At 36.3% G+C, this 72,089-nt stretch overlaps 1 protein-coding gene across 1 annotated transcript; it reads left to right on the forward strand.

Annotated features, from left to right (window-relative positions):
- Window positions 1–22,060: 22,060 nt before the first annotated feature.
- Window positions 22,061–49,312, forward strand: PRKX (protein kinase, X-linked; the record flags this gene model as incomplete). The annotated part of the gene is made up of 8 exons (XM_010012955.1): window positions 22,061–22,229; window positions 26,567–26,830; window positions 33,372–33,491; window positions 38,450–38,545; window positions 42,727–42,784; window positions 45,160–45,237; window positions 48,219–48,367; window positions 48,873–49,312. Coding segments are annotated over 7 exons (911 nt in total), but the record flags the coding sequence as incomplete, so codon positions are not given.
- Between the last annotated feature and the right edge of the window lie 22,777 nt (window positions 49,313–72,089).

Raw genomic sequence — 72,089 nt, forward strand, 5'->3', positions numbered from 1 at the left:
AGCAGGACAGTAGGTACAGAACTGCAGTCTAATGCTATAAGAAGGAGTCTGCCCCTGTATAGGGCATTACAGATTATTTTACCTGTGTATAGTCTAAGTAAAAAAAATCTGCACCAGAGTAGCTAAGTGCTTCTTTACTAGCAAGGAGCACTGTTGGCATTTTTTTTTTTTTTTTTTTGGAAGAGGCTCAGGTTAGTTCTGTTTCTTACCAAGTGTTATTTTTGGTTTCACTACTGAAGTCCTAACCTATTTACAATATTATATTGTAAGGGACATGTGAGCATTTTTTTCCTGTTTTGTCTGTTTTGTTACCTTTTCTTGATACTAAAATGATAAATAATCATGATTTTACTTGGCAGTGTCCTTAAATACCACAAGTTTTGAAGGAAAACATAGTCTGAATGTTGTGACTATAATGGTGACCTGAATTCACCATTACATTTGTACATCCTTGAGACTTTAATCATAAAGCCAAATGAGTTGGATTTTTTTTCACTCTTTCTTGCTTCATTTTTCCTTCCCACAAGTTCATACTTGTCCCAAAATAAATCCTTAGTATTGTTATAGCTGATGTTCTAGAGAGAAAATGACCAGGTGTGACTCAGCTTTCTTCTCTTGCTTTTCCTGTTACCCATTGCTGAGGTGAATTTCAGTAGCATAATGTTTATGAGTAGGCAGTAACAGGTCCTTTCCCATAAGGTTCTTGTTCTCATTAGACTGGAAGAAAATGGATTGGAACAAATACTCCCTTTTATCTTTCAGGAAGGTCAGAAAAGTGAGAGTATATGGAAGAAGTCTGAACCTGTGAAAATTGAAAGTTCACATTTCCGCTTTTCTATCTTCAGTGTTTAAAATCAGTGTTGAGGTAAACGGCTAGTGTTTGCCTGACACCTGCTTCTTTTGCCTGTTTCTTTTGCCTTAATCTTATTTAGATATTTAACTCACTGCAGAAGAAATTGACTAATCTTTCTCTGATGTCTTGATCTTGGACAATGTGTTACAGAATGAGCTATGACTCTCAAATATACTCCTTGAAGATAAATAATTTAAGTCATATAAATAGCCGGAGATGTCCAAAAGTACCTGTTGCAATGCAAATAATCAAATAATCTGGAACTCAATTAGTGCTAATATTTCAGAAATAAGCATGAAAAACTCCTCTCCCACAAACTCAAAAGCACCTAACCCCACACCTTCCCCCTGCCAACTTTATACTTAAATAAAACTAATGTTCCAGGTGAAGATACTGTAGAAAAATTCTTCCATCAAGTGTCATGTGTCAGCCCGAACTGAAAAAGATAGAAAACCAGGAGAGAAATAAAGATCTGGCTTTTTGTTAGTTTGTTTTTCTTTCCTCTACTTCAAAGAGAGGAAATACGAACTTAAAAGTGATGGTGGTTGACAGCATGTAGGTTCTTAGGGCTTGACTCACCTTTTCTGTGTTTAGGTTCCTGAGTTTGCATGTCTGGACTGTTTATAGTGGACAGGGAGAGCAGCATTTTGAAGATCAATGTCGTGATAGTTTGGCTTTTACATTATGAACACTTAGGGAAACGAATCCCAGGCTGAAGTGCGTTTAGTTCTGGTTTGGCCCACTTTAAGGGTGTTATGCAATATACAAATATTATAAGAAAGAAGAGGGTGGTGCAGTTTATGTACCACTTTTGTTTGTTGTGAGAAACGTAGACATGTATACAGCAAGGAAGAGTGAAATTTGTGAAGTAAGAGATGGAAACTTTGTGTTTACCTTGCAAGTGCTTGTCTGGGCATAAGCTGTTCTTAATCAAATTAATTTAGGTTAACCAATAGAATTCCCTTACTGTTGATACTTATGAGTGTCAAACATCTTCAGCATTAGCTTGTACTACTCAGGAGTAGTTTAACAAACTGTCTTTTCTTGGGAAAGCATCCTTCCATTTCTACACAGTTTTAGAGGTTTTTTAGCAGGTTCAAAGATGTTGGTAAGTAAAATCTTGCTGAGTACTATGTGTTAGTTTGCACCTGGGATATTCAAGTGGTAGGGATAAGCAATTCTCAAAATTAGACTGTATTTCTGTTTTCACATTGGAAGACTATCAAATGAATTAACAAATGTGTCCCTTTTTATTAAAATAAAAAAGGGGAGGGGGGAGAGTTATATGATACAACATTCTTTTAACCACTGTTTGCACTTCACATTAGAACAGTGGTTCAGTTTTTATTTTAAATATGTTTTGCTTTAATGTTATTTTTAAGTAGTGAAGGTAGATCAGAGATTTTCCCTTGGTACAGACTCTTCTTTACTATAGACTGTAAATTTAAAGTGCTAAAGAAATTCACCAGGGAAGCAGGTGAATAAATTGTGACATTAGTTAACAAAACACATTTTATTTCAAAAGTGAGTGGGATGTTACAGAATGAGAGAATATTCAAAAACCATCAGTTTCATTATTGTATTTCTGTGGATAATTGTAGCCTCGCTTTGTTAATTTTGGTAAAAGAAGTGTTCAAATTTTTGTCCTTTATGTTATTTTTACCATTTTATTTCATGTAAATAATATATTTTTCAAGGATGTTGAAGTAATTTTTGTTGTAATAGTAAGACTGTAAGTTGGCAAATAAAAGACGTGTTTCCTGAGGATCTTCAGGGGGCGGTGTTTGAGAAGATATTACCTCTGAAGCAGTGAGTCATGTTTGTTTTCTTCTAAAGGTTTAGAGGAGCAGGGTGTAAAGTTAAGTCTTTCTGTGAACAGAAAGAGGACATGTCTACATTGTGGAATACACAATTACATTTCTCCTTTGTAGACATACCTAAACTAGATTCAAACTGTTGTTAGTTCATTTCGGTAAAACTGCTAGTTTTATTGCTAAACTGCTGTGCTTTTGGGTTAGTAAACTAAGTTTGCCTGAGCTGCTGTGTAATGCTGTCGTGGTTTGGGGCCGATGGTCATGAACTAGAAGGTAAGGAAGCGAAGCAGCTGGGATCACTTGCTAAGGAAGCAGGAATTGACAAAGCGATTGCAAAAGAGAAGCAAGCCCTCAGCCTTTGGAGGCGGCTCTTGGCACTGCTGTGTAATGCTCATGCTGAAGGATTTGTATTAGTATCTATACCTATTTTAAGACAGTTTGAAGATGTTCGTGTTGCAGAGCTGCTCTTCAAATGTGTGGATGCTCAAATTTTCTTTCGGTGAATTCTGGCAGTTGCTCTAGCCAGACTTGAATTATGAGGATCTGTGGCATTTGTTCATGAAAACTTTCCACTTGGCTGCCTTTTTTCTTCTGCCCTCTTTCTTCATTCCCATCCCAGCTTGGAGCGCTTGATCTGCTGGTCTATTAATTCATTAACAGCAACTTTTGTGTGAATGTGTTTCCATTTTTCTCCAAGGAATCAATTGGTCTGCTTTGATATGCTTCACCTCAGACAAATTGCTAGTGTATGTGTTTTATTTATTTATTTATAACTGAAACACATTAAAATTAATGAAGGAAGCATCATTTCTATGTCACTAAACTGAATGGTGTAACATATTTCTGTATAATACCAATAGTGATGGAATGTTAGTCTTGTTGGGTTTGCTGGTCAGCTGAATCATTCCCAAAGTCTTACTTTGACCCTCAACTTTCTTAGTTTGTTGAGGGAGCAGGGAAGTCCAGCTCAATTTGATCTACATTATAGTTGAGTAAATCCAAATTGCACCCCAATTTGAGTATGCTGTGAAGTATCTGGATTTCTAATCTTTATTAGTTAGCATTTATTTAATGCCAAAGTATATTGGTTATGTCCTTTATTTGGTGTGCAGTGTATTCCATATCCCTTATGCCAACAGGTTATGGTGTTTAAAACAGACTATTTTTTATGTAAAATATTCTTTCATCTTATTTCTTTCCTGGATATTCAGTTTGAGTATCACCTACTGCTTTCTCTATTGGATTACAAATTTTACATATATATGCATATATATTTAAATTTACATAAACTCATAAAGTTCTACAGTTCTACAGCTTGATAAAGGAAGAGTGAGAATATGGAAAAGTCTTATGATCATTTTCTGTCAGCATATATAGACTTCTTAATTGGCTACCTATTGAACTTAACAGTTTTTTGTTTCTACAATCTATTTGCACAGTATCTAGAATGTGTAGCAATTATTTATTTTCCCTAGGGTATTTTTGACTTCCTTAAAGGGCTGATTCTGAGCTAATTTTTCATGAAAGATCATGTATTTGTTAATTTGATTCTACCATGCAATTTGCAAGAACTCAGGTGTAATGATTTGTGTTTGCTGAGAAAGACAACTCCAGGCAGAAGAGGTATATAATATAAACTATTATTAGCAGTTGTAACCTATGATGTGGACATGCATTTGTTTTTCTTGTGTACATTTGGCATTGTATCATGCATACTTTTAAAAAGCACTAAAGCTATCAATGCAATATGTTATGTTGCCTGGAAAATGTGACTGTTTAATTTCTGACATTGTCTAATACAAGAGGAAAGCATGTAGGGCTAACAAGGTACGGGATTATTTTCAAACATGTTTCTTGCAAAGGAGGTAATGGCTTGTTATCAAAATAATAAGTGACCATTTAAGATGCCCAGTATGCAATATTTTTCATAGGTTTTGGTATGGTTCTTCATTAAGATGTAACTTCTTACACAGCATTCTGACATTTTCTTAATGTTATTCTGTTTGTATTGGGGAATATGGAGACACTGGGCAATCTGAAATATTTACGGTAATGACACTGCCATTGTTGCTGAAGGTGCAGGGAGCTTTCTGGATTAAAGCAAAATGTGTAGTTAGTACTGCTTTGTATGCCTTTCAGGTATTGCTCCAGTCAGTAAATTAAATGCTCCAAAGTTGTTTTGGTAGATACTAAGAGAGCTATCCCTCCATACACTCTTCAAGAACAGGCTGAACTGGGTGTAAGATTTCTACTTTGCTGATCTACTAGTTAGGGTGCACTGTAGTAGGTATAAAGATGGCAAATATAAAAATCAAGAGGCTGGGAGCTGACTCTGTTTATGTGAAACTTCTGGGTGCTATAATAATAGACTCCTCTAGTCACCTACCCCAAAACTGATGACAGGCTTCTAGCCTCAGACCTCTTACCCGCAGCTTGCTATTGGCTTCTTACAGCTCCTTGGGTGCAGTAGATGATAGCTTGTACAGTTTTAATTTGCATGGCCTGCCAAAAATAACTTCAGAGTATGCATTGTAAAAGTTGAGTTTGTTTCCAGGAAAATTAGTGGGTTACTCCTTGTCTGTCCCTGGAGAATGAACAATGAGGACAGCTGCTTGTCTGACTTTTTCTAAACTTGCCCCTTCTTTCCTCAAAACGTTTCAGTTTGCGTGTTGGTACACTCAATTTGAATTCTGAAGCCACTAAACTCTTCCTGAGTTCTTTGACTTTCAAAAGCTTGTGAAGGCTCTGCAGTATGTCCTTATTTAACCCACCCAGTTGTCACGCTTCTGGTGCATATGGAAGGTATACTGAATCAACAACATTGTTCTTCCTCCTTTTTATGTGATTGACATAGTTTAATCCACTTAAAATACATTCACACCAGCAACCATATATGTAGAAATTGATCATTCATTAATATTTCTGGAAAGAATGTAATTTAGGATATAATAAATCTAGAAACATTTCCAAGTTTTCCAGTATAGCAACTTCATTTAAATTACTCTGTTTGAAAGCTTTCTGCATCTCTTCTAGTAATTTCACATTGAGTAACAGTGATTCCTTGGATCTGTTTGTGGAAATTTTTCCTTAATTAAAGTTGGTTTAGATACTTCCCCCCCCCCCCCCCCGAAAGCGTGTCTTACAACACAGAACCATTAGAAGGAAAACGAAGTAACTGAGAAGAGATTTGGAAAGAATCTGAAAAAGAAAGAACTAACATAAGTGATAATGCAAAATATTTTAAAAGACGTGGAAATACGTTTCTGTGGAAAAAAAAGTGCTTAAGTTAATTTTTTGGGATTTCGGTTGTATACATTACATCCTTCGTCAGTTGAAAAGTAGAAACAATGGGAACATCCATCAGTGATGCTATAAAGTCTATGACTATCCCTTTTAAGTGTTTAATAAAATAAACTGTATCCTTTATTCTAAATGAAGTGAAGAGAATTTCTAGAATGATCTCAGCTCTGTATCTGCAACGCTTAGTGTAAGTTAAAAGATTTATTTTGGTGGCGGTGGAGATGATTTTTTTCAGCTATTGTTGTTAGGTAGGCCTAAATTTTTCAATGTTCCTGCTGCACTGTTGCATGTGGGTTGAGGCAGAGTACAGCCTTGTTGACTCGATTTGGGATAATTCTGGGAAAACAATGCTACGGAAATCTGTGATCCTACTAATTTTGTAAAATAGCAGTATCTGAGACCTGGAATCTAAAGAATATTTTGGAATTACGCTTCTCCCCACCCAGGGGGGGGGAAAAAAAGAAAAAAGTGTACATTATTTAATTTTGTGAGCAGAAGTTAAGCTTATGATGTTATAAGTGTGTAATTCCATAAATATTCACCCTGACTGACATTAGAGGCAGATTGAGAAACAGAATCTCAAAATCCTGTTTAGCAAGGATTTTTAATATTCTTTAACAGGAAATACGTATTAATTGTACCTTACTGCAGGTAATGTTACTTATCAGTGAATTCTTTATCTGTTGAAAAGAGCTTGCAATACATAGTGAATAGAGAAGCAACACTGTGAAATAGGAAATGGAAAAGTCAGCTGGCTTTGTGGCTAATTAGCTAGTCCCTCAGCAACCTATTTTATTTCTGACGGATCTGCAGGTAAACCTATATAACTTAAAACTAAAGCAGGAGTTGGTTGTATGGTTATTGATTTCATGGCTTAGCGTATGCTAGTTTCATATTGCTTTTAAGTGTTTCCTCTTAGGAGTGTATCTTGAACATAAAAGCCTGCAATGTATGAATTTTGTATTTGAATCTTGATCTTAAATGTCTAATTGCAGATGAAATGCTTTGGCACTATGTATTTGGAGGCATGGGTTCATACCTCTGTGTTAATTTTAAATACTCTTTTTTATTTTTACTGACTTTTTTCATGGTTACTTTTTTTTTTTTTTTTTTTTTTTTTTTTTTGTTTTTTTTTTTTTTTTTTTTTTTTTTTTTTTTTTAAAGAGGGTTCATAGTGAAATTGGGACTACAGGAGTGGATGAATAGTCAGAGAAGGTTAGCAGGCAGTAACTGAGATGAACGCATAGCTGAGGCTTTACCTTTATTTCAGAGTGTTGCAATCCCTACCTAAAAATGATGTTGGAAAAAGAGAGTAGGATAAGGGGACTTAATGCTGTGTTTGAGACACCCTTGCATTTTGTTTAGGTAGGTTTGTGTTTCCGTGATACTGATTCTTTTCAGAGCAAAGCAAATAGAACAGAGTGAAAGCCTGGCTAGGAGGATGATTGGGTATTGTAAATGATGGTATGTGAAAAAACAAATGTTACTAGTGCTTGGTTTGGTACATGTATCTGAACTTGTAGTTGTTGCTACTTAATACTGAGTGTGTGATGCCTGCAGCATTATATAGAAATAAGCTAGCTATGGATTCACTGATATCTTGAAGTTGGGAACTCTTGATTTAATATTGCCATTTTATCTCCTGTAATAAAATATACTGATAAACCTCTCCAATTTTCATGTGTTTGGTTATTTATAGTATTTGTAAAGGAAAAAAATTGGCAATTGGATGTAACAGCTAGGGAGAGATTCAGAACTCCAGATACTCCCAGACCAGTTGTGATTTCTAGCATAATTAGCTAGAAAATAATAATTTTTGGTAAGAGTTAAGAGCTGCATTGCTTGAGAACAAACATAACTTTGTTGCTTGGCCTCCCTTGGTTCTCTGAAATATGATTCTTGATGTATAATTAAACAATGATTGTACTAATAGGAAAGGAAAAAACAAAAAGAAGAAACCTCAAACAACCACCCACCAAACCTAGAAATGCTAGGACACATGGTGGGGGAGAGAGCAGAGAGAAGGAAAAAAAATGTACAGTTTGGTCACTTTGCTTTGGAGGTCCTTTCATTGCATAGTTGCATAGTTGGTTTAGTTTTATAAGCAAGGCAAATCCTTTTTTTTTTTTTTTTTTTTTTCCCCCCTTATGGGGGTGCAAGCTACCATGCCATTAAGTACATACATCTCTGAAGAGTTTTGCATGTTGAACACAGACCTCATTTTAAAGACTAAGGAACTTGGTAAACTTGACTAAAAAGGGCAGTACAGTTAAAACAGGTGCTTAGGGACTCTTTAAACATTGATGGTACTTAACTTGTATACTGGCAAATCCTATTGAGGGTAACATTTATTTTTTACGTCAAGAAGATATTTGTATTAGTCATTGGCACAGCTTCCTTCTCGTACATCCTGAAGAGGTGTGTTTTGGGCAGTGCAATACTAGTTTCCTCTCCCATGATTGATGTAGGAGGACCTTTTATATATGAAATAGTAATTTCATCAGTCTCTGCCTGGTATTCTGAGACTGTTACTTGTTCCAGAAAGTGTGTAAGCATCTGAAACAAATTGTGGTTCATGTCATAAAACAGTAAATATCTAATATGCCTAATTTTCTAGTTTGGCATATTTAATCTCTTTTCAGGGCAGAAGTATGCCTTTTATCATTGTTGCTGTAAACTTAACATGTTTCATTGTCTGTAAAAATTGTTAATGGATGATAAACTAATAACCGTCAGATACCAGTAACTTTCAGTTACAACTGATTTGGGTTATATATGAACCATTGAACTGGCCACATAGGTTGATTTTGCTTTAATTTCTGATCCTTATATCTGGTCTTGCCTTTAATTTTAGCACATTTGTGCTTGTGCACTGTTTCTTTAAGAGTAAGTCCTGAATTATGGATTATATTGAAAAGATGATTCTTTAAAATGAATAATTTAAAATACATATTTTTAAATATATCAGACTAGGTTCAGATAATTCTGAGTTTTTATGCAGTGAGAGAATGTGAGAGAGTAGAATTGAGAAGCAACTCTGGCAGTAAACAAAATCTGTGGTTGGGTAAATGTATATAAATATATTTTATATATGTATATAAATATATATGTGTATGGAGTACCCATATATCCATGTATATGGGTATATGTTGCTAAGAAATTTAATGTATGATGAAAACATACATAGGAGAGTAGAGTAACGTAACTGAAAATCTGAAAGAAAATATACTTACGAAAAACAAACTCTTATTTTCAAGATTTGAGTATTAATGACTAACTGCTTTCAGTGGCTGGGAAGTGAGAACACTGGGGCTGACTAGCTCATAGCTGTAACTCTGATATGATGGGTTGGAAATTGCGTTTCCATTAGTAAGGTCTGTCTACTAGTCTTCACTATTATTGCTGCTATATAGTATACTGGATACTCTTTATGACCATACAGATCATTATGAATTAAGACCTGAGAAATAAGTCCTCATGGTCTGTGGAACAGAGCAATTGATAAAATGTTTAATGCTGAGAATCGTTTTCTGTGCAATATTCTAAATACACTACATGTAAGAGTTAAACTCTTTTGTCTAGACTAGGGGTTTATGAGAATGGGTGTAACCAGGTAACACTAATCATGGATAGGTCAGTTTTAGATCACAAGGTTCTGATCTCCTGATGTTTTTTATTGTCACAGATAATGCAGAGGGGGTTTGTTTTTTTTTTTTTGTTTTGTTTCCTTTTTAAAGCTTTGCTTTCCATTTGAGTCATTCTTTACATTAGCCAGCCCAAGACAGAGAGCTGTCCAGATGTATTGAGTCAGTGTATTGTCCAAATGGTTGTCCTCAGATGCAGTTTTTAACATCTCAATTGACTTGTCTACACGTCTGAAGTGATGTGCCAGTGTACTACTTTGAGCTTAGTCACCATCAGGTTAAGTGGGTGAATCCCATGAATCTTTAAGCTGAGATTCTGTAATTTGAGGTCAGTCTTGAACACTGGTACTTAGTAAGGATGAGATTTTATCAGTCTGAACTCAGTACATGTGAAGAGTTATGTAGTCTTTTTTTCATCAATGTATTTAGAAGCTGTAAAAAATTTGACAGGGATTTCAGATTTCATGGCAAGTTCTCAGGTCATATGCAAAGATTTGTGTAGGGTATGTGCTCATGTATGTGCCTACTCTTTTCCTTCTTCTGGATTTGTATGTATTTTAGTTTATGGTGTTAAAATCCTACAGTGTAAGGATGAGTTGTCTTTTTAATATTAGATTTTAATGGAGCTAGTCCTTGAATTGACAGATAATATTTAAGAAAGGCCTACTTTTAAACAATTTAGAAATCAAATTTGAACACAGTTACCATCAGAGAAGACACTTGAGGTCTATGTTTTGAAAGACTGTAGAAAATTTAAAGCAGCATATAAAATGCTGTAAGTATAAAATGGGTCTGAAATCACTTACCTGCATTTTGATATAAATATTCCAAGAAGTAACTAGCTTAACTCTTCTCCCAGGTTTATATTAGCTTGGAAATTTAGGAGTGAATATTGCAGCTCAATAAGACTGTATCAAGGTACGCTAAATTGTGCTCACCTGTCCAAACAAAGCATCCTTTTGGGAATCTTAAAAGCCTTAGCCTATGTGCAATTGAAGCATGTGCACTGGACGGTATTTTATTTCCCTATGTCACTAGTGTTTAATTTTGAACTTTATCCTTTGCTCTTCATGTGACTGTATGAAGAATTCTCAGTTTCATATTGTGACTCATAGGTAATTTCAAACTGAGAAATTCTTTATCATAGATATGTATATTTATTCATTAAAGATTTTGTTCACGAGTAGCTAATAGTCATTGCAAATGAGATTTATTTCTTATAATCTTGTACATCAACCTTGCTTTTGGATGGGGAAAATTTATTGTTTAGAGAGTTCACCTATATCCTTGTCTGTTTGTGACATATTACATCTTCCCACCTGTGTTTTCAAATGTAGGAAATTAGCAAAATACATTTAATGCAAATAGTGATTAAAATATTGTACCATAAGTGATTTTATGCTTAAATAAAAAAGGATAAATTGTACAGAAAACATTTCCAGCACAAAAATGCTGGAATCTGGTATCAGTCAAAATATTTATCCTTGCTGTTACATAATCATATTGTTCTGATATGTGTCAGACTCTGAAACTTACTTTAGTATTGACTGTAGTGACCCAGTCACCTCTTGATTTTTGTTTTCTTGTACAGTTTGTTTTTTGAGAGTCACTTTGGAAATGAAGGTTGTTTCATGAAAGCAATTATTTGTAGGCTGTTTGGGTGTACTCTTTCATAAATTCTCAAATTTTCTCATCCTGGTTAATCTTTGTCCATTTAAATAATTGTCAGTTATGTACAATGTTATATTTGAAGTCTTACTTGTTGTCTTGGATGGGTTTCTTAGCCGTGATATTCAGAGATATATGTTGGTAAGAGAATAGATCCCAGTTTGGAGATGGGAGGGAAAGAAAGCGTGTGCAGGAAACTAACAAGGGCAATTTGTTTCTAATTGTGGAAACTTCATAGAGTGTCTTTTCTTTCCTTTTAAGAAGCTGTATAGTAAAAATAGAAAAAAAATAATCTGCCCATTCTGTGATTCAGTAGTTTAGCAGGCTGAATTGAGGTTAGGAAACAGCAGGATTTTAATTGAGTTTAGACTTAATATTTTGTATTATAGAGGAAAAGAAACCCAGTGTAGTAGTTCATACAATCCTGAACAGCATGAAAAGTTTAAAGACCACAGTCCTTTTCTGATAGAGCATTTAAGTGTTTACACTGAACATTAGTGTTAAATTAACATTGGCATGTCTTCAGTAATATTATGTATTAAAACAGAGAATATTTTCAGTCTTCTATTGGTAATGTAATGTCAGGACACTATAGATATTTTCTTCTGTAATGTTTAATTGATACTTGAGAATGGAATTTGGAGACACAGATTTTAAAACCTGATGTTTGCGTTGGTGGATTTGTTCCAGTTCCATATCAGATATAACTTTATTTGGATATTCTAGACTTGCTTCCTCTTTCTTGCATAATAGCTCTTTGTGTGGAGAATATTATTATGTCCATTCTAGTGCCAAACAACAGTGATTTCATCACCTTATCCTGACAGTGCTACACTATTTTTTGTATGGTATAGTACGAGAGAATTTTGAAAAGTAATGAATATGTGAAGTAAATTCTAGATACATAATGCATCTTTACTGTGTAGTCTGTCAGGAATATCAGTTGATACTGCCATATGAACATAAACAAAGCCTTCCCTTTGAGGAATAATTTGTTCCACTCATGAATTATCAGTGTATTAACCCTTAACCAAAAATAAATATATTTGCATTGCTTGTTCCAGATTGAAATAGTGTTTTAAGAGAAGATTCTTACTGGCTTGTAGCTTGATTTTATTTTGTAAAACTTAATTTACAGAAGACAGAATACAGGGTCTCAGTGGCCCAGCACACTAATCATAGCTTACAGATGCAAAGGAATTATTTGAGTCTTTTGGGAAGGTATTCATTTTGCTGTAGTTAGAACACTAAGTCCTTTGTGAATATTAGAATAAAGTCTCTAGTATTCAGTAAAACCTGTTCAAAATGAAGATCAAACTAAATAAAATTTTCAGAATAGGGTTTAGTTGTTTCAGGAAACTTTTTCTGTTTTTGTCTGCATAACAGCTCAAGTGCAAGGTAAGCAAGGATTTCACCTGGCTGGTCCAAAGGTAAGCTCTTTAATAAGTGAGGAAGTTCCAACTCAAGATGTCTGGGGAGGCTGTTGTTGTTTGCCAAAATAATGGAGAAATTCTGTCTCTTGCCTTGTGTTTGGGGTACAACTGAGCTGGTCAGTTACTGTTTGTACACTATTAGCCTGAAACTTCAAATTACTTAGAAAAATAAGTATTGTAAAAAGACTTTTTGTAAATTCCCACCATAAATGACAGCAGGCCGAGAACAGTGGCAGCCTTTTAGGACACATATCCATTGTATCTTTTAATGTCCAACCATAAAGAGATGATATGGGGCTGCGTGGCCCTCTATGGCAATTTTTGATTTTTGAAAGAATAAAGTTTGAACGTATAATGTGAAGACCAAACTTTCTGATGCTTTAAGGCCTTAAACTACTACTCAGTGGACAGGCTTTGTCTTCAATGCCAGTGTCCAGTGGGGTTTGTGTTTGTGGTGGTTGTTTCGGTTAGTTGTTTGGTTTGGGGTTGGTTGGTTTGTTTGTTAGGTTTTTGTGCCCCCCATCCTGAGGTAGCTCTAGGTCAGTGAAATTTTAAAAATTGAAGTCAAAAGTCAAACTGAAAAAAGGTTAAACTTTAAAAAAGAAATTGAGAAGTAAGTATTGGCTGCAATTTTGCTGGTATACTTGTACGTAAATATGCAAATACATTTCTGGACTAGGGCCTTCTGTGCGTAGTTCTGTGGTAACACACAAAATGTCAGGGAATAAGTCATCTTGAACAGTTTTCTGTTAGTTGCCTATTTAGTGATTTCCTGAAACATACAAGAGAACTAAAATGTGCTTGGGTACATTTAAATTAAGTCAAAGTCTTTGATCTGTTTTCATCCAGGTGCTCTTCAGCATAATTTGCTCCTCGACCTTATACTTGTGGCATTGTAGAAACACCAATTTAAGTAGTAAGTGGATGATCTGTGTCAAAAGTAATTATAAATACAGGTTTTGTGCACTGCATGTGAAATGTTCCCCTCAATTTATTTATCCTTTAGCACTACTTTAGATGAGGATAGAAGTGAAATGTAATTGAAAGGAATGTATTATAAGAGGTACCAGTCCGTCAAAGGCTTCTGTTCAGCATTTGTGAAGGAGGAAGTCGGTCAAGTACAAACAATGTGGCTTTTATTACATTCGTTCAGCAATAATAAACCTTTGTACTTTAACAAGATTTTCTTGTTTGCTTTTTAAAAGGACACAGTCAAGGGATATTAAGCCTTATACTTTCTTTGTAGTAATTTGGGACTGACTTACATCAAGAGTTTCAAGACAAAAATATGCTGATTTATGTAAAAATCCTAGAAGTGTATAGAGACACATTTCTGGGTTGAAAAGTGGATAATCAGGTGTTAGATACCTATCCCTATTTAGCCTCACATAGTTCAGGGGGGGCTGCTTTTAAAGTTTCAGCCTGTGCTGCTTGATGTATCTGATCTGTATCAGAACTCCATGCAACTTGAACTTCTGTGGAACAAAGTGACTCTTTGAAACTTTGATGGATTACTGCATTTGTGTTTGTTTTATTAGTCATAAATTTTATTTTTGTTTGTTTTTCTTAGATGAGAATATTTTCTTCAATATTTGCATTCCAAAAAACTCTCAGTTAATGTGCTTCTTTTAATTTCTCACTACTAGAAAGAAGCTATTCTATGAATAGGGTTTTAATGAGTTTTTATAATTCTGAAAAGTCCAAAAATGGTTTCTCTCTCTAGTATACTTTCTAATTTCTGGATTCTTTTCCAACGATTAAAAAGTGGCAGCCTTTTATAATGTTTTAATTATCTATCAGATTAAATAGGTAATACTCTCTAGTGTTTTAATTTAGCCTCTGTTGCTAGCCAGATAGATACCTGATTCTTAGCCTAACTGCACTCGTTTTCCAAAAATGTGATAGACCAATGTCTTTTTCATTCAGGTCAATACAGATTGATATGTTTTACTTTTTAGCAGGGGTTTGGTATAATTTAACAGGCCTCATAAATGTAGTTCAGCCAAAGTGGTACAGAGCTTAGTTTCTAGGTGAAAAAGAGTACATCTTTAAAGGTTTCTACTGAGCTGTTTCTATAAAAAAAGTTTTGCAGTTGCGGCCTTTCAACACTTCATGTGCGGAATTTAAATAGGTGAAAGTAGGAAGAATAATGGCTTTGTAATGTCCTGTTTTCAGTACAGAGGAAAAACTTTTCATCCATTTGTCTGTTCATAATCTTTATATCAATGTGCCACAAATCACAAGTCATGAAAGGCATGGGAAGACTTAGAAAAATACCAGAGAAGAACCAAATGGGTAAATACTAGTTTTATAAGAATTGTTCTGAAGATTATGGATGTTAAAGTTTTGTGAAGGGACATGGACATGCATTTAAATTCCATGTTCTAACAGCTGTTTAGAAACATAAAGAATTAAAGGTTATCTTAGTACCAGCAGGCTGGTGGCTTTCTGGTCTCATTTATTTATTGGTCCCTGGTATTTCAAAATAAAGAAAGAGAGAGAAGAAACTTTCAAGGATTCTGCTTATTTTGTTTAAAGGCACCCTGGTATTTATAGTAGTTTTATAGAACACCAAATAAGTTTTGAGCCAGAAAAAAAAATAATCTGGAATTAGAAAAGAACTCCCATCATGGGTGTTCTGTTGAATAGCAGTTTTTAGAAATTGGTAACCTGTCTCTGAGCTACGTGAAAAACAGGAAGCTTGACTGATGGGTATTAATTAGCCTGGTGATTTCTGTCTTTTTAATTCTTCAGGATTGTAATTTAGAAAGATTTAAATGGGTGGGTCAACCAGGAGAGTTGTTGACACAATTGCTTGGTATTCTTCTGACATACCAAATCTTGTGTGAAGCTGAAGAGACACTATTCTAGATTCCAGATTGTTACATGTAGTTTTAGTGTTGTGTTGTTATAGGTTCACTGTATATAGCAGGTAAGAAAGAACCTGAAAAATGCCAGATGTTTGGAATCTGGAAGCAGCAAAGAGTTTGGATATTTTTTCCAGCAGCATCTTTGAGTCAAAAGCGAGACTGTGCTTCTGACATGCATTTCTGCTTTCTTTTCAGCTTCACCTGAGCTGGGATAAAGAATTAATGATACTGAGCTTTTGGATTAAAAATGGGTTGATGAGGGATAAGTCTAGAATCCAAAATAGAAGTAAGTGATAACCACTGGTATGCTACTTCCAGTAAAATTTCTGGGGCAGGTAGTCTGAAAAGTAATGATCTTGCCTGGAATGTAGCTGGCATATTTCTTGTTGTGTGATATCTCACATTACTGCTAAGTAGAAAGACATTTACCCTGTCCAAGGAGTTCATATTGTAAACTGAATCATAGCACAATGAACGAATGAATAAAGTCACAGAAGCAAGCTACTCTGGCACAGCTGCATATGATGAATGCTCTTCATGGTGAACTCTACACAAAGCATCTCTACTTTCTGTGCTTTTAAGCTCTTTTAATCAGACTGTTTCCTCAGACATACGAATATTGAAGGATATAAAAAAGCTTTGCAGAAGCTGTTGTCTGACATTTACTTCTTATATTCAATAGCAAGAGATACAGTTCTGCAAAGAACAATAGGCAGCCTGTAAAACCTCCTTTAAATTTCTTTATTTCTCTGGTGTGTTTTTCATGTTTACATCAGAGCCCTCTAGAGTGGCATGTAAGTATGGAAGCAGTAGTCTAAGAATTACAGGGAGGAATCCACAGATGGTTTGTGACTCACTGAAGACAATGAATTTAAGAAGGTTGAATGGTAGTCAACCTCCTGCCAAGTAGTTTCCCCATATATTTCTCTTAAGTGTCAATCTTCTGATTACTGTCCATTTGAGTAGGCTGGTTTCTTTTGCTGTACCATTTCTTCCCCTTCTTTGTCAAGAATTATTGACAATCCCTACTCTCCTGTTGAAGACGTGTTGCTAGGCTGCTCAAGTTCCATTCCAAGGTGAGACAGAGATTAAATGGCAGGCAAATTTGGCATTTGATAGTGATACAACTAACATAGTTTGTGTCCTGATAATCAACAGAATTAAGTCTCTTGTACATGTGGCTACCAATAAAGACTAGTATGTGACACAATAGGAAACGCTTTTTCTAACTGTAAATAAAAGCAAATACATACAATGCTTTTTCTGGGCATCTGTGAAGGTCAGGACCAACCCCTTTTGGACTTGGAAAGCAGCCCTCAGGGTCATGGATCTCACTTGACCTAGTTTATTCTTCATCAAAACAGATGGTAGCCATCTGAGCAAGGCAAACTTGGTTTAAGAAAGAGCTGAGTACTCAAAGGATGGGAAGCTGGAACAGCTGTCCCTAATTAATAGGAGAAATACGGAGCCAAACTGAATATTAAATTAGTCACCTACATCAATAGCAAAACAGTCACTACATGACTACTCGTTCAATTGTTTTAGCCAATCAGAAGTTGCAGGATTGGCTTTCCTAGCGTCAAAAGTATCTAAATGTGCATCAGAAATATTCCCACATTCTTTAATCTTTTCTACCAGGCTTCGAAGAGCGTAATATCCTGGAAACTGGCTATGGTATTTTGACATGGCTTTAGGGAATACACCTTGTTTTGTTAAGACTGAGAATGCCCTTGTGTTTGATACGTAGGCCAGGCTGGTCCTCTGCAGTTTTTGGCCCCCACCCTTTATGTGTGTTTAACATGCAAAGGTTACCTAATTGAGAAGATTGCTAGCATTCCTCCAAGTTCTGCAACCAAACCAAATTTGCAAAGGGATCCTAAAATTTTATTGTTTCTTTTGTAAACAGATTAAACTGGATTAGTGGTTAGCATTTTATATATTTTACTCTGTTCGCCCGTTTAGTCCTGAAAATCTTGAATTGTGTTGCATGTTGCAAATTGCACAGCCGCACTTCACTTGTGTTTGTTACTGATGGCCAGAAACCTTCATTTGCTGTTTGCCTTAGCAGGGAGAAGTGCAAGTGAACTACAAATCCTCCTTCAAAATTTCTAATAATTTTTCATGAGGTATAATTTTCTGATATAAGTACTTTTTTTTTTTTCCCCCTCAAAAGCGTACTACAATAGAGATGGGTAAGGTTATGTATGTGTGTAGTCATTGCTTTTCCTTCAGCAGGCTAGCACTCATACAGAACAGTACACAGTTCCCCTCAGTTCTCTTGGTTTGAACTAAATATTAAATAAATGTCAGTAGAGTATTGTGCAAATCTGTAAACACTATTTCCTTTCATTATTATGTGCAAGATGGGCAGTACAGAATATTTCTATTTTAAGGTAGTCCTAAGGAATGTTTACTTACCTTTCACAGAAGGTCAAATTTAGCTGGTTCATGCAGCTGAGCCCTGAGGTGATCAGGGCGGGGGGGGGAGGGGGGGGACGGACAATTCTTTCTTGGGGATTAGTAGAAACTGTTCCATGAGCTTAGTGTCCCCTTCCTGGAGAGCAGGGGGCAGCAATACCTTGATAGAAGACTCACTACCCTGCCTTTTTCTGCTTCCAAAAACCTTCCCTCAAATTGATGGAGCTGGGATTCCATCTTACGTGCTGCCAGTTTGCTGCTTTAATTTTTTAGTTTTCTTCCCATGAATGTAAGGGACAGAATTCCCACCTAGTCACAGCAGTAAGACCTGTTTTTATAAAACAGCTGTATTTTCTTGACTCTACTGAACAACCATAACACTACCTTCATGTAGCCTCCCACACTGGCCGTTGTGTCCCGTTCCTCTTCTGTTCTCCGCATTTGCAAGGAATAGAAACTTTACAGTCTTTGTAGAAATGGCTGAAAGCATGAGCAGGAGATCCACATCAAAAGTTCCAAGTGAGATACTTGAATTGTAGTCATCTTTGTATGCAAAATTTATCTGTTTGTGTGAAGACCAGCTAAGCATAAAGGGAAAAAAGAAAAACCCTCAGGAATTAGTCCTGTATGTGGCTGTGCAAAGGCATAAATTAAACCCTATTTCCATACTTCATACAACTGTTTTTAAGTTTCAGCAAGTTCCCCTGCTCCCTGCTGTTAATGGCCCCCGCATGGTTCAAGTCTTTCCTTCTTTCAAAAAAATCGTAGTGCTTGCTATGTTTGCTCTTTCCAGTGAGAGGAGTTTAACTGAACAGCTTAAATTGTGTAAGTAAATTTCAGACATCTTCCCAGAACATCACTGCTATTTTTCTTTAGGACTTTAAGAGAGCATATTGTTTGTCAACAGTGCTGGAAGGGTGGTGGTTGTATGTCTGGATACTGTCACTACCAACTGGTGCAGGCATAATGGATTTTCTGAGAACAGTTGAATGTGAAAAAAACTTCATATTATGAGAAGAGACATCTGAAAACAAATGTTAGATGGTTTTGGTCTGTATTGTCATCTTGATTTCCTTAGTTACTTGAAACTGGGCTAAAGATGTTTGAAAAAGACTTACCTGCAATCAGTTCAACAATAAAACTGGTTAGGGAGGTTGTATGTTCTCGCCTGTCTGTGTGGTCTTCTGGTTTTCCCAGAGGCTCTCTAGATTAGGCGCTTGCCACAATTCTGGAATAGCCTGCCAGGCTTTGCTGTTCCTGGCAGAGACATTTTTAAAGAGGCCATGTTTCCAAATTTAGAACTATTGCTCAGTAATCCCCTACAGGTCCTTCTTTGAAAATGGATGGAACTTGTGATTGCTATTACTGTTATTTCTGAGCTGCACCGTTTGTAAAGTTAGACCAATAACATAAGGAAAAATTAAAGCATTCTAAAATAAAAAATTCTAGGACATGTAGAATAAGTCATAAAACATGAGATCACTAGAGACCGAGGAACAATTAGGTTATGTGTTGACTTCTGATTTACCTGCCTGTGGAAGCACTTTGTTCATACAAGTATCAAAATGCATATAAACCCAGCATTTACTTTATGGGTTGGTGCTGTTAATTTCCCCGAGTCCACATTTGGAAGTCTCAGAAATGTAAGATGATTTTTAGTTTCAGTGTGCGATACAACTGTATTTATTCTTGACAGTGTTTTTACTCAGAAGTTAAATTTCAGCTCCTAATTCTGAATTAAACTAAGTCTAAGTAATTTTTTTTTTTTGTCTGTGCATTCAGTGCAGATGTAAATAGTCAGTATTTTAAATAGCTTTAGCAGGTGGCTCTGCTTGGAAGCTTTTGGGCCTTTTTAATTAGAGAAGCTCATCCCCGTGCAAATAAGGTTGTCATGTGCAAATATCATATAGTTATGTAATGTGGCTTCATTGCTGAAGGATTAGTTGCATGATAAATTTCCCAGGGTAACCTGATGGCTTACTTTACTATAACAGCAGGCTTTATCTGAGACCTGTGTACTGTTTTCATGCTTAAAGAACTGTAACTCAGGACAGGTGGGAATGTAAAACTGTTTTGATAGAATCTTTTGTGCTTGGACAGCTGTAATCCTTGGAGGGGTTGTGTGGTGAGAAGTTTTATCTCGAAAGCTGGTTTTGAAAGCTGTGTTGGTAATGAAACCACAAGTTCCATCAAACTGGATCACTGAAGTTTTTAGTTTCGAGTTTGTAATATGAGAATTTTGTTTGTTAGTAAAGGGCATGCTCTTAAACAATGTTGCAAGTGACTGGAAAGAATAACTTAAATCTAAATGTTTTAGGTAAGAATGCACATACAGAAAGCAAACTTCTTTAAATGTAATTTCTCAAGTTTCTTGAACCTGCTGGAAGCAAAAAATCACCTGATTTTCCTTCCCTCCCCACTTAATTTTCTGGTCCACATCCCACCGTCACCTCCCCCTTTCCTTCCCCTCCACCCCACCTCAAAAATCTGTTTCCTTTCACATACTTACTCATCTCTCTGCAACCACTACATGTCTTAGAAAATTGTCCTATAGTATAGATTGATCATAACTGGCCAGCACAATCTGAAATTAGTTTACATACTGATTAATAATACTGAACCAGGTCTATGGGCTGCCTTGCAAGGGTACGTGCAAAGAAGGGGATGATTGTGAGCTTAAGGTATAAGATTTCAGGTTTTTTGGAAGGCACTTCTCAACAAGGTGGTGACTTTTTACAAGTTAGGCAATTGGTTTGAATGCCAAACATCCTTTACATGTATTTCTCTTGGAGAATAAAAATACCTGGTGTACTGTTCTAATGGAGCCTACATGGCATTGCTTAATGAGTGAAAAAACAGTGAGCAACCACCCAACAAGCTGATGTGTTTGTCTTCAGATGTATAACGCTGTGCAGCAGTACAAATAGCAGTGGCTGTATGTACTACTTTTAACTTTCACTTCAGACTAAAAGAAATAGTTCAGTTATGTGTAATTGTCTTGAGAGCAATGCACTTACAAGGAACTTTAGTGACTACTGTGTTGAACAGAGAAATGCATAATACATTACTTAAAAGGCAATACACTTTTGTATTCCTTCTATATTTTGAAGAGTGAATTGCAAAAAGGAATACATTAACTACAAAAAAAAGGGTGCCTCATCTACTGTTTCCATGTAATACAATAATGCAATGCTATAAGCAGACTTTTTTATCTGTCTTTAGAAGGGACAGCAAGGTATTTTTTTCCCATCACTCCTTTTTCCTACTGAATAACTTCACCTCTCCATGCACATTTAAGGGAATAATCTCCTCACCTGAGTCATTGCAAATAGCTGTTTTCAGTCATGGGACCTTGACAGATGAATATTTTTATTTTTATTTTTTTTTCATTGCCATCCTTTTTGTATATTCTGTACTTACCGTGTTCTGAGTTACTACATTCTGAACGCTGATTGACTTTTAGCTACCTCGGTTTAATAATATATGGAAAGCTAAGTAGTGGTTTTTTTGTGTGGAGAAGTGATTAAATCCATGGCAAGTGAACATTAAATACTTTTTTTTACTTTTATGCCACACACTGCTTATATAACCAGCTGAATGCTTTGGAGTTTATCATGTCCCTCCCCATCTGACCTAAATTAAAACTGATCTCTGAAATTTTAGAGACTGTTTCCTAGCCTTTTGTCTGCACCTGAGAACAGTTTTGCTTGTTTCATTTATATTGGTTACATTTGAATCTTATGTATTACATACTTACTTAGTTTATACATCTCCTTTACGCTTTCTCGGGACCGGTTCTCTTCTTTACAAGAAATGCTTCTAGTATCTATCCAAAGAGTAGCAGTATCACAATACTGTTATTTATAGTAAATCATTATCATTAAAAACTGAGAAATCCTGAGAAGAAAATTGTGTGAAAACAGTTAAAATGTAATATTGATGTATTGATGAGGAGAAAACCCAAACCAGGAATTGAGTTCCTGTAGGTTTTAATATAATAAATTACCTTTGCTTTTATCATTTTTTACAATAAGTTGACATTTCTTCTTCAACTTTTCAGGCACAGGTACCTTTGGGCGTGTTCATCTAGTGAAGGAAAAAATGGCCAAACGTTACTTTGCACTGAAAGTAATGAGCATTCCTGATGTCATTCGACTGAAGCAAGAGCAACATGTGCACAATGAAAAGTCAGTCTTGAAAGAAGTCAATCACCCTTTTTTGATCAGATTGTAAGTTGTTTTATTTTTTTTTAAATTCATCTGACTTAGTAGAAAGTGCATATAAAGTGTTCTAGAGCTTCATTGCAAGTTCTTATGTACTTAAACACCACCAACCATTTAATTTCTATTATGTAATCTAGACTTAAGTAGACTTCAGACTAAAATATCTATTACAGAAGAATCAAGAATTTAAAATTCGGAGGCATAATTTAAACATTTAAGCAATGATTTATTATAAGCTTTATTCTGTCTTGTTTTCATACTGCAGAAGAGATTTTCTTAAGGGGAAAATACTAATGAAGAAATGTTAGGATTAGCTCATCAAAATGACTTCTAGAATGATTCTTGATGTTAGAATGGTGAGAAAAGAAGTATTTCTACATATATATGTCCTAGATAAAGTTATAGTTAGATGTAAGTATCTGCTTTTTTGAAAACTTGTACAAACTTTAATTTTGCGAACTTTGTTTTTAGAGTTTAAGTGACTGCATCACGTTTTGGGCTTTATGATTCCCATATTTGAGGTTAAGTGGTAGAATCTGTTGAGAAACATGATTTAAATGCTTTTCATGAAGAACACTTCTTTTAGTGGAATTATGGTGATTGAGATGATCCCAATGATTTTTTTATTAAGGACAGAAGGCAACAGACTTTTACTGTTCGCAGCACCACAACAACAATATGAGTCCGTATCTATTAATGGGATTGATAAACCTCTGGGTAATTGCACAGTTAATTTCCATTTATATTTTCTCATGCATGGATACAGAGCCATTGACTAAAATTTGTTCTGCGTTTGCCTGCTTTAATCAGCTTTACATGAAATTAAACAAAATTAGCCTTAGTTAATCTCTAGCTGCAGGGAGTGCAACTTCTTCCCAGGGCTAAGAAACTATGAGAAGAAAAAGGAAGAGGCAAAAAAGCATGGTAGTCATCTGAAAGATGGAAAGAGACCTGCAGAAGGAGGCTTCTTTATTGGTGTGCTATTGCTTTTTCCGGCATCATGTTAGTTTCCAGCCAGTGTCCTGTGTGGCACAGTATCAGTAAGATGAGTTGTAGGGTATGTGGAATTTCATATGCATGCAGGAAGGTAAGATGGAGGGGCCAAGTACATCTGGTTAGACTGGTTAAGAGATGGATGGAACAGGGGGAACAGGGTTTTATATGTATATCTACGTATATCATGTATGATACATATGTCATACATAAATTCTTTAAAAGAAGAAAAAAAAAACCCTAACAAAACAAAAAAAAGCCAAACCAACAAACAAGCAAAACCCTCAACCCAGTACATCTGTGCATCTGGAACAGTGCAGCAAGTGTGGAAACAGAGAAACAAGTGAGAATAGAGACATGGATGTTGAGGGTTCATGTCCATACGGAAGTGACCAAAACTCCAAACTGATATGTTTTCTTGGATTTCATTCATGCCTTATTTCCACAATGTCAGGTTTTAAAAATAACCAAAGAACACAATCTGAATAGGAGCTCGCTTGTGAGCAAAGGCAAGCATTCTTCATGTCTTCTAGCTCTTGGCATTTTCTGTTGATGTGTTCAATGCAATTCTGCCTCACCTATGCTCATGTAATTGTCTATGTAATGCTTTTGTCCCTTGGCAGAGGAGACTTAAAGCAACCTAGCTGTAACAATTTAGTTAAAATACAAGTCATGTTAATATTTACATGCTTTAGGTTAAACAGGCATTCATGGCCAATTATCACTGACTGTATGACAAATAAAACTTTCTGTGGCTTTTTGTGTGGCTAACAGTTTTTTTGAGTCACCTCCTCCCCGCCCTAATAGATGGGATTTTTCCATGAATTGTTTCACTATAATTGATTAACATAAAGGGGAAAAAATTCCTATATAGTTCTGCTTCGATGCCTTTTAACTGTGTTATCTCCGAAGTCTCGTTTTTCCATTTTCAATTAGCATCACCATCTTAAACATGGATGGTATCTTTCTCTGGTTGCAAAACAATGAGTATGTGTCAGTGCATCATAATACTGTATTTTTTTAGCACTTTATGATAGAGAATTTTAAAGTAATACTGCACATAATTTATTTCTGGTGTTCATCTTCCCTATAACTTCCTACATGTAAAGACTCATATAAAAGATTTTTTTTTTCCTTTTCTTGTTACTTTTGAGAAATGCTTTTTGTGCATATAAGGAGGTCCTGGGTTTTGTAAGATACCGAAGTTATTTATTTATTTTTTTTAAACTGGTTTTTGGAAATGCTTGCTTTGTGCTTCTGCAGTAACTGATCACTGGAGACTCCCAAACACAATTTTGCTGACACATTTGAGTGATGTATCATACCTCTATGGGTGCAGCAGATCATATTGTGCTGTAATTTTAATCTCTTTGATTTTTTTTTTTCCCCAAGAGAACAAGAATTAATAAAATCAACTATGTCTTACAGTCCTGTAAACTAAAATAGATTATTTGTCTGTAAGAGTTTACGGTGGCATCTAAAGTTCATGTAGAGAAGCTGAACCGTAATGTTACATAGCACTGTTATTCTAATCACAGCTTCTGTGATATTTTTGGGTTTTGTATTCAGATACCACTTAAAGCAATCCATATTGCAAATACTGAATTTTTATTATGCTGTTATTTGGTTTTGCTATTTTTTATGTATGCCAAATAATGCATTAATTTTTCTGCAGATAGACAAATGTGTAAACGTCAGTTCTTCAGGAAATTAATTGCAGTAAAACTATTGCCTTTAAAGGTCTTGGTTGTCCACTTTTTCCCTCTCTATTCTTTGCCAGATTTTCGCCTTTCTCTCCCCTGTACATGGTGGTTTTGTTTTTTGGGTTTTTTGGTTTGGTTTGGGCTTCTTTTAGTTGGTTGGTGGCATGTTGTGTTTGGTTTGGTTTGTTTTAATATGTGGTTTGCTTTGTTTTGCCCATTCTGGTTCCTCTTTCTTTGTTTCTTGTAAGTGCAACTTTGTATTAGTACTTAGAATATATTTCAAGAGTGGGGTTTTTGCGTAGTCAATAAAGATACTATGAACATCATCAATAGCCAGTTGATGATGTTGATGACTATGATAGGGAAGTGGTGTCATAAAAGCAGTGTTCTGCATTCTTCAACAGTTTGAAGGAATGGAGGAGCTGTTGCTGATGTCTGGTTGTCTCATTTTCTTGGTTGCTTTAGTGCTGCTATCAAGAAGGAAAATCTTACTGAACAAAAGTCACTCATGGGTTTTGGAGTTCAGTTTGCTCTGCTTATTTTTCTTGAGACTCTGTACCTTGATTAGGAACCAGCTAATGAAGGAAAAAAAAAATCCAAACAAAAAGATACTTGATCTTTCCATTCTTATGATGCTGCAGAAATGGTTACTAGAAGCTAAAATAACTTCTAGTCTTATATCAATAAACTAGATAGGAATACACTGTTCTTTATCTGTTAACATAGTAATAGGGATACCTATTTGTTTTAAAATGGTAGAATATTCTTCCAAGGTGTTACTGGATACTTATTTTCTTCTTAAGTGTTGAGTTATATTTGGGTGTGGGTTGTATGAGTTGTTCATTGTGGGTAGAAAGTAAAACAGCTTAGTTTCAGGGAATGTAGGAAAGAAGATTCCTGTATTCTGTAATGAAGCATTTGAAAGCCACATGGAATAATTTTCCGTCTTCCTTAGCTGCTCTTTAATGCACTGTAGGAATGAGTACCACAATAATAGTTCTTAAATTAAAGGCAATAGTCTGAGTAACCGAAGATACTTATTATTAGGTTAATTCTGAAGTATAGAAAGGAATCTTGTTTTGTGATAATTTTTGCTTTTCTACTGCTTTTTTTAAAGATACTGCAGAAGACCAGGCATTGCAATTTGATAGTTTAGTTGGGGTTGTGTATTTCCAGGGAGAAGGGGATAGGAGAGGGGAAGGAGAACTCTCTGGTGTCCTGTTTTTGAACATACTGTCATAAACATCTTTACAAAAGCTCTGCTTACGCACCATCTCTTTGGCAATATGTAATTAAATAAAAGGTAAGGTGTGTAAGAATTGTCTGTTCCTAGCAGACTGGCAGTGTACCAAGTCAGTTACTAGGTGCTTAGCAGACTTGTTCTGTACAATGCAACGAAGTCTATCAGTTAGATTTTTTTTTTCTTGGCCTGTGCTGTGCATCCTGAACTATCTGCTTTATTTTTCAGGTTAAGTCAGCTACTTGAATGTCTGTTACGTAGATTCTTGGGATTTTAATATTTGTGGTATAGGAAGCATAAATTGATTACGTACATAGTTGAGGCAGAGATAATTTTACAGAAATATATTTCTAAAGCAAATTGGAGAGATAATTTGTTTATTCAATAAAATAATGTTTTTATTACAGATTTTGGACCAACCACGATGAACGTTTTCTATATATGTTAATGGAATATGTGCCAGGAGGAGAACTTTTTAGTTACCTGCGCAACATGGGGCGTTTCAACAACAGCACAGGACTGTTTTATTCTGCGGAAATTATTTGTGCAATAGAATACCTGCACTCCAAAGAAATAGTTTACAGAGACTTAAAACCTGAAAATATATTACTAGACAAAGAAGGACATATCAAGCTTACTGATTTTGGATTTGCTAAAAAATTGGTGGATAGGTAAGTAGGTTTTTGTTACGATAATTACGTTTTGCACATTAAACAGAAGAAAAAAGCTTGATTTCAGAGCATTTCACCTAATAGTCCATGCGGTTCACACATCTCAAATACCTTAATACGAAGGAAATTATCATCCTGAAATGGCTACAAGGAAACCAGTATTACACCCTAGGTATAACTAGGAGGAAGATCACAGATAAGATACTGTAGAAAAATATATCAGTAGTTTTGTATATTTAAGTTTTCAATTGTCGCCTTGTGAAAGAGGACTTCAGTGAAGTAATACTAGAAAATACTGAGATCTGTACATCAGTATATGAAATGGGATATTAATCTTCCATACACATTGAATTGGTGTTTTGTAATTTGTGTTTTCTTCTGCTTTCTGCTTTCAGAGAGTTTTTTTCCTAAAAGTGGGAATAACATTTGAAAACTGGATATTGTCTTTTTACTAGCCTGTTGCTAAAACGAAACTGCAAAATCTAGACAGAAGCAGTAAGGCCAACTTAGCAGAAGTGATTTATTTCGCTGTAACTTCTGTCATGCTGTCAGCCTTATGTCCATATCACTACTGTATGCAAACTTTTTTGGTAGCCCAAAGGACTTTTTTTTCTCCAATGATTTCTTTGTTCTCTCCATTTGAATTACTCTTCCAAGAATATAATACATGTTCTTAAAAGGAAGCAAGAACTGTCACTGGGATTAAAAAAAAAAAGGGAGGGGGGGAGTGGGAGGACAAACTGGCCTGTCATATTAGAAAAGTGGTGTGACAAGTTTTGGTATTATGCCCTTGGGCCATCCCCTGAAGGAGGCCATATCTGATTGTTCTAGCTGAGGCAGCCTAAGTAAGCGAGTTAGGCATTACATAGGTGCTCATCCTCTTCTCTATCTGTTTACCTGTTTTAATGCTGCTTTTGCAACAGCTCAGTGTCCGTATGAAATTCTGCAAGATCAGTTTGAAATGAAGGTGAATGTGAGGGATCAAATCATGTTATGGAGGTCATAAAAGTTGCTTCCTTATGGGTTACATTCTTACAGTGCTGGGTTGCCATGGCACAGGAGAATGGTAGGCAACTAATAGGTACACTGGTTCTATGCACCTTTAAGTTCTCAAAGTCTGTTTTAAAACCATAATGTTTTAATATCAACATGTTTGATTGAATTCAGTTTCCACTGGTCAAGCAGATAGGTCTAAAAATATGAGGTTCTTTTCTTTTTTTTCTTTTTTTACTATTTTTTTTTTTTAAATGAAAAGTACTTTTTGCAGGAAGAGGTAAGGCTACTTCCATGTAAGAAAGTAGGATGATCTGCTTATAAGGTATTTTCATACAAATTCTTACCGCTTCCTTTATACATGTAGATACTGCCACTTAGTGGTTATTCCTAATTTGGATTTCTGTGGGTTTAAGGCACAGCAGAAGTAACCCTTCATTAAATAAGGTGATAGTTCAGTTCAGAGTATATTTTTCAATCCAGGAGATGAATCTATTAAAGTAAATTTGTTCAAATACATTTTAGGACATCAAAAAAAAAAGTTATCCCTACTTTTTTTAATTGGGAGGGTTGTTTGTGTGTCTTACATTTCTTGGAGGTTGAGCAGTGAAGTTGAGCAGCTTGGTTTGAATTGAATCATGGAACACTCAAATAGTCTTGCATTTGTAGCTAATTTACCTGTAACTGTACAACAAGTAATGCAAATAGAGAACATAAAGTTGAAAGGAGCAAGGACTTTATCAGTTAGAGCACAAGCAGTTACCTATGCAAGTCTGGTTTGTGGGGGATTTTTTTCTGTTGGGGTTTGGGTTTTCTTGGTTTTTGGTCTGTGGTGGTGTGGGTTTTTTATTTTTTTATTTTTTTTTTTATAACTACATAGTATTCTCCACCCTAGCTATAGTCATTTTCGTAACACTTTTTATTCACCTGTAAAGATACACAGTTGTCAGCAATTTACCCACTTATGCACTCTGGTAGCTTATTTTTTTTCATAGACTATTTGATCAAAAGTATGAAGAGATGTTTTGTCATCTTTATGCGTGGCAAGTGTCTGTACATGTGAACCTTATATGCATGTATGTGAATATGTGTGTATCTGTATGTATATATATAGTGTAATATGAAAATCAAACACAAAGTTTGTATGTTTTTCAAACAGCTAGGAGGAAGCCTGCCACTTAGGACCAACAGAAGTATTCCTAGAGTAGGGAAGACAACATGATATTGAAAATAAAACATGGTCTGCAGAAGACCTTCAATACAACTACAGTCTTGGTACAGAATACTTCCCATGAATGATTCTGTAGTTGCTTAATAGAGATTTTTCTTTCTTCCCATTACAGTGTGTGAAAGGGTGTTCATCATATTTATCTACACTTAAGTGACTCTTCAGAGAGAGTGGCTGGCTCATAGCTTGTGTTCCAACTGTGTGAATCAGCCCACACGTTTATCTGTTTAGTACATTTTCCGAAGGGCTAGAATCTAATTTTTTCCCTAGCAAAAGAGGAAAAACAGGAGGTTTTCTTGTCTCCTTTTGTTTCTTGTTGATACGTCCTTCTGTTTATCCTTGTTCCTCCCTTTTCAGTCATAGTGTACTCTTTTTTTCCTCCAAAACAGTGTCTTTGCTTCAGCTGCTGTTTATTTCTTCTCTTTTCCATCTTGATGTTGCTTAACTGAAGATGTTACAACCTTTTAGTTTCTTGTAATTACATTCACATAAAACAGATCTGTCGCCACTTTAAAAGAAGGGCAGTCAAGAAAAAAAGATGGGGAGGAGGATGTTTGTAAGTGATTGTTACCTGAAGGATGTAGAAAGAATTTGCTTTGAACTTTATAGCCAATACATTTTTAAAGCCTTCTTGTTCTGGAAAGTGCATAAATTTATCCATGATGGTTATGTGGTGTATCCATTAAACATGTTTCTGATCTTTCTTACTTGTGGCTTTTTTAAATTTGGTTTTGTTTGTTTGGGGCTTTTTGTTTGTTTGTTTTAATTCCTGCATTCTTTCAGAGACGTATAAAACGAAAGTTCATAGAATTTTATGGGTTTTATGCATAGATTTCACTGAGAATGTTATGAAAGTTTTAGGTAAAGTTAGGCCTTCAATTATTTTTGTTTCTTTTTTGAGGAGTGTTTTTCACTGTTAATTTGAGTTTGTTCAGTTTAAATTCATATAAAGACCTCGGTTGTTAAACTGTGAAAGTCTTCCTAGAAACTTGAGAAGTGATTAACCTTAAAGATGTTGAGGATACTTTTGTGCTGTTACTGAAGATGGATGTGCCTCATGACTGTTCTGCAGAGTGGATTGAAGAAAACAAAACAAAAAACAAAACAAGACACAGCAAGTCTTGTATCCAAAGTGTATTGTTTGTCACTGTTTGCAGGCTGGAAACAAAGCAATCTCCACTGAGTATAATTATGGAGAAACTTCCAGACAAGAAAGCCAAAAAGTATGTTGTTGTTAATCTCCAACATGTATGCAAGAAGCCTGTCAGGGACTGCAGAGGTGGAAACTGAATGGTGTAGAATGCTAAAATACATTAACTATCCAGACTTAACTTCTTCAAATAATACTGTTAATAAGTCCTGCAAATATTATTTTATAGCTTATCTTTGTGACCAGAGTAGATTCTTTGCTTTATTTTCATGTTTTAAAATTAAATGTTCAACCTTATCAACTGTTGCTTACCTGCATTTCAGCTTTTATCTTGAAAACCCAAAGCAGTAGACTTCTTTTTGTAGTAGCTTGAATGCCATGGTTTATTTATATTTTTCTGCTTTATAATTTATCTTCAAAAAGATTATTTGGAATTTCTGATGAATACGCAACAGTCATGAAATAGTAATGATAAAAAAAAAAACAAATGAACCAACAAAGAAACAAAAACCAAAAATCCAAACAAAACCAAAAACCTAAATGAAAACAAACCAGAAAAAAAATCCTACCACAAAACCCAACAAACTTAATTCTGTAAAAAGATGAAATGATCTTACTTGATGCATTTTCCAAATTATTAATTTGTTTCATGACTAACAGAAGAGGAAGTCATGATCTTACAGCACAAATACACAGCTTGACAAAGAATTTGAGTTTCCTCCAAGTTTATGTGTAGTTAGTAAACATAAATTTATTGACTGAAATTAAGAGAAATAGATGACCTACTGGTAGTAGTAAATACTATTTCCTAGTGCAGCTGGGGTCTTCAAGTTATGTCGGCATTTTCTTAACTTGTGTTTTCCTTCTGCTTGAAAGAAAAGATCTTGTTATTAACCTGCATCGTAATCAAGAATCATTGTAGATATATTGTCACCAGCAAATTATGCAGGTCCTGGAAGTCATGGTCAAATATTAGACTGATTGAGTTTTTCTGTATGTAAATGGCCTTGATAAGGGATGAAAACCACCAAAGGCTGCATCTTTGCTGAATTTGGGGTTTCATAGTTTTGGCAATTTTGGGAGGAAAGGATGACCATTGTGGGGCATTGCCCTGTAAACCATCCATTAATATCCTAGCTTGTCCGTTAAAACATGTGTACGTGCTCTGTCCGCTTTATTTGTACACCCTTTCTTCCCAAATACAGTAAAGCTGCCAGCTGCTTTATTTGCAGAGCTGGCTAAATCAGTATCAATAAAAATTAAGACAGTGGACTGTAATACAGCTTTTTAAATTTGGGGATGGGGGGGTATTTTGTTTTAAGACATAACAAAGCAATGCTTCTTTTTCCTAATTACCTAGTCCTTATCTGGACAACTACTAGATGGCAGTAGTGTGTAAAGCAGTGCTATACTTAAGAGTTTTCTTAAGTATGCTTGAAATGGAAAAAGAGTTTCTATTTTCTAGCAATAAAAAATATGCCACCTTTTTATGATGAAAACTGAATATATATTCTTTACACTAATGAATGTAGTTTCAAGAACCATGCATAGTGTTATCCAACGCATTCTGACAGTTTACCTGGAGTAATTTAGCTTTTGCCATGTTACAACCAAGCTTAAAGAAATTCAGCTCTGTGCATCATAAATCTTCATTTAAAGTCTTGACTGACTGTGCAGCTCTTATTTCTTGATGTTAAGAATTTTTATGAATCAAGGCTAAGGTGTGAAAAACCAAACAGACAGAAAGCAATAAAAAAAAAAAAATGTTGACAATCTGAGATTCCGTAAGGTGCATCTTGAATATCCATTTAGGGTTAGGAAACAGACTTGTTAAGTTTAGCAGAACAGTGGGAGGAAAAATTAGAACTTGAAAGGAATATGTATTACTTCTAAAAGTGATTGCTATTCATCTTAATGCATTTTTCTAGGGCCATGTTACCAGTTTGATTGGAGAAGATTTTTCCTACACTCACAGATAAAACAATTAAAGGTTTTTTTGCTGCAAGTTACAAATCATGTGCAGTGACAGTTAATTTTGAGACTATATTCTTTGTCCAGTCTTACTAGAACTCTTCTTAAAATGCAGTGTGCTTTTTTCTTTCTTGTTCTGTGCTGTTGTTTCATCCTCTCTTGAACTGTACTTTTTCAAAGTTTCATCTTCTGACTGCCTACCTAGGGAAGTGTAATTTATTCAGAATGAAAGCACATTTTTTTTCTCTAGTGCATATTTAAACATAAGGTAGTGATGCCAGGCAAATTCTTCACGGGTATTTTTTGCAAAGAAGAGTTCACATTTCTGAAAGAATTGGTTTCAGAATATTCTTTGTTTCAAAATGTAATTTGGTCTTTGTAAACATTAACTGCTTAGTTTCAATTTATTTCATGAATTTATAGAACTTGAAATACACATTTCAGATAGCAATAGAACAGTTTCATATCCTGAGCTTATATTAAGAAGGCTATGTCTAAAAAAATGACTGTAAAATATATCAAAGATAGTATCACATATCTCACACTTGCTTAGCTACACCTTGTAAATATTTACAACAACTGAATATATAAAATATTTTCTTTCTAAAGTGGTAACAGGTAACATTCCAGTACCATTTGGAAAAGGTTGCTTAGATTGTGAAAGGAATCCTGCTTGCGTCTTCAGCCATTTACTGATTTAAACTGCTACTTTTTTTTGTCTCCTCCTCTTGCCTTTATTTTTTTCTAAACAGAAAAGTTTTCTTTTTTCTGGAAAATGCGAATAAGCTTGCCTTCTGGTGGGCCTGTCAGAAGTACTTCATGAACTCCCAGGGTCTGCAGTTCACAGGGTGACAACCACTGTTAGTAATTTCAAAGCAATGTAATAGCCTAATGGATAAAGTAGCATACCAACAGTCAGAAAACAAACAGTACATAGATACTTCCTGCAGCCAGGAATTTTCTTAATTTCCATGTATCTCTGTTACAGGAGAATTGAAGATCCTCATCAAAGCAATCCTTTTTAGATTTTGTAAAGGTCTTAGTTTTTTCTTCTGTATCTATATACGTTAAATACATAGGCATATGTTGGGTTATTCCTATGTATATGTTTGTGTTTTTTTGTATTACTGTTGTTTCAGTTTCACTTCAGTCTGTGTTTGTTTGTTTAATTTTTTTTTTTCATCTTCTTTTCTTCCAAGGACATGGACACTCTGTGGCACTCCAGAGTACCTTGCACCAGAAGTTATACAAAGCAAAGGCCATGGAAGAGCTGTGGATTGGTGGGCCCTAGGAATTCTTGTATTTGAGATGCTGTCAGGGTAAGTGATAATGATTACTATATCACAGCAATATTATGTAATAAAATAATACAGGATTCTTCACTAGTTCTTTTTATGATATTCAGAATAGCAAATTCAGGCTAAATTTATTCTTGAATGAAGAGTTTCATCTCAGCCTCTGAAGAAAGGAATTGGGAAGGTGTACAAAAGAACATATATCACTATTGTTCTGGGGGTTTTTTTAGGGTTTTTTTTGGATTTGGTATGATGGTTAGTTTTGCTTTTTTTTTTTTGTTTGTTGGTATGTTTGTTTTGTTTTTTAATGTAACATTTTTTTTAACAGCCACTCTTTTCCTTATCTGTTTTGGAAATCCAGGTTTTGTTGAAGTTTAGATTTTTATGTATAAAATCCTTTATATTTAAAGGGTGAAGAAGAGGACTACCAGTTTTCTTAGAAGCTTCTGTAATTAGTTTCTAGCATAGTGAAATCATATTTTCAGTGAGAGCTTTAGTCTTCCCAAATGTGAGCACTGGTTTTGTTTAAATCAAAAAAAAAAAAAAAAAAAGGAACAGGGAAAAGCTTAAAATATCTATTTGGAAGTCAGTTTGCTCAAACTCTACTTTAGATATTTTGGAATTCGCTTGATAAGCAGTGTTTCTGAAAGGTACAAATTCAAACTGCAGAGAGACTTTGTGACATTAATATAATTCACTGCTTTTGACTTTAAGTATTAGGTAGATAAAATTAACTGTCAAGTTGCTCTGATTTCAAAAAAGAAATACTATTTTCGATACTATTTAAATAACCGGTTTAGGTAGAGAGAACATGAAATTTTGCTTGTGTGCTGAACAAGGCATCTGCATGTTTTTCTTTTTTGTCTTGGTTATATCATTTGAAGGTACTTAAAAAGCGTAGGAATTTTGAAATAAATCTGTTTTGCCATGGTCGATGCAGTAGAATAAATGCAGGTGAAAGCAAGTTTTTTACGTCTTTGAAAGTAACACGGTATCAGTATCATCAATATCAGTAACATCAGTTTTGGTTTCGTAGTTGTTAGAATGTCTTTTTGGTACCAGGCCCCTGTACTTTCTTGCTCCCTCAGCGTGTGTCCGTTTGCCTCTGTGGCTTTTCATTCTGGATCTGCAGCCCTATAGAGTGGTTGGAATAAAAATGTCTTTGCATGGATTTATTCTTTCTTTCTTTATCCCAAGACAGCATTGCTGCCCACTGTTTGTTTTCGTAATATCCCGAAGGCTTGCATATGCATTGACTTTGAATATCAAGACAATTTCTAGGCAGAAAAGGCATAAAAATGTACTGATAGTTCCCTACTGACCCAGGCAGGCTTGGCTCCCTTGTCTAACAAAAAGTCATTATTTATGTAGGCTGATCTGTGCAGAAGCCAGGCTTCACGTTTCTGCCACCAGTCTGTCTAAGGGTGAGTGGCCCAAGCTGGTCAAGGGGCTCCTTCTCAGAGGGATGAAAGGAACAAGAGATTGGCAGCAACCTTGTTGCCACTAATCTTAATCTCAGACAGCATGAAGACTGTAGGTAAAAGTGTCTGGTGCTGTAACGTGACTGCAGGTGCTGCAGTCTCCCAGCTGTAGTCTGAGTGATTTACCTTCCTGCCACAGGTTTCAGTGGGACCACTGTCTGTTTTGTCTGTGTAGTGTTAGTGTAAGTGGGTATTGGGCATTTTTCCTTTCTGCACTTTACAGAGCTGTTGATGGGATTCTCCCTACTAAAGCAGTAATAGAAACATGGCTTCCAAAGTTAACATACTGACTACAGGTGTTAGTCAAGTCATTTCATCTCTGGAGTCAGTGAGACCTCAAGACTGCAGGGTGCTGAAGTATGGCTGCTATATATATTCTACTGAAATATGACCAGTATATATTCTTCATTAAAAAAGGGAGCAGCTGCAATCATTTCTGTGTAGAATCTTTTGTGTCCTGACACTGTCTGGCTCAAGGGATAAGATCTGCATTCCCCCCAGCTTAACATAAACACTTTGGCTATAGAGACTCTTAATAAATAGAAATAAATTATGCATTTCTAAAAGGCAGCTGAATTCTTATATGGACTGATTGGCAGAGCAGCTGTGTGCTGCAAGCAATTTAGTAATGTTTTTTGCTACAGTATTAGTGCAGACATGTTCTTTATAATGATTGGATGCTTCTATTTACTTTCTAGTGCTCAGGTGGAGTCCTTATCCAAAGCTGGGACAGGGACTCCATCCAAGTTTGTTCGGGCTTTTTGGTTTGGTGTGGGGTTTTTTTGGGTTATTTTTCTTTTTGTTTGTTTTTTGGGGGGTATTTCTGCCTTTTTTTGTGTGTGTGTGTTTGTTGTGTGCCTTTTTTTCTTTTCTCTTTTTTTTTCTTTTTTTTTTTTTTTTTTTTTTTTAGGTAGGGGGTGGACATTGATACCACTTCTTAGGAGTTTCAAGATTCTGGAGTTCAGGAGGTTGAGGAGGGGGATTATGGTTTATGCATGGTTTCTTTAGGAGGGCAGGCTGTCACATCGGGCATATGCTTTTAGTATTTTACCAGCTTTCTGCTGTTGTTGCAGAGTTTTATGACTCTTCCTCACCAACTCAAGATGTGGCTTGATACTTACTGTCAGGACTTCTAATGCAAAACCAGTCCTTGGTAACTTAATCCCTTGAAATGCAAAGAAGTTTTGAAAATTAGTTGGAGGTGAACAAAACCTGACTTCAAGACTAAGTTGTTATCTGCAAGTAAATTACTGAAGACATTTGGTAGCTATTTCCTGAAGTTACTCTCTCTGAACCCCAAAAGCAATTGAAAATAATTGGTAGATGTGTGTGTAAGGAAATGGTCTCTCTAAAGACAAACAAACAAAAACCACACTTTCCTGTTCTGCAGTGTCTTATCTCTAGAGGCCCATGGAATTCTAAATCTGCACACCCTAGATTTAAGGCAAGGTCTGTTTAGGTTTAAGATAGTAAAATAAAGGAAGAGTGAAGAACAGAGAGAACCAGGGGTGAGAAGAAATCTTTACAGAGCAGATGAGTAATACTGAGTTCATAGAGTTAATCTAAACAAGTTAAACAAACTGTCAATAGAAAGAATTGAATGATCTTTTTGAGTAAATGTGTTCTGTTACAATCTATCATAGAGGAAATGTACTTGTTATTTAACATTAGATATGTTAGGTCATAATTGTACTGTCATCAAATGCGTAGCTAACTGAATTTTCTCATTTGATGAGGCTTTGTGTTTTTCATTTTCATCATATACCATGTGCTGGTCTATCGTTTTAGGTAGCTAATAGTTCCTGTCTACAGTTTTGTATTTTCTGACCTGTGTGTTTTCCCTTGAGGTTTTACAACTTCCCATCTTCAGTGCTAAAACTATCTGTTACCTTGGAGACCAATGTCAGTCCCACTGTTATGCATTAGTTAGCAAAAGGAATGGTTTGCAGCTGTTGTCCCATATGCAGAGATTTTTTTTTTTTTTTCTGCTTTTCTGTTGGTGGCAAAAAGGCAGCTGTTTCTATTTGTGTTACGGTGTGAAGATAATCTGAAACTCAAGGGGTTTTTTGTTGGTTTATTAGGTAGCTTCCAGCACAATACTTGTCTTGTTTTGTCTAAAATCTGTGCTGTGTTAAACATAGATGTAGTGTCAAAGTCGTTTTGTCCATAAGAAAACTAAGTAATCTTTCAAAGCTGTTCTCATTTTGCATACAGTTCAAATGCACTTTAAGCAGTTCTGCCATTAAATTAATATAGAGCCAAATGTAATTTAAATTTCTTACAAGAATTCTAGGCATAGTAATTTCAGTTTTTCAAAGTGGCACAGCAAAGAGCAATTTAACCACAGGTAAATATGTAAAAACTTATACATAATACTTGATTTTTACATCTCAGTAGTGTACAGAACATAGTATGCAAAATAGACATGCACACAGGCAGCTTTTCTTAACTATACTGATGGAGATATGAAAATATTTTAAACATTGGATTGTAATAGTGGTTGGAAGTTATTAATGTGTATGGTTGATACTCAAAACACCTTTTTTCTATAGGGGTTTTGAGACAGAAGCATAGTAAAAGGGATGGTTTGGTCATGTTATGGAAGTCAAAGTGGGACTGAGATTAGTGAATGGGTTATTTCATTCCCCTAACAGGTTTCCCGTGGTAACTTCTAAAAAAGGTGATTGCCACTCTGAAAAACTGTTGGCACTTGGGCTAAGCTGCTTATACCAGCTGTAATGATACACTCTGAGCCTCTTGCAGTAATTGGAGTATGTGTTATATTAGTAAATGAAGAACAACAGAAAATACTCTTGATTCTTGTTGTAGCTGTAAAACAAGTACTCTTTGCTCGTAAGTTTATAAACACTCTAGACAATAGTAAGTTTTGAATTTTAGATGCATCTTAATCATCTTGGGAAGATTATGAAATAAGTACTTTATCTGTCCTGCACAGAAAGACAGCTGCACTTTGAGAGCATTTCAGGTTCTAAGCAATCTGTCTCTTTCAAAGCTTCTCTAACACGACGTATACTTGAATTCAAGAAGTACAATTACGAACTGAACTGGACAATATATTCATATGAGGATGCTTTAGAAACTAGTGAATAAGGGTGTGTCTGCAGTTACAGGACAAGATCAAAAATGGCAATGTTGTTTTGGAAAGTATACCCTTGGGTTTTATAGATAAAGGCGAAATGTTTTACTTTAACACTGAAATATATTTCATAGTTGATTAATTACTGTATTAATGTAACAAAAATCTCTCTTGTGATACTGCAATTTTAATTCTGTATTCAATATGTTGCATACAAAATTTTTTTTTCTGTTTTGCAATGGCAGATTTAAGTTATTCTTCAGGTTAGTATTTGATTAGTGATACCCTACAAAAAGAACTATGTAATCAGTGATTTCTGAGGAGAATTACTATAACATAATACTGTTTATAAGGTTTTTAGACATTCTTTTTCTAACCTCTAAAAATTTGCTGTATTAAAATAGGTTTCCTCCATTTTTTGATGACAATCCATTTGGTATATATCAGAAGATTCTTGCTGGCAAAATAGATTTCCCGAGGCATTTGGATTTATATGTAAAGTAAGTCCATGACTCCCAACACTCTTGTATTCTAAGCATCTCCTTAGTACTGTTTCTAAAGGATCTTTGTAGAAGATTTTGTAAAACACCAAAATATTTTAGGTTACATTTACTCTTGCGGTCCAAGTAAAACTGTGTCTTTGGTAGGTTTCAAGCTGGAGATATGGTTCTAAGATAGTTATCTGCGCTTCTTACTTTTGTGCATATTTTAGAATATTAAATGCTGTTCCACCTTTTGCAGAGTGTATTGGTTCCAGGTTAGTGCCTGGCAGAAAGAAAAAAGGAGAAATATTGGGAAATAGATCATTTAATATGAGTAAAAATTAGGAGAGCAGAAAGCAAACACTAAACGGTTCCTTTGTATGCATATGCACCAGTTAAATCACTCTCAACATAACTACTTGAATAAACTCTTGATACTTCAGAATTTCTAGTGTAAAATCGACTTCCACTTCTGATTGCAGGGCCCCAGTTCAGTGTGCAGTATTAAATATGCATATGTGCATTTTATTTACAGTATTTTGCAATTGTTATGGGTCTTTTGCAGATGAAATGCTTTTTTCCCCTATTTAAAAAAATCAAGAATTGAAATAATTTTTAGTAAACATTAGAACAGTGGAAGTGCAATTTTAAACATGAGTTTCTCCTCAGAAGCAGAGATGATTGAGTGAGTGAAAACAGGAAATTATTCTTACATTCCCAGATTAATCATTGAAGGTGTTTTGATGAAGTGACCTTAGAGATGGCACTTACTTACTGTCATGACAAGGTAAATAATAGATAAAATGTTGTACAGCAAATCTAATGAGATCTGTCCAACTTACCCTGACCTTTTATGAATTCTTGTGCAAAAATAATCACTTGGAGAGGATTTTTTAAGCCTCCACTGAATCATGAAGTTCATCAAATCAAGCATGTCTACATCACCATGTGCCGATTAGTGTTTCATATTTGTGTCTGTTCTTAACAGAGTTTTCCCCTTACAATCTTGAGACTGTTTCCAATTTAGTGTAGTCTCATTGTCTGATCTTTGTAACCCAGTCTGTCTTGGGAAGAAAACATTGTATCACGTAATACTGTTTGCAGTAAAGTATAAAAGTGTGACCAGAAGATGAACAGTTCAGATTACGTTATTATCATTAGAAACCTGTCTAACATGGAGAAAGCATTTAAAAGTAGAGAAGCTGTTAGCTTCTGTTTGTGCTCAGCATTCACAGACCAACACTGATTTCTACTATGCAGAGGACACCTGGTGCTGTGAAGTGTCCTAATTATGGTAGTAAACATGCATATGTAGGTTTTGCTCTTCAGTCTAGACATGACTGCCAGTGAATTGTGGGATACATTAATCAACATAGTTGTTGACAAACCTCTTTCCCAGCTTTTCTTACTCAGTTTTTCTTTCAGTGTGTTCTTGGCAGCTCATTCCCACTATACTCCTGCCTTTAAGGAGTCTCATGGGATTCTAGCTTTGGCTTTCCTCCTTTCATACTTTGGTTTTGGGTGATCTCATTAATTTGCATTGTTTCACCTGCTTTCTGCAGTGAGTTGTTAGCATTATGTATATCTCTTGTTACGTCAACCCTTCTTTTTAAATCACAGTATGCAGAACTGGATAGTCTTGACATCTCTGCACCGCTAGCTTAAAGCAAATGCCAACGTTATTTTGTCCTAAGAACACAGTCTACTTCTTATCTTGTTTGTTTGCTGTTTGCTTTCTCTCTGTTCTTCCTACCAGTTGGTATCTCAGCATGGATGAAGACTATCTTTGGTCCTGTCCCATCCAGGCTATGTCTGAAGTATTAGTACTGTACAGTGTTTATAGTAATTGTACTTTACCTCTGATCTTGCACAGCAAAAGTATATTCCTTTTTGGACTCTGAGAAAACTTTTCTACCTAGATGTACTTACATAAACTTGATGTTTTTCTAGCTGACTGTCCCCATCCCCTTCCCACACTTTCAACCTTTTGCTTTTCCTCCTGCTGCATGCTGCTATGTGTCTTGTGTAAGTGCTGTTCCTTCTGGACTGAGCTAACATCACACTTTTTCCTACTGTGTCCCCTTTTTTTAGCTGCCTTGCAATATGATCAGGTGTTTTCTCTAAGGCCTTTGTCCTATATACATGAAGTCCTTGACACATTTGACCATTAGTTCAGGTCTCTTCTGAAAAGCAGCTTTTGCCATAATGATGATAATAAATTAATAGAAATTAAAAAATTATCAGCAGTTTTGTGTTACTTCATTTCTGATAAAACATAAGTATTAATTATGCTCCACCTACTTCTTTGGCTGCTCATGAGTTTATAAGCTTTTTTTGTTATAATATTTTTTTTTTTTTGCTTTTTGTAAGCTTCTCTTTGCGAAGACAGTTTTAGAAAATACCAAATCAAACATGAGTGCTACAGCAGTTTAATGGTAATTGGTCTAGAAAGACCTTAATGTAGAATTTCAGGCCCCAAATACATACAGCAACATATCTATTGGATAGACTTTTAACATGATTATTTCTAAATTATTCTTTAGAAACTATATAATAAAGAATCACTAAACTATCTGTTATTGTTTTAATTTAATGGATATTTGTTCTTTTGAATGCGGCAAATGTCTTTGTATTTAGTGACAATACAGTATCAATGAGCAAGGTCATCCCTTAATTGTTGTTTTCTAAGATAAAATTTTGAAGGGAGCCAAGAGTGAGTGATCCATTGTATGTTTTCTGGTTATGTAGGAACAGGAAACTCCATGATTTACCTTTGGCCATATAGCCTGTGAATCTAGTTCTGAGTTTCTGGATTTCTTTTTATTCCTGCATCTGTTTTAAAGTCTGCTTATAGCCATTCTTGTACCCTTCTCCATAAGGAATAGTCTTCTCTGCAAAGACTGAAAAGAGGTATTTCTGTGAAGGTGACTGTAAAAGGAGTCAGTCACATGATTTAATCTAATCCAAATATTGATTGGCTGGAATGATCATGAGAGTTTTAAAAATTGCTTTCTACCTAAAGTTTTTTATTCTCCTTAGATCTGCCAAATGGGTATTTTTCCATTTGAGTTTTAGAACTATATTCCTGCCAAATACAACAGCTTTTCAAACAGTCTAGCACATTCATTCTCAGTTCATACATTCTTCGTGCATACACTTTTGTGATTTCAAGGTTAGGTGACAGAATACTGGGGTTTTTTTCTGTGTTAGGCGTTACAGTTAGAGAGATGAAGGTGTGTCATTAATATGTTTACATTCTTTTTTGCAAGTAAAGCTGATGGGTTTTTTTTAAACCTTCTGCAAATTAAAAATTGCAATTAGCTGTGCTTTGTAGATCATCAGCATTTCTTGCAGCATTGCATCTCTCAGGTGTATTTGAGGCTCTAGAAAGAAGAAAGATGACTAAACTTTTGTTCTTTTCTGTCATTGGTACTTTATGCAATGAGGCCAGAATGCTGTTATTCTAAAAGTGAGTAGCAAAGTAACCTCAGATAAAAAGTAACTGCTTATAGAAATGTGAAGCAAGATTTTTCTTTCAACTAGCTGTGTGATACTCACTCTGATTAATGTTGGCATTTTTTGGTGCTTAATATTTAAAGTTCTTTGCTACTAAAATTGAATTGAAATCCTTTATGTCTCTAAACTTACATTCATCTTTTAAAAAGTTGTTTTAGCTTTATGTAGAACTGTTCAATAAACTAGAATTTCAGGGGAGCCTTTTTATTTTCAATTAAGTTAAAGCTTAGAGATGTTACTAGTTTTAAACAGATGACTGGCTCTTCCATGGTTTCTCTGAATATTTAGCAGCCACAGAATTTTATATATATATAAAGAGTTGTGTTCTGCCAGATAGACTTGAGATAAATTTTGAGATTTGGAATGCCTCGCAAACCACAAAAATAGAAAGTAAGATATGGTGCTATTTGAGGGGGGAGAGTGGAGAGAGCGAGTGTTATTTCTCTTTTGTTTCTTGAATGAGTTTAAAAGGAACTTGCAAAAATTCTGCAAGATCCTTTTAGAACAGGTTATCCTTTTTTATTCTTGATTCTTAAATGTCTAAAAATTTACCCATTCATATGGGTAAATTATACACCGTATTAGCTAGTCAAAGGGAAGTATGCTCATATTCTGTAACATTTGTATGACAGTCAAATATCAATTGCCTTTGTTTAACAGAGAACATGTTTTCTTTATTGCAGAGACCTTATTAAGAAGCTGCTTGTAGTTGACAGGACAAGACGATTAGGAAATATGAAGGTCAGTATAAAATGTTAGGTCTAACACAGAACATAGCACAAGGCTGAAAGAGTTCTGTTGGAAAGATTTAGAACAGCTCTTCTATGGCTTTTTATAATCATGAAATTGAGATATATTTTCCCATACATTACTTTGGTTGTGTGATCCTAAATGGCGAGTTTAACTGTGTATCCTTTACGATCATTTCCCTCCCTCCTCACTCCCACCCACACACTAAAAAAAAAAAAGGACAAAAAGACAAGAAAAGAAACCCTGCCTGTTTACTGATTAATTTGAATACTTCGTGCTAAGTCCTGTAGCACAGGGTGGCAGCTTATTTGATTCTTTGGAGCTGTTTAATCCCAGAAGAAGCACTAATCAAATTTGAAGCTTAAAAATTATTTTAAGATATATAAGCATTGTTGTACCATGATGTTTGGTCATTGTCCTGGTAGTTTGGTGGGGCTGATTAAGCACAGTCAAATAGTCTTGCACCAAGAAGAATCCTATTCTGAGTAGACTTCTGAATGCAATAGTTTACTAGTCCAAAATATGCTTGCATCTCAGGTAGCATTCCAGCCTACCCCAGAAATACAACTGTGTCTGTGATATGTCAAGGTGGAACGCAAAGCAATCTGGTAAATTCTGTGAGATGTCCTGATCTTGTACTACTTGTAAGGCACAGAAGATGACAATTGTGTTACAAGCTTAGTTGTTTTCGCAGCTGTGCAGTAACTATGATTGGTAGTGCAGTGAAAAGTTATTGCATGTAAACTAACTCAGGTGCTTTAAAAGGCTAGCCAAACCACACATTAATCCTTTATTCATTGACTTGTTACCTTTGTTAGAGTGTTGCAGATGCCTAAATTAACCTGTGTAATATTTTAGTTCTTTAGAGACAGCTAAAACTTGCGTTTGCAGGGACAGGAGATTACAGCTTTGCTTTTTTGCACAAAGCACAAATGCATAAGTATAGATGCTAGAACCTGCTGACCAAAGGTCCTTTTCAGAGCTTTTTTTGGCACAAACTTAAACTGGTAAGAAAAGCTAGGAAATAAATGGGTTTTTTTATCCTTCAGAATCCTTTGCAGTGTTTTTTGGGGATCAACAGGGGGATTAAACCCGAACTTTCATAAGCTAAAAATTTAGAAAGATATCAGCCAGTTAAAATTTTTATATCTTTTGACAATTTTGAAGAAAAACAAAAGCAAACTTGGTTTATTCAAGCACAGATTTGGGGAAATGTATTTTGCTGGGGGTTTTTTGTCGTCTTTTTTTGTTGTTGTTTTGGTTGATTGGGGTTTTGGGGAGGGGGTTGTTTTGTTTTTTAAGTCTGTGATTTTTCATTTGAATCAAAAATACTTCTAAGTAGAAGTGGAATTTGAGGTGGGCGTGGTAGGTCAGTCTTGAGTCTGATCCTTTTCCTTAATTACAGTTGGTTTAAAAAGTGTTAAATCCCATTGGGCATTTTCTCGTGAAGCATTCAATGAGATCTGCTTTTGAGGGAACTAGGTGATAAATTACGCTCTCCTTTTTGCCCCTTTGGATGTGCGCATGGATAGTCCCACTCCATATAAATGTGAAAAAAACTCAAAGGTATGGTATGCTTCATTTCATGGAGCTGCATGTAGTATGAGCTTTGAGTGTGCATTAAAATTGTGCTGTGATCAGGCTCGAGACAGGGAACCATCCGGTTTTCTCCAGTGCGTAATGCCTTGAAAATGGGCCTGTGCTAGAATCAAGCTTCATTCTGGGGAGGGTACAAAAAAACCAAAAACCACTCAAAAAAATCCCCCCAAACCCGTAAAAACAAAAAAAAACACCCCCAAACGAAACCCAAACACACCAAACAAACAAAACAAAGAAATTTTTGTTCTTTATGTGCATAATCAAAACAGTCATCACAGCGAGAATAATTACAAGACAAATACACCTTTAACCATGTATCTAAAATGAAAACAAATGTTTTTATATATATACTTTTGTAACAGTACTGAAAACCTCGTTGTCAGCACTAAATGGTTGCAGTATTTGATACAACTGTGTGCTTGCCAGATGTGATTTTTATTTAAGACACCATCAACCTCATTTATTTTTCTTTTAATTAGTGTAAGAATTAGAAGCATTCTGTAAAATGTTGGAGATAATGGAAGTGGATAGGACTGCAGTGAATGGTTTTGCGAGAGAGAGAAATTTGGATCTTTTTGCTGGAACTAGGGGCCTGCTAGGGAAATATAAATTTACCCTGTATAATCTTTTAATGATTATTACTAAGGAAAGAAAAAATGGCTATACAGGCCAGTAGTCTACTTTGATACCACAGTTCTTATGGTGAAATACATGGTTTGGCATATATATAACTTATTCAATATTTATTTTGATTTTTTTCATTAAAGAATGGAGCAGATGATGTGAAGAGACATCGATGGTTCAGGTCTATAGATTGGGATGCTGTACCTCAAAGGAGACTAAAGGTATATTCTGCAAAATACTGTATAGGATATTGCGACCAGAAGTCATAGTTCATTTAAGGTGATCTGTTAAGGTTTTTGTTTCCTGTTGCATCTGTGTGTTCAGATGTGTCTATGGGCATGTGTGTATATGCATTTTTTTTCCCTTTTACACTGCAGAATTAATTATTGGATTGTCCGCTTGCATTTTTGTCTGTATACAAAATGTCTAAAAAAACTCCCTGCATTGTTTTGCTGAAGCTTAGTTAATACAACATTTAAGAATTCTAGAATTTTGCAAGTTATTTGTTATACGTGATTGTTTGGTGTGAGAGGGTTGGTAGTTTGTTGGTTTCATTTTTGTTTTGGTTCGGCTTTTTCCTTGCACTTGTATCTGTGCAAGTATTTTACTCTGGTCTTTGCATTTTCGTGCCAAGTTCAATCCAGGTAAGTGCTTTAGTAAAATGTAAAGCATATGCAAGTAGGAGGAATAGGGAAGGTGAGAGAGAAGGATTTATGAATGTGATTCTTACATACTTTATAACAGCACTGAATTCTAGTATTATATGAGGGCATATGTTTGCAAAAGCTATCAACACTGTAAAATGCTTTTTAAAGTTTTAAAACTGCTTTCTTTCTTTCCTTCCTTCCTCAAAGTTATAATACATCTTCTTACTAGTGATTTTCAGTAGCATAGGTTGTTATACACAGTCAATCAAATATGAATTAAATGTTTGGTTCTCCTTTTCTCTGTTTTAGTTTCTTACAATGAATTTCTGGCTAGGTGTCATAAATTGAGTTCATGCAACACAGATAAGAGATGAAGTAGTTCTTGATGCGTTCTTGTAGAAAACATCCCAATACAAAATTGTAGGTGACTTTTTTTCTTAAATCCACATTTTCTTTAAATGTGTGGATTTTATTTTATTTTTGATTACTAGTTTTATGTAGATCTTTTAATGAAATCCCATTTTTTCAAATTATTTACTGTAAATTCTGGTTACATGAATCCGCAAAGAACACAAACTGGATGATAACATGTTTTATAAGTATTTAAACTCTGAAGTTTATGACAACCTACTGTATTACCAAATAAATAACAAACACATAATATTAAACACTGAATGTCAGAGGTCCAAATCGAGAGTCTCAGATCAAAACATCCTGTGTGTTGCATTTTCATATTTAAGAAAAACAAAAAAAAGTCACCGTGGCATTTAGATTATGAATTCAAAACTTGTTTCTTAATCTTTGTGATGGTTACGTTAAGTTCTTAAAAGATGAGATGCTGCTTAATTATACGTCAGAGTGAGAATGTTGAGTCAGAAGTTTACTTCGTTATTTCTAGAGGCAGCTATATTCTTCAGAATTAGTTTTCACAATCTCACTGTATTTTATATTGAAGAAGAGACTAAAGATATGAAATAATGGATACAGTGCTCCATTCCAAGCATGAATTGGCCTACTGTATAAATGAAGTATTGATTCATGGTCCTGATAAGATCTTAAATATTAGTATTATATAAATGATACTATTGGCCAAAAGAGAGAAAATGCTTTTCTTAATCTAAAATATAGGATTTCCCTTTGTCTCTCTCTTTTATTTTTTTTTTTTGGGGGGTGGGTTGCGCGTGGGCATGGTGAGGGTGGTGTTTACTGCCCAAATACTTACAGGGAGGTGGGGGTACCAGGCATTGCCCACAGTGGAGCTGACTTAGATGCTGCACATTTTCTTAAGCATCTTCTAAAACATCACAGTATATTGTGACTGCCACATGTAGAAGCAGGACTTCGCTTTTGGCTGAAGCTTAAAAGTACCATCTTTCAGGGACTCTTTCTTTCCCACTGAAAACCTGCTGATGGCATTGTTTAAAACTGAGAAGCCCGAAAGATCAGATAAGATCTCAGAGCAAGCAGAAGCCAGACTCATCTTTTGAGAAGATGCAGAATAATGTTTTGCTGTACTCGGTAGTTCTGTCTGTGGTATGACTTTTATTAGCCAGTTTTGTTATTGGCCTTAAGGTTTTCTTAGCCACAAGTCTTCTGTTGGACTCATGACAATAGTTAAGCTCTCTGTTACTGAGAAGGGGATAGAGAGATCAAGGTGCCTTGAGAAAAGAAGAGATTGTCCTACATTAACCTCTACTTCAGAAAGGAGCTTTAACTCATTGCCTGTGGCTGGAGAGGCAGAGTAATCTTGATGCTAGATACAAGACAAGGAAAAAAACACAGGTACTGTGAAGCTGGTGGGCAGTGCTAGAAATCCAAAGGATCCTCTGAGAAAAGAAGTAGAAAACAAACGTTTCTCTTGTCACCTCCAAGTTTCTGTAAAAAGCTCCATTTGAATTAAGATGCTTTTACAGCCATCCTTGTGAAGTGAGTTTTTACAGTGCAGCAATTTCTTTATGTGCTTGAATTTATTGCTAGACTAGGAAAGCATAGTAGGTAGTGTGAGGCATACAGAAATCAGTCATTTACACCACTTTAAAAGCAATCAATCAATTTGAAAGTCATGAAAATGAAGCTTTTTTCCTGCAATTAGAAAGCAGTTACCCACACAGTTATCAAGACTCTTTCTTTCTTAGCTGAAAGCAACCTGATGTGATTACACGCCTTTTTGCTTCTAGGCTACAGAAGAGGGGAGGAGTGAGGAAGGAGAGTGGCAGATTTTGCTGTGGAGAAGTGGCACTTGCATGGAAACTTAGTTGTACTAAACTTTTGCAGTAGTCGCGTTCAGTCTGCAAAGCAGGTAGAACTTGATTGCTAAATAAAATAGGTAACTATATTATAAGTTTCTTTTAGCCACAATATAGACCAAGCATTGGAACATGTCTCTCTTGCTGCAAGCTTCCCTCTCATGCCATTCATTATTAGTGATAAAGGTGAACTTCTATAAATATGTTTATCAGTCTTTTACAGAATTTCTGCTTTAATATGATGGAGAGGAGCTCACTGAAAAAACTTGAGGAAACTACTAACATTTTTGTTGTGCTTGTTCTGACTAGCCTCCCATCGTACCGAAAGTATCCAATGATGGGGATACTTCCAATTTTGAAGCTTACCCTGAAGATGACTGGAACAAGACACCTCCGGTACCTCCTAAAGATCTAGAAATATTCAAGAACTTCTGAATGTGACATCTACACTGGATGAGGTATGTCCAAGTATTGGGAGTCCTCTCAAAACACTGAAGGTCTGTGAGTGAGAGCTGTATGCAGAAATTACATCATTTGCTTCATAACAGTGATTAATACTTCCTTACAGCTTGTAAAACCAACATGAATCACAGTAATACTGTTGAAATAAAATACTGTTAAGCAGGCTTATGGAATGGCAAAGGTAATTTATCTCACAGGCTTTGGTGTTCTTTGATGAAGAGTTTTTTTTGTGTACAGATATTTAAGTCCTTCTGTCCTTAAAACTTAAAATAGTGTTAAAAGCAAATATCTAGATTGATTTGACAGATAAGGAAATGTGATTGGTTTTGATTGCAAGATTTTCATGTATAGAGTGAAGACTCCAGTTAGAGAAATAAGATTGTCAGATTAATTCTGTACACTGAGTTCAGTCTTATAACTGTGCTAGGTTGATATTTGTCATTCAGTTCACATGCTTCTCTTTGTATTTTTGTGTTTCTTTTTCATTATATTTTGTCTTAGAAACTGGAAGGAAGTTGAAGTGCTAACAGCAAGTCTGAAGAAAAATGGAGTACATATGTAAATGAAGAATTTCTTTATGGATAAGAATGATACTGCATTCATATATGCATACTAGTGTATAGTAAATACCTAAAGAGTTGGAGGCAGGCAAGAATAATTTTTTGCTGTAAACATTTGACATTAGTAAATTGTAATATTGATAGTCTACTCTGAAGTAGACTCACTAAAATGGTATATTTTAGGATATTTTTTTTTTTAACTTATGGTTTGATTAAGTTTCCTGCTATTCTCAAATCCTTTTTGCATAGTTAACTCATAGACTTAATTTTATAAGTTTGTACTAAACTTGTGTAATTAGAAGCACAAATTAGTATATATGTATATAATGAATACAGTACAACTAAAGCACAGGAACTGTGCAAAGATGTAAATTTTTGTACTTTGCAGAGTCTATGATTTTTATTTTTCAAATAATGTTTTTCAAGAAGTTCTCTAGGAATAAAAATCTTAAAAGGATAAATGAGTTTTTCATCATCTTATATACATTTTATAATTCTTTGTAAAAAATAAAAATAATTAAGTTTTAAAAAATATTTGTACCTAAAATTTCCAATGCCTCACAATTGCAACCATAGTACTTGAAAGCAGAAAGACAAGGGCGTGTTTTATTGCTGTTAAGATGCATCTTAATGGCTGATTTATAAAGTTCTGTTACAGTGATGTCTCTTTGCAAACCAGGATATTGAGTGATTATATATTGTCTGAAATGAGATTCCTCACATGAAGACTCTGTAAACATGCAATTCAGTTGCATACTGATAAAAGGGCTCTAACTGGCTCTTACCAGAGTTGTTGTCTCTCAAGCCTGCTGTCTTCTCCAAATGTAAAGTATGAGCCATAACAGACTTTCTCCATTATTGAAATAGATGTTGTTGAGTGCTTGGCACTTCAGAATACCAGAGGGAAGACTGAAAATATTAGAACCTGATTCTTCTGCTCCTGCTTTTGGAAATGTCCTAAAATCTCTGCTGCCAGGAATTCCTTATGTACAGAGTTCCAACCTTAGATGTAAGGAGTCTTCTGTTTTCACCCTTCACCCTTCACTAACGTCCTTCTAGCAGCTTGAGTACACTGTATTTAGGAAGTATTTGCAATACTGCTTCATTTTAAGTAGCACCAAATATCAGTATGTGCATATATATGTATGTATATGAATACACATAAATATGAAGGTAGATTGTGTAAAAGTCAGGATCTTTTTTAAGGGTTTTTTTATGTTACATATTGCGATACTTGTGTTAATATAGGATAATTGGTTTTGAAGTGCTTCAATTTCAAAAAAGTAATGACATTCTCTCAGATATGGGTTTTGATAACTTTTAGTGAAATTACGATATTTAGACCTTTTTTTTTTTTTTGTCCCAAAGCCTGTCAGCTCACTGAAGCTCTACTACGATAGCTCTACGTAAAACTGTCTACTAAGTAGACCATACAGACCGTTTCTCCTACAAGGTGCTCCCCACACTTCTGATCTGAAATGCTACAAGAAATGTCAGCCAAAAATTAATTTTTCTGAACTAAATCCTGAGTGCTTATGAAGTAGAGATTCTATTAATCTCTAATGAAATTGACATGTTTATAATATTATGACAAATTGGCATCTGGAATGCAGAATAGCGACTTCCATTTTCTTCTGTGTAGCTCTAAAGAGTACAGAAGTGCTGTTGTGATCTTGCAATTTCTAGGGTACTAGATCTATTTCTTCATAAAGCAAGTCCTACCTTGAAGAGATTGCATAACTCTGCAAAAATGCACTATGTGTGGCAAAATCAGGATACTTGATAGTGGTAATTCTGGAACATCACAAAGTCATCTTGATGTTATGCAAATGCCACAAATTGATGACCCCAGCTGCAACTCAGTAAAATCTGTGTAGGAATGTATAATGAAATACAGGAAAATCCATAGAAAATGATCATTTTAACCTGGTAAAAATATCTTACTCTCTTGAAAAAAATGAATTTGGTCCACTCTTTTTGTATCTGTGGAATTAGTTTCTCCGTATCAATCAGAAAAACTGAAGCACGTAAAATATAACTTACTTTGTCTAATGGGAGCAAGTACAGTTCAGCTCTTTTTTTATGTGTGAGCTTAAACTATTTTATGGATTCTGAGTACTACAAAACCAGTTTCTTATTAAAAAATGTGCATACTGCAACAAGCAAGTGTGCTAAATATTTTTTTTCCCCAAGTTTAAAAACCATGCTGTGTTTAAGTCTTCAAAGCTGAGGAAATAAAGTTGCATTTAACTCATGTGCTACATGAGTGGTTAGAAGTTTTGAATGCTTGAACAACAGGAGATAGTGGATTTTTTTTTAATGAGTCTTATCCACTGCTGGCAGTGGATGCACTGACACTCATTATGACAGAGACTAAAGGAACAAATACAATCTTATTAATAATGCTAATCCTCCGACTTTACATTGTTTCCAGAGCCATGTGTACATATGCCTAACTACTGACCTCGTCAACATGCTTTCTAGTACAAAACTGCTTTCAATTTTTTTTATCCTTACCTACAAAAAATAAGCAACCCAAAACATTCTTGAAGCATTATTTTAAGTGATCAGTTATTTTCTCTACAGTCTTAAACTTAAATGAGTTACCTGCCCATTTTATTTATTTGCACAAGTGAGTCTGTTTTATTTTAAGTCTTTGCTGGGACTTCACGGCCTACTAACGTAGTTCTGTCTGAGCACTCACACAGGTGTCCCCAGATAGATACTGCACTAAGGTCTCTGGATTTATGGTTTGGTTTGTTGTTTGTTTGGTTTTTTAACAGACTAGAACACTTTTTCATTTTCTGTTCAAATATGGTATTCTCTAAAGTATGGTTTTCTCAAATATGGTATTCTGGTTGCATCTGTTAATGTGTTTTTGCATATAGACTGTTGCATAAGGACTGTTTTCTTGCAAGAGCCCATAGGCCTTTGGTATTCTGCTTTGGTGAACAAGAATGTTAAACATTAAAAACAACCTTTATTTTTGAGTTTTTTATATATATATATTTTTAATTACCCAGTTTAAGGTTTTAAGTGGTAAACATGCATTATAAATCCAATTGCCTTGTAACCAAATGATATAAATGCTTCATGATTTCAATGGAGAACATGCTGTAGATTTTTCTGTAAATGAGCTTGATCAACAAATACGTGTGCTACTGAGCTTTAACTAATGTGATCTTCCACTATAGAAAGTCATTGTTAATGGATCAAATATAGGTACTAAAGTATGTTTAAATGGATGAACAGGGATTTTGCAGTTTTGAAAGCAATTAAGATATGGCTGTTCTGCAGCCCATCTGCTTGCCATTCAGAAGAGTTGTGTTGCAGTGCTTCCTATGCTATAGAATTATTTTTCAGCTTTCAATGACTGTAGCATGATTCCTTTTTGTACTGTACTGTGTACAGACTTCCCATGTTTTGCACTTTTCTATGGCAAACCTTGACTGCTTTATAAATACTATGTTGCGTAGTAAGTAGTGATAGTGGTAGCAGGCATCTGTGTACCGCATAATCAGTTTCAACTGCTAGACTTGCGAGGTTACTTTGGACTAACATTGTATGTTGCTGGTTGCTTGTTGTAGCTCACATGTATAAGTACTGTTCAAAGTTACAAAGTCAGCCCTCATTGCACAATGAAAATCACTGTGATCTGTACATAAACCCTAGTAAAATTTTATTGCTGCTTAATTTATGTAATATCTGTCAAATCTGGATTCATTTAATAAACCTTTATATCTTTTTAAATGTTTAAACTGAGTTTGTTTCCGTTTGTGTTGGGAGGAGGTAGAGGTTCTTCATCCAAAAAAATGATGGAGGAGAGGAGTGGAAAAACAACTGTTCCTTCTTTTCAGGAGTTAAGTCTTTCCAGAGCAAGACACAAGTGGTAGAACATATTTCAGTTGGCATGGAAGAAGCATCAAAAAGTGTATTTTTAAATTCATTTCAGTGCACCAATAATGAAAAGTGTTAACTCAGACTTCTCATTAGAATTTGATTGTATGACCCTAATTGCTTTGACATTTTCACAACTTAATGACCTGAACACTGTCTGGAACACTCATTTCAGTCTGTTTCTTTAAGCATCAAAAATATCCTTATGTTTGGAATAGGTAAGGTTTTGGGGGGGTTTAGCACAGAACTTTGTGCTTGCTTCCTGCCTGGCTTAATTCTAGATTTTGTGCATTGATGTTTTTCTCCTGTAAACTACTATGTTGTGTGCTAATGGAAAGTGAGGGAACACTGCGGTGAGCCCTAGCAAGCTTTTAGTCATGTCTTTGACATGGATCAAAAGAACTGCTCAGTTAAAACATACCAAATTCTTGAATGTTAGCAAGTATCCAGGATGTTTGTCAAGAATTTGTTTTGGCATCTTGTTCTTACCTCAGCCTTTGCCATATGGTAGAGGTTTTGTTCACTTATTCTAACCTGAGTGCTATATCTTTTTTGACTGTACATACAACTCCAGATCTTATCCAGCAAAGACATATTTTAAATATGCTTTTTCACTCATGCAGGGCAGGTAAGTTTTGCTGCTGTACAACTTAGTCTGGATCACACTTACTTTTAGCATTACTCAGTACTCCCAAATCCGTCTCACTTCCATGGTTCATTAGCCCTAGCACTATTTAAACAGCATTTGACAAGAACCCACCTGTTAACCAGTAACAGTATGATATTATAAGAAATGGTTGAAAGCGACTGGCACTGTTGCAACTCTGGATCTTGACCAGTGCTCTCTGAAATGGTATATAATTCACATACTGAGTATTTCCTTGTGCAGACTCCTGCTAGGTGCTACAATCTCAGCTTCAGCATTTACACAGCTTTCGCAGGGGGAAAATAAAAGGCTTTTCTACTGCCCTCAGCAGAAAAGTATAGCTTTTCTTTCTTCCACTCCCTCCTTCCATGTCCTATTAAAAAATAAAATAAAATGCCATACATGCATGTATGTCAAACTTCATATTTATCCTTGATACCAGCTGAATTGTAAGAATTTCTTTAAATGTATCCAGATATTTTTCTAGTCTTGTGCAGGAATATTCCAAACCGTGAAAACAGAAAATTTCAGCAGTAAGTAGAGCTATTATTATACCAGCTTGGATTTATGTGACAGTTATATCTGATTTGCTGCATTTGTTTAAGTGCCAATAAGAATGAGTTGTTGGGCAGCTGAGAGCCAAGCACCTCTTTCTGCATCTATATTTTTGGACACAGGCCACTGAAGTTTCTAAGGGAAATCTTAAAACTGATAATGTAACCTGAAGCACCACAAATGCAGGCCTATCTTACCTCTAGAATGTGAAACTCTTTAAGGTGCTGTGCAGGTGCTGTCTCCACTGCACCAATTTTTACTTAGTTTATCAGAGTAAGTCATAGATACCTTGAAAATTGTTGTCCATTTCATCTTAAACAACTAACCCATCAGTTTTTTATTTATTCCTTCTTGTCTTCAGCATATTGTCCACATTCTGGACTGTGGTAATAAGGAAGGCAAATGAAAGAGAGAAACCAAGTTAAGTTTGAATTGGACTTTAAGCCAAGAAATAACTTGGTATGCCTGAACAGTACGTACTTGTATATGTACTTGCTCTAAAGGTTGTAGAGAAAATGCTGCCCGTTCTAGCTTTATGCTGTCTTCTAAGTTATAGACTGCTGCTCTTCCCGGTACTGTATAGAAAGAGATAGTTGCGCGAGACATTTTATTTCAGCTTCAGGAAGTTAGTCTAGTTTAGAGAATCCTTGAGACTAAAAACCCATGGTTGGAGAAGAGGAAAAGTGCTTTACGGTGAGCATCCTCTTAATTTTCAGTTCTGCACAAGAGTAAGCAGAGTAGGGGGTTACGCTTTAATGCTGCTGCTGTTGTAAATCAAATGAAGGCAACAGCACCTTGCTCAAGTATGCAATATGTTGGGCTTCCTTCAGAGCCTAAACTTAAGGCTTCTCACCTTGAAGAACCAAGTCTTTTTCTTTCAGCAGTTTTGTGAGACTGTAGCTGCACTGCTTAGCAAGTATTAAGACCTAGCCTTAGAAAAACTCTTGAGCTGTTCAGTGGCAGCTCTCTTTAAAGCCATATTTCTTCAGGAGTTAAGCATTAGTTCAATCTTCAATTTAGAATACAGAAACAAAATTCTCAGCTCCTTGGTGCTTCTGAAGTTGGGTGAACTAATGTCATAAATTTGGAGTGATTCAAATTGTGTGTGTGTTACCTACCTGGCCTGATCTGACTGGATCTTAATTTTTTGGTTAAAAGGAAATTTTATGTTAATTTAGAACCCTCCTGTAATCAAGATGCTTGTACAAATAATTAACTGAAGCAGGGCTGGTACATGGTGTTAATATAGTAAAACTTTCACAAGTGGCATGTCTCATTTCTACGGATTAACAATTTCCCTTGAGGCATGCTGACTAAATTATTTAACATTCTCCTCTTAGTTCTTGGTCAAGCTTTTACCCATTCTAGCAACATATTTTGCAAAAAGTAAGCACATCTGAATAAATAGAAGTAGGTAAAATATTTTGTCTTTATGTTAACGAACATGAGCTGGGGAACATACTTAAATATGTTATCAAACAGCAAAGTTTCTTCCAGATGAATGCATTCATGTTTGAGTGTACTCAGACTTAGGATCTTTCTTACTGGCCTCTCTTAAAGGAGTTACTGCAGTCCTGTGTCACAATGCTTACTTCCTCCTGCCAGTCTGCCATCAACCACATAGCAACGAGTGAGCCCATTAACTCAAGTGATCTATGAAAAATGCTGCCCTGCTGTGAACTGAACTTTGGATCAAAAGCACTACTTCTACTTACTTGATCTGAAAAGGGATTTTCAATAACTGAGTGTAGCAGAAGGCCTTCTATTCTCCCTGCAGGTATTTGCCACCAGGGAGCAAGACTATTGTAATCTACTATGAAGTAACACAAAATTAAAACAGCACATTTCAAACCCATTTAAAAGTATTTACATAAAGCTCCTGTGACTCATAATCCCCAACAAAATATTGGTGATGCAAGGAAGGAAAGTGTGGTGGCGGGTCATTTAAGCAAGTGTTGTTAGAGACTGAGTCTGTTCTTTAATTTCTTTGTAAAAGGAGTTTTTGGGGGTTTAGGGGTTTTTTTCTTAGCAGGTCATCAGTACATGAGTGACCATTAGTCTTGAGTCAGGTTTTCTTGCTGACCCTTGGTTTTGGGATAATGGATTTTTGGATTGAAAACATCTGTAAAGTCTGTTTGGATACTGCAAATTCTGCCAGTAATTAACTATTTTAAATTTTATTTATACAGCTGGTGATTAATTACGTGCAAAATATGACAGGTTTGAAATTAATACGTTAATTTGTTTAAAATTTTAATACTTTAATACACTGACTTGGCAGTCAAAGAAGATCTGTACATACAATTTAAGAACAAGTTATTTAAATATATCAAAGTTTTTGATGTAAAATATTTTAAAGTTGGGAATTAGAGTAATATTGTCTGAATAAGCCGGTATCAGGAAGGTGAGCTGATTTTCGTTCTCCAGCTGGGGATTAAAATCGGGAGCTGTTGAATAAGGAATGGAAAGAGGAAGTTGGCACTCTTCTACTCGTGTGTCAGAAATTACGTAGTAGAAAAAAATGTAATAGTGTTAACTGTTATCTTCTTTTTTACATGCAAAATTACTAAGTATCTACATGAAACAGTAAATGGCTTGAAGTTCAATATGTGACACGTCACATTTATTAAGCAAAGGAGGCATTGCAGCTTTAGATTATGGGTCAAGCAAGTTTTCAGCTTCTGGGTTTTCTGCAGAGAAGGTAGCTTTTTGTAGGTAATAAGTTTATCTTAAAATAGGATTCATGGAGTGAAATAGCCTCCATTAAGGACAACCTATGAACCTAGGAAACAAACTTCACTGGGCTTGTGGTGATAGACAAGAATTGAAAAAGATTTTTTGAATTTCCAAGTATAAAATAAGAAGATTCAGTGGTCAAACAGTGGAGTGATTATTTTGTCATTGTAATAAAAATGAAAACAAATAGACTTCCTTTTCATACCAATGCCAAAATCATGAACAGTGCTGAAATATATCCTCCTTATGTAACTTTGTTATAAGTCTGTGTGTGCGTGCGTGCATCTGATTTCTAACCATTAGTAATGATAATATTTAATACAATAAAAATTCAAAAGAGGGCAAGTTTACTTTATGTTGTCTTTAAACTTCTAGTATATCCCCTATCGTGTGTGGAGATCTCATCCTACTTGAAATAATTCAGTCCATAACTTTTTTCTCTCTAAATCTCTTTAGTTGATACTAGATTGGCATAGCTTCAAGCAGCTAAACAGAGAAAAGCTGCAGGAAGATTATAGGAACATATGATTTTAGAACATATGTTGTCCAAACGTATATTTGGTTGGTTTTTTATTTGTTTCAGTTTTTTTTCTTCTGCATAGGGCCATAACGCATGAGGTATTGGAAGTTAAAAATACAAGCCACCTTGGAAATCAGGTTTGAGTTAGAGTATAGTTTCATATATTGCCAAAAAGTTGTTGCATTTTACTGGCTTCTTATAGCTAGTTCCCTTTAAAGACATCCAGAGCTGTATTTTCCTGTATTGTTTTGGAAGTGCTTGCTTCACGTTCAAGTTTGTTTCCCTGCTGCCCGTAGGGTGATGTTCAGTGGAGTTCACTTTTGTTATTTTGATCAGAAAAATCTCTGATCCTATTTCTTCTCAAGGTGTAATGGAAGATAGCAGCAATAAACTACAGATTGAAATAATGTGCTATCATGAGTCACATGAATGAGGAGTAGACAAACAAAAGAGAAAAAGCCCTATCATGCTAGAATCTGTAAAAGGATTTCCTGTAGTTACGGTTACATTAAAACTCTTAAAACTAGGTCTTACGATGCAAAGTTTAAGGATCAAAGACAACTTCTCCTGTAAATGTCACTGGTTTCATCTACCTAATCTATCTCATTCTGCATGTTTTGAATAAGAGGAAGTCAGTAAGTAGGGATGTGTGTAATTTGCTGGGAAAAGAGGGTCTCTGGATAAGGGAATAAGTGAATCTGGGAATAAGTGAAAAATTGCTTTCTACAAACTACTCAAAGTGTAACAGTGAGTAACAAATGTTCATCTGTGATGAGAAGTGGGAGATGGGGGGATATGTCTACGCTGCATTTGTTTCTTGGTATCACCGTAGCACATTTAGTCAGTGTTCCTTTCTTTGGTCGGGGTTTTAATTTTTTTCGAGTTGGAAAAGACACTATGCAAAATAAAAAATCTTCAACGCTTATTTCTTTTGATACTGTATCCTCTTATTTCTATAAGAATAAAACCAAAACCAACTAAAAAACTCCACTACCCATGAAGTAGTTGATTTAAGTCAGATGCAGCTTCTAGCGGTGGAGGGAGTGCTTGAAGCTAAGGAATAGCAGCGTCTCAGGAATGGAAGTGGAAGTGTTATTTCCCTGGTTCTGTCTGAATCTCATACTCTGTGCCTTATGTTACACCAGAGCTACTCAGGACTTCAAAGATCATATTAAGTAAATTGATTTAGAGGGTGGGAAGGAAATTCACTGGGCAAAGATTTGACATTTACTTGACCATTTCACAGATGCATAGATTGGTTGAGGTTGGAAGGGACTTCTGCAGGTCATCTGGTCCATGCCCTCTCCTCATGGAGGACCATGTAGAGTCAAAACAATAAACCAGTATTTGCATTCATACCAAATGACATTTCTGGAACTACCCTCAAAAGCGAAAAAAAAGAAAAAAAGAAATGCAATGGTGGTTTTTATTTCACTAAAAAGTAAAGCATTTATTTTTAGATTAATTTTTTGTTCCATTTTAAAGTTTTCCAGGCACTGAAGTAATAAATTAATTGTTCTCAGAACTTCAGCAAAGTTGAAATAATGAGCTAAGGAATTTGTTCAGTTCCCTGTCTTCTCAAATGCCATGGAAGGACTGTTTAACATCTCTGGACTTAGTGGAGGTCTGACGTAATGAAATGGACTAAGTGTGCTTGTGAACTGCTGCATGGTAGTTGCTCATGACAAACAAGTCTGTTTGAAGTTGGTGCTGATATACCACCTCTATAGACAGCTTTGGATTTTCATTTGGAAGAAAAATGGGTTTTTTTATGTCAACCAGCTCATGGTAGAAATAATGCTACCTCATTGGTTAAAATCAGTGCAGAACCCAGGTCTTTGCAAACTGGAAGACAGAAGGCTGGTGTGCTCACATGCTGCTGGATGTGCACTGAGTCCAAAGAGTATCGAATGCTGCTCAGAATACACCTCTGTCAGATGAAGAAGTTTCACCAGAAACTTATTTCCACCCTGTTCTTTCTATGGAGATGAGACACAAGCTGGAAAATAATGAAGTCTTGTAACATTGTGCTTACATTTCCACCAGACATGATTGTCTGGGTGACTCATAAAGGCTGAGGAGCTCCCATACAGCTAGCTGGAGTGTGGAAACAGAATGCGCCACCACAAAAAAGCCCTTCCAGGAACCATGAGCCCAAGCATGACTGTGTTCAAGCTTGCCGGCCAACTCTTTCATCACAGGCAGATAGAAATGGAGCACAATGAGATCTCTCAGAAAAGAAGACATTACCTTAGGCAGGAAAGGCATTCAAAGCAAAGGCTGGAGCAGCTTCAAGTCTCTTCCTTGGGCTGGCTGACAGAGTTGTGTGATAGGTGTGAAGAAATAGGTCTGTTTGCATCCACCCAGCTTTGTTCAAGCACCCCAAATGTACAGCGTGCAGGGTAATACATGTAAATGTATTGCTCATGCAGGGTGCCTTGTGTCAACAGAATAATTTTGTTTAATGTTTTGGTTTTTACTTATACAGAGAGTACATCTCCCTCCTCCACAGAAAACTGTGCCATGGGAATTGGCCTGGAATATGTTTAATTGAAAACAGAGGAAGGCTGATGCCATTTCCAAGTAATGCCCTTCTTCTGATACACTGCTCGCTTACTTGGCAATCAGCTTATGTACATAATAATAATACCATCTATTTCTTTAATCTCCCTCTTTTGAAATAATAATGTAAAAAAAGGAAAAAAATTCAGACAAGGAAACATTTGACCACTGTTAATTAGCTGAACCTGAATGGTATTTGTCCTTTTGGTGACAGGAAGATAGAGGAAGAATTGTTCTCCCTCTAAGAAAAACAGACAAAAAACAAACCCACCCCCCAAAAACAAGTTCAGGAATAAAATAACCACAGAAGTGCTTTTACAGTATTTGCCAGAATCATCATATTTATTTTTAAACAATAGTAAATCATTCAATTGTTTCAACCAGGCATAGTTCCAAACAGTTCTAAATTTGGAGTTAGAGAATTAATTTTGAAAATACGTGCAGGAAAACAAAACACTCTTCCTCTCTCATTTCCTGTGTGAATTGATGAGAATTCAGGGTCCTCTTTAATTGGCAAGCATTACTCCCCCATCAAGGATCACAGAATGTCCTCACATGAAAAGCATGATTTAATAGTCAAGTGTGTGTTGTAAAAAAGTCGTTCAGGGTTTTTTTCTTTAAAAATGAGCCACAGCACTATTAAAAGCATCTTAATGGGTTTATACTGTGTACAGATACGATTCAGCTTGCTGTGTTTAAAATACATTATATATTGCCTTCTACAAGACAATACAAAACATAGTCCATTTAGTAGGAGCAGTTTCAAAATCAAACGTAATTTTGGTTTTTTATTTGTTTTTCTGGTACTTTCTAAGGCACGGCAATTATAGGTTTATTCACGTTAAAACTATGCAGTTGTTTAACTGAGTAATCATTAAAGACTCCATATTCAGCTAAGTCAAGGTCATGCAGGTGGCATGTGATTTAAGAAGCCTGTGATGTTGATATGTTTTGCTATCCTTAGTGTGCCTTTACTCACTGAAAATATGTTTATCATCATATTAACGGCACTTGTAAATTTGGCTTATACTTTAACATGGTAATTTGATTAGAAAGATTATTTCTTCTGTGATAGTTCAGCAATTTCAAAGCACTTCACAAAACCAAGATAAATTTCTTCCCAGGTCTGCGAGTCTGTCTCCCTTAAGCCAGTCATAGTGGGTTAACATCATAATGTTTCTGTTTTAACTGAATACAACAATGATTATTAACTTTGAATGTATAAATCAGCCATTTTGAATGGAAAAATGTATGATACATGGGCTAGCACTAAAACACGGTGAAGGAAAACAAAAGAAAGTCCAAATCTGAATCAAAATCACTGGGTTTTTTTACTTTAAATAGTGTCCCAGAGAAATAGCTGAGAGATAAATTAAGGACAAAGTGATTCTATGATTCATAAGAGTGCTTCGACACATGATTTCGTAGACGAGAAAGAATTCTACTAATATAGCAAAATATTTTCATATCCAGGTCCCACAGGCAATCATTAAAAAAGTGTGATTCAGCAGGCTGGAAGTGCATCATCCTCGGGTACAATGACAGTGCCTTGATCCAATAAAGAGCTTCTGCAGACATTTTTCGATCTGAGTTTTCCACAATATCCTAGATACATTCAAGTAGTGGGTAAAAATTCTCTTGAAGGCCTGTGTACACTGGGTGTTTGCATGCTGCCAGAAGTGAGCCTGGCACCCTGAGTCACGTATTTCAGCTGGAGTCAAGGTTTAGCACCTTCCCAGTGTTAACCAGCGTTGCCATGAGCAGTCACTGTAAATGTCCTTCTGGGGTGAAACTGGAACTTAAGATTCCTTGATAACTTTTATCTGTACAGGTGTCTGTCATTATGTGGAAGGAGGTGGATGAGCTAGTGCTATGAGGGGTGAAGCCCTCCTGGCGGTGGCACGGTGTGGACCTGAGGGACAGGGACAGCAGAGCGGTTGCCTCCACCTGCTCACCACAGGCACACAGCCTGGAAGGGCTTTTTTAGGAAGTGTGTTTGTGGTGAAGGTGTTGAAGCATTCCACTGGGCAGTGTGCAAAGCCAAACACCCGCACGCCTCTTCTGTCTTTCAGCAGACTGTTTCTATAACAGTAGCATAAATATCGGAGCCAAAGTAAGGAGTGGTCTTTTTCCATTGTATTTCAGTAAGATGAGAGTCTGTAAGCACAATCCAAGAAAGGAAAAAGATTTGTGGGGTAGAGCCTGTGGTCTGGGGTACGCACAAAGATGTTAAACAGCAGCCAGAGAAAGAGGATCTCTGACAGCTAGCTGGGGGAAGAGGCAAGATCTTAAAGAGCAACAGGGTAGGAAAGGGAAGCTGTCACAAAGCCAAAGTGAATTAAAAAGGAATGAGGCTGAATGGACTTGAATGGAGAGATTTCATTTGCCTCTTCTTGAATAAAGCAGCGACTTCCTTAGAAAGGAAAAATATCTTTAAAGTTTTTAACACATTGCTCCCTCAGAGTAGGCATAGGCCACTCTGCAGAGAAATCCCCTTCTCCTCAGGGGAGCAGGGGAGGCCAGGCCCGTCTCACCCCACCCAGCTTCATGACAGTGTAGTCCCATTCGTGTCAGCAGGCAAGGCTCCTGTTTTTGGTGGCTGCTGCTTTTCCTTTAGCAAAGCTAATTGCCCTGCTGGGAACCCCTGACTTCTTTGCCTCTGGAGGCTGTAAATGTGCAGTTTGCATTCTCCTTGAAAGCTTTTGGTTGCTTTTGATGAATGCTGGTTTACTATCTTGTGAGTAACTTAAATAAACATATATATTACTGTAGTTACATATATAATAACACAGGCTTCTCTCCTTCACTCCCATGGATTTTATGGTAAGAAATGAGCCTCCTTATTAGGTATCTGTTATCCATAGTGCAGCACCGGAACTGTAAATTACAGTTTGTTTCCTAGTATAAATAGATGGCTTAATCTCGTTAGCTGTAGTAGTTTTTATAGTGAGACCCTATATTATTGCTACCTGTGGTGTATCTCCTATGGGTAAATGTGTCTGCCTGGTGCTTTTGCCTAGCAGTACAGGTATACAAATTTTGACTGCCAACTGAGAATTTATGTTTTTCATTACTCTTGGGTTAAAATTATGCAGAAACACTAGTGGGAGAGAAGATAAAATTATTTAGAGACAGGAATACTGAATATCTTTCTGTCACCAGAGATGAAGAAAAAGCCAGCAAAACTACAGTACAGGATAAGCAGGCAGCTGGGTTTGCAGACTAATTACTAATAACTAGCTTTTGCTGTTTGCTGAACAAAACCTCTCTGGGAGTCTAAGACAGTTTCTGCTCTGTTTTTTAACTTCCCTTTTCTGGCCTTCCTACAGAAGAACTGCTGTGCCCTCTTGTTTGCAGAATGATAGTCTAGTGATAGCAGTACAGGTCAGAAGGAGTTAAGACCAACATAAATTATAGGGATTCAAATTATTTGAAATATTTTAAAATGAGATTCAAAAATGCAATGGGATAGGCTTAGAAAGAGAATGATGTGAAGTCTTACTGTGTAAATGAATCCGGACCTGGTACTTGCTGTACATAAAGCATAAAATGTCTTATCTATGTAGAGCTATAACCAGATCCTGTCTAATCCCAGCAAATTAAAAAGAAAGATCCTTTTTTTTTTTTTTTAGGACCCTACAAGTTCAAGTAATACCCCACTGGTGTGAGAAGTGTGATTCCTGACAGGATAACTCTGGTAAAAGTCTCAACCTGCAGACGTGGAGCCATGAATTTCCTAGAGATTTCTGAGACTGAGGAAAGTCCCGATTTTCCAGAATGCCACTTTGCCTGCTCACAGGCCCAGCACAGTTAAACTTTCACTTCTTCACCATGGAGCACGTGGTTACTCACATAGTAAGAATTACTGGAGGGATGGTAAAAACTAGGTGTGTATCTGAGAAAGCAAGTAAGTGCTCCTGCTAGAAATAATAAGCATACTTCTGTTGTGGGGATGAGTTTCTTCTCCTTTTTTGAGCTTAGACGGCACACAGAGACACGCTCGCAAGATTGCTCAGTCTGAGTGAGTGAAAGCCTCATATCCCCTCTTGCAGGTTGGCACAAGTCACCATGAAAGCACAGTCTCCCAAGGAAATGGTGCTGCTCTCATCTTTTATAAAATGGAGTGATTTCTTACCCCCAAAAATGAAAACAGAAGTTCCGGGACCACCGTTTACTGTCTCAGCTATGACCATGCTTCTTCTTCAAACTAGGTGATATAAGAAGGGCAAGGTTCTAGTACGAATGAAGAAGGAAAAAGGGCAAAACCTCAGGGTTTTGCAGTCTAGTAGGGAGTTTTGGGCTCCATCCCTGCACCAGAGATTATTTCTATGCCATATAAACCAGCATAACTGTGAGGCACATACCCCTGCTTTCTCAGCATTGTAACTACTTTTTTAGTAGTTGTAGTTTGTAATTATACTTCCATGAACTTTCTTTCTAGTCCTGAGCCTGTAGGACAGAAGATACTGGAAATACTTCAGGTTCCTTTCTCTGCTTATTAGATTTCTTTTGTTCCTTTCTTTCCTGAGGAAGTTGGAAGGATAAGGAATAAATAATGAAAAACAGGTTACTTATATAATCATATAACAATCATGAAAATTAACAAAATGCAAACAGCTGAAATAATTACAGCTGCGTCACCAAGCCTTGGCAGCCTGGTTTGTGGAGTTTCACTGTCCCCATTCACCTAATGCCGCACCGAATGTGCAAAGAGCTAGTGCTCATGGAAGGGGTGCTTGCCTGCATCTCTGCCCTCTCACATTTACAGTTTCCAAGGGGGAGAGCCCTGCACAAGCCGGACACCAGCATGGAGCCCCTTTCCTTGCTCTGTGTGTTTTTAATCCTCTTCCAAAGTAGGGGCAAACAGCTGTGAGGTCAGTGTGAACCATTTACTCTGGGTCATATGTCAAAGGGTTCCTGTGCCCTTTCATGGTTGTGAACACAGTGTTGATGTATTTGTATTTATGCGCGATAAAATAGTGGTACAGCTGCAAGTCATAGCAGTGCTGTGAGTGATATAAATGAGGCTGGCCAAAACTCCTTCTATCACTATGCTTTCTTCAGCTCTGGGGTTTGCACTTGCATTGTGTTACAAAGGCTTTGGCCAAACTCCTTTCTTCCCCAAGGAAGCTCAGTGGAGCTCCCTCACCCATCACAAAGTCCAAATCAGAATCACATTTCTGGATCATGAGCTGGACTCCTGGCGCCAGTCCCAGCTGTTATGTCTGGCTAGGGAAGCATATAGCAGCATTGAAAACTGCCCTGAACATGCTGTGGAGTAAGATAGAGAGGAAAATAGCTTTTGCCCAGCCTAAAAGCTCACAGCATTTAGGGGATGGATGTGCCAGAGCTGGCTGGGGCTCTTGGTGGTGCCTAGTTTAAAGGAAGCATAGGTCTCCTCCCACTCCTCAGTTGTCTGCTCCATTGATTTGGTCTGATTTTCCCCTAGCATGAGAAATTTAGGGGGTGGGCGCTGAGATCATTTTCTGATAAAGCAAAAACATCTGTTAACCTTGGGTGCTGTCGTGTCTGCATCCAGCAGCCAAGAAACCTCCACTTCTGCTCCACATTACCACTGGGCAATACTTTGTTCAGCAAGAAAAGTCTAGGGAAATCAGATTTATGGAGAACAGAGCTTTGCTGGTGTGAATCAGGATGGCTGCTCTCGCTCAGCAGTGGGGTCCACTGAAATACACGTCCTCTGCTTCACTTGCTCAGTGAAGTTGTACATGGTCAGTCCCACACAGAGAACTCTGAGAAAGAGGGAATTTCTGGTAAATCAATAGCCAAGAATTGGACCTGCAGAGAATGCAGGTGGCAAACCAGTGTCTACATAGAGTTAAAGGACAATGTTTGTGGGGAGGGTTGGTGTGTATGATGATCCCAGCTGTCACTGCATGGAAGTTCTGCATTATGAAAATATGAGTAAAGAAAAACCTTGCTTTTTTAAGTTCAAAATTGTCTGTGCGATCCTATACATATAGTACATATAGAGACTCAAAATGAGAGTTAGCTATCTTAACAAACAGCAAAAAGAAAATAATCTTCATTTAGGACGTCTGCAACAGTAATATCAGGTGGCACTCCTTGGACATGAAGGGAGGGCTCTCCCAGGACTCAGACAGTTGGTACCCTGGCTTCCTTTCTGTGTGTGTGAGACTGACAGTCTTAAAGTTTTCTTTGATATTTAATTTTTCATATATCTGTTCCTCAATCTTACCTCTAAATGCCCTAAGATGGTAGTCATTTTTCTGAAACTCATGGTCTGAGACATTGATACTTCCTTGAGTACCTCTAATCAGAAATGTTTGTGACTGATACTTGCTTGTGTACGTTTGGTTACTGAGTAACTAGAGCAGAGAGACAACATCCAATAAATTATTTTGATTAAATCCTAGGTACTGTGTTCTGAATGGAAAATCGAACATTTTGCTATAAGGTCTCTGATATCTAGCAAATCTCCAGTGATGTAAGTAGGATTTTCTATATAGTATTGCTGTGAGTATATAGTTGCTACTCTCGTAAGGTTTTCAAATATATCTCGACAGCAATGCTAACAGATGTGGGTTCAGGAATGCAGAATGTCATTGTTATTCAGGAGATCTGACTGAATTTGGATGCTATTCTTGCAATTTGCTGTAATTATGTGACTGCAAGAGGTGCTGTTAAACACTGTAAGGGTCAGTGAGAAAATTTAATTAGATCATGCTGACAGTTCTTTGCTTTCCACACATAAAGTATCAAAACCCTTGGACTGATGAGTAGAAAATAAAGATTAATGTCTTGCCATACTGTAAAGAGAATGAAATGTGGGCATCATTAGCAAAAAATGAACCCTGATAAACTAGACAGCTATAATCCTTTTGTGGGAAGGATTAGGATAACAGAATATGACCTTTGGCTTTGTTAGTGAAAAAAGCCTTATGAAATAAAACAAAACTCATGGCTGATTGCTTCAGGGTGACATCATATAGACACTAGCTGCCTCCACGTATCCTCGCCATACACCTTCTATGCAGAACTTATTGTGGAGCGGGGTGGCTGGGAACAGCTGCTTTGCCTTAAATATTCTAGATAGCAACTTCTCAAAACAATCTGCTGGTGAGCAGGGAACTTGTTGTGACTAAGTCATTTTTAGTGGATGTTTCATGTATTTGTCTCATTTTCAAAGCTCTGCTTCCTTTGGGATTTCTATTGCAAGAGTCATGAAAGACAGCTAATGTTAATGTTTGCATTATGGATTATTGTTACTTTGTCCTTAGCACATGATTTTACAGTCTGTGTATGTGTGTTCGTCAGTTTTGTACTGTGTTCAATGCAGATGGGTTGCCTCTGTGACCAGGTCTCTTGGATGTCAGTCAAGTAAATAATTAATAACAGTGCCACCCACCCAGAAATCTGTGTCCTGGATATTACAAATGACAGCCGTGAGGGAAAACCGATGTGCAGAAAGAAATGACTTGCTGAGGGTCACTCAATTACATGTTTCAATTCAGCCTCCCATCCAGGACTCCTAACCTCCAAAGCCTGTTCCTTCTCTGATCAGTCCCTTGGTACTACTGCATGACACAGGAGCACAGCAGGAAAAAAGGCATCGTGTAGCTTGTGTTCACATATATCTACGCCAAAATTAAAAGTAAGAAATATGATAAAGTTGAGTTGCCAAGGACTTTAGGACAGCTGAGATAACTCTTGACAACCTTATAAGAATGTGTTCCGCAGTTTTTAAGAGGAACCCATTTCCCATCCTGTCACCTATGTCAGAGGCCAGATCTGGAATCTAGATGGGGAAAAGTATTTCACATAGAAGTGAAGACAAATTCATTGCACTTAGAGGCCAACTGAAAACATAATTAAAAAAAACCAGGTAAACAGACACACTGGTCTTCTCTCACTTACAGAAGAGCAAGCAAACATTTCTTCATTTTCTTTTGGCTATGTATGCTTTTGAGTAGAAGTATTATCAAGGACAACAATATATGATCTTAATGCAAATATTGGGGTTTTTCCAACATCAGTGAATTTACACATCTTCAGAAATCTTTAGACCATTTTCTGAATGCTTTTTTTTAGCATTCAGCTGCCATTGTTTTTTTGGATATACTGATGAGGAAGTAGTCTGTCAACTCCCCATGGCATTTCACTTACAGTATTTTCTACAAACCACACTGTGAAAATATATATCATTTGGATTAAATAATGAAACTGACCTTACTTGATTTCCTTGTGTAATGCTGCTGAAGTTTGCAACAGTAACAATAACAAATATAAACTCAGAATTTCTTAGCCAATATTTTGTAATGAAAAAGCATCAAATTCTACAGATGTTATATTTAGCCATGTAATTGTTGTGTAGGGACTCCAAGACAAAGCAGGTAGTTGGGAACAGAAATAGTGCAATTTGCCTCATTTGGGTGTGCATTTGCACAGTGGAATACTCTTGGTTTGTACATAAAGACTGTACAACAGGCCAAAGGCATTGCCAGAGTCCATACATGATGATGTAAAACTGAACATAGCATAAATTAGAGCAAGAGATTGTTTTCAAAACTATAAATCTCTAGTCCTAAAACCAGAATACCCTCCAAAAAGACCAAATTGCAACAAGAATGTTAGCTATTTCTGTGTTTGCCTCCTAAAAAGCACTATTCAGTCATTAAAATCTGTATGCTGATTAATATATTCACTCAAACCTCTGCTCTTTTCTGGTAGTTGCATGCCAGAAACTTAAACCTGATTTAGCTGCTTCATTTGAGACAGTCCGCAGAGGAAGAAAACAGAAGTTGTAGGAGGCAACCCACCACTGACCTATCAGGTTTCACTGAAACCACTGTGTAGGATTAAGCAGGGAGATTGCAAAAAAAAAGAATGGAAAAATCTTTGCATCTTTGTGTCCTGAGGCAATGTCTGGCAGTTAACTCAAGCCTTCTTAGACCCGTATATACACTTGTATCAGCTGAGAAATGAGATTTCACTACCAAGCTGGAACTGCGGAACGCCTGGGTGCTGAGAGGACAGGCGAATTGCTGGTATTCCCAGCTGACTTGGTAACAGCAGCACTAGTGCCTTCTGCTATTGCCTTGGTTTCACAATAAACACGTAGGTGGTGGGTGGGTATTTCCAGTCGGTGGTGTCTACATGCCGTGTTTAGCAATAGACATGTAGTTGTAAAAATAACCAAGCCAGACTTTCCCGACAGCTCCCTTCCCCTAATGCTGAAAGCAAGAAAGACAAAACATATTTCCTACAAATGTACAAAGGCAAAATAAGCTTTCTAGAGCCTGGACCTAATTTTAAGGACTTTCTTTTTAAATCTCACACATCTTAGTTTCCTTTCACTTCCCGCTCCATCTAGAAAATACTCGATGCATAATAAAATCTTTAGACAAAGCATAGATGGCAAGTGTGGAAATAAGTAACTATTGCAGTCCTGTAAGGTGCTTTTTGGCCATCATCAGTGCAAACATGGCTTCATCTTCCTTGTTTATGTTCCCTGTCACCTTTGTGACATCCAGCTCTGCTGCAATTTCGAGTAGCTTCTAACATATATTACAAAGATAACCTTTTTCTCCTGACCCTAGCAGACATGGAATGAAGCCTCAAAATACAGAGTCCGGTTCTATTGTGATTTGGCCTGTTTTCAGATCAGGGAATGCTAGGTGCAGAAAGAAAAGATATGCTCCATCAGGCTGCACATCTCTCTGCCAGGGCAGACGTGTTCACCACAGCACATTTTCTAGTGTTAAATCTGATTCTGAATGTGGTTTCTACCACTTCCTAACACTAGCCTTTCATACTTAGAGTTGATCTCATTATCAGGCAGTTTTTCCATGTGTTTAAGGATTTGCTTTCTCAATTCTATCCTATTACTCATAATAAACTCCCTCATACCATGTTTAATAACTTCTCACTACCTCCAACTATATGGAGATGATTGTATGTTTTCCTGTAGTCAGAAGTTAATCAGGTTGCACATGCTGAACATATTAGGACCTTCCTGGGTTTTGTATGCAGAATGGCTGGCCCCATGTCACTGAGATTTTCTGAAAGAGGCCAGTCTCTCACACATGCCAGTGACTTGGGAGCATCAATCAATGCTGCTTAAGTGTGCTCTAATGGGAGAGTGGCCAGGGGACATCTGTTTGAGGAGGAAGAGAAGCAGGAAGAAAGAGGGAATTCCTTCACTTCTAGCACCTAGAGGGGAGCTGAGCATTGGTGGCAGGGAAAGGAAATTAAGCTCTGTGTCTATCAGATACTCATTTCCAGCAATACAAGGGCTGAGAGACTTGTATTGAATGAGAAACCTTCCAGAGTATCTCTCCTTCCTGACAGCAGGAGAGGAATGGAGGGGATAACTTCTTGGCTCGCTATTTCATGACAGACTTCCTCCCTCTCTCCTCCATTCCTGGTGCCTAATCTTTATTTACCATTGCCCATCTATTTTAGGCTTCTGGCACCTCTAAGATACATGTGTTGAGCTCAAACTGGGGTGCGGGAAGCAGTCGGGTGCAGTGTGACCTGGTGGACACTCCTGTGGGACCAAGAGGTGCTTCCTCCCAGCTGTACAGAAGAAACAGGTAACAGGGAAGGAAACAGTAAGAGGGAAGAGGATGTTTGGATAAGCTAACTATTAACCCACTAAATAAAGACAATAAGGATCCCATATGCTAAATTTAGATGTAGGTAGACAATGCTTTACTATATTATTCTTCTGGAAAGATTAGGATAGCAGACCTTATTCATCCCATTATGTACAGATTTTCCCAGCCAATTTGCATCTTACCATGAAAGAATTTACATCAGCATCATGTGCTCATGAGATTCACAAAACTCTCCTTCATCTGCCACCTAATCTCACAGGCATGTACCTTCCACTGCAAAACCAGCGCAGGTGTATTTAGTCCATCACTGTCCCAGCAGAACACAGTAATCAGTATGGTTTAGTTAATGCTGTCCAAGGGACTCGTTTTATAGACGAGTATTTAGACTAAATAAGACTGTGCCCAAAGTAGAGGCTTCTGGCTTTCCTGCTGTTTCAGTGGAGAGAAAATTAATCCAATTTGTGCAGGATCCAGTTCAGTTTCTTCTTTGCTTGTCAGGATTTGAAACATCACCTCCTATCCAGTGGATATAGCACTGGGGAGAGTCCTTTCCTGCTCAATAATTACTGCTGCTTACACTATATATAAAATTCTTTAATACTCAAGCAAATAGAGAATGGAACCCAACTTATCTGCTTTTATGAAGGAAAGCTGGTCTGTCAGGTTATCCTTCTTTATGACTTCCAATGTGAATACTGAACAACTTGACCATTTAATGTAAAAAGGGCTTATTCCAAGCAGCTAATTAAAAAAAAAAAAAAGGGGGATAGGGGGCGACCCCAGGGATAGCAGGTGCCCTGTTCATCAGGACAAACATTGGTGATTTGGGACAACATGATGTCACAATGACGTGTTGGCATTTATTGCTAGGTAGCTCAAGCAGTTCACCACAGGGCTGTACAGATGTCCTGCTTAGGTGTCTGGGCAGTTCATAGGAGTGGTCTTTGCTGGGGGTATGGATTTGGCTTTACAACCTCATACAACCCCCCCCCCCAAAAAAAAACCTGATGTCCTGCCTCCCAACTGAATGTCTTAATCAGTGAAAGTGTAATACACTGTATCTCTCCACACTTCATCTTAGAGTGAGCTTTAAATGGTTCTTATGCACAGCTTCACTGGGGGTTCTAGTGCTCCCTTCCCAGCTTTATGGGAACTTTGGGTCTGAATCCCTCCAACTGGAAGGAGGCTTTCAATGCTCCCAGACCAAGGGATTGATTCTGTCCAGGAGTGTGCTCAACAGAAGCTTGCTTTCTTTATATCCTCCACGGGCCATGCTTAAAGAAACACTGTGCTGGAATCACCTTTAGCAGAGGCTTCTGGTTTTTAAGGAGGTTTTTCTCTTAGTAAAAGGAACTTAAGCACTAGAAGGCAGGACTGAAGACACCTTTCTACTTAACATTTTCCCGTAAATGCTTTCCTACAGACAGGGTTAGATTTTTTTAAATAATGGTATTTGAATCTACCTAATTTTACCCTTGTGTTATGGAGGGAGGCCTCAGTGCTTTGGTCCCTGTTCCAATGGGGAGAAAAGCACCAAATCCTGTCTGACCTGTTCTATCCCTGCTGGTTCATTACAGAAAATCCAGGTGTTTTGTTTTTTTTTTTTTATATCTGTATCAAATCTAAATTTTTGTCAAGCAA

This window comes from Nestor notabilis, unplaced genomic scaffold (genome assembly GCF_000696875.1).
Source record: "Nestor notabilis isolate BGI_N333 unplaced genomic scaffold, ASM69687v1 scaffold10384, whole genome shotgun sequence".
Classification (NCBI taxonomy): Eukaryota; Metazoa; Chordata; class Aves; order Psittaciformes; family Psittacidae; genus Nestor; species Nestor notabilis.